The sequence below is a fragment of the Ictidomys tridecemlineatus genome, chromosome 3, assembly GCF_052094955.1.
Source record: "Ictidomys tridecemlineatus isolate mIctTri1 chromosome 3, mIctTri1.hap1, whole genome shotgun sequence".
Taxonomy (NCBI): domain Eukaryota; kingdom Metazoa; phylum Chordata; class Mammalia; order Rodentia; family Sciuridae; genus Ictidomys; species Ictidomys tridecemlineatus.
In genome coordinates this window covers 72,279,732-72,343,558 of record NC_135479.1, presented here as the reverse complement: position 1 = coordinate 72,343,558, position 63,827 = coordinate 72,279,732, and the positions used below count along the sequence as shown (strand labels likewise).

The window sequence follows — 63,827 nt, the reverse complement described above, 5'->3', positions numbered from 1 at the left end:
TCTATAGGATGGGAAGTACAATTTCCACAAGAGTGAAAGTTGATGAGGGCACATGGCTATGTAAGTCCCATGGCGCCTATGCCATTGGCCAAAGAAGTCAGCTTGAAGGCAATGAATCACACCACACTATGGGCTGAATGGCTGGTATCTAGTATATATTGATTTAAAAGACATTTTTTATAAGATGGATACAATATCTTTATTTTTTATGTGATGTGGAGGATCATACCCAGTTTCTCACATAGGCCATGCAAGCACTCAACTACTGAGCTATATCCTCTGCCTGATATATTAATCTTAGGTGGTAGTGCTAAGTGGTAGTTTCTAAACATTGCTTCTAATATAAGCACAATGGAAAATGGCTATTCTAATTTTTCTTTTATTGATGAAATAGACAGGTTCCAAGGGCGTATGTCATTATCTTCTTTGTTGGTATTATTGCTGCCGAGCCACTTCTCCCATTTATATCTGCCTGGCATTAAATTTCTGGGTCTTTCCACCATACATCTTGGGACCCCTTCCCTAATCATGCGTTGTTAAAACATACTTGGTGAATGCTTTAGTGTGTGTAGAGTGTCATCAGCTTTGATTTGTTTAGAGGAAAGGCTAGTGAGTAGATCTTAAAATTATACAAAGAAATACATCCATAGAGTTCTTTTAAGATATTCATGGCTGTCCTAAAGTTGAGTCCACTGTCACTCTACTATGTGGGGATATTAATAACTTGTGTACTATATGGAAATGGTCCTAAGTTAATTATAAGCTATTTGGACCCAGTTTAAAGATAAGAAAGTCTGATTCTGTCACAGAAATTTTCTCCATTTACTTGGAAATTTTCAATTCCGTCATCATATTTGATCTCGACATTAAATGCAAATTACCCACAGGTACAAACCCACAGGGGTACAGCCAGTTGTTGCCTATTTTGTGGAGTGTGGTGTGTGTGTGTGTGTGTGTGTGTGTGTGTGTGTGTGTGTGTTTGGTGTGATTCTCAGAACTTAGTAAACTTTTTTTTTCTTTTTAATCATGTGTGTGGCTTGAAAGGATTCCATCTAGCAACTGCAAAGAAAGCCCTAGCCCTATTTATATGACCTCTAGCACTGGAGTTTAAGCCTTTTTTTCATTTTCTTTAAAAAAAATTTATCATTTGTAAACAAGGTTTTATATTGTATGTCAAAATATAATTCTGGACTAAGTGGACCTTCCTTATTAGTACAGGTGCAGAGGTTCACTGTTCCCTCATCTTGCTCCTTCTTGATTTCGCTCCCTTCAACCTTGAAGATACCTGAAGCCCAAGACCTACAGTCTTACTTTCTTCAGGCCCAATACACTGATTCTGAAGGTAGATTCTGAAACACTGCATTGTGACCATTTTGGTTCACCATTGCTTTCAAAGGAAAAAAAATCCATAAAAAACGATCAAAGGTGATTTTTTTTCTCTTCAGCAACAAGGAGTGGGAGGGGTGGCTAAAGAGATACAGTGAGAGGAAAAGGAAATATTTTATTCAGATAAATTATAAATTACTGATGTGAAATAAAGTTCAAACTGAGTCATCAAACCCCTTGAATTCATTACCTAAACAGAACCCAAACTGCTTACATTTGACCAAAACAGCTCCACTAGAACAAGGTAGATTGGTACTTTTTGAGAAAAATCTGAGGAAAAACATGAAGGTTAGGTTCATATAATAAACAATATACACAGTATAAACTATTAGGATACACAAACGTGTTGTGGTTTGGGTATGAAAGAACCCAAATCTAGATGTTATTGGTAAGCAACCAATGAGGTGTGCATAAAACAAAAATATGTCAATAAAAATAACTCAAAAATTAGGGTTTTGAGCCCAAAGGGTGACAAAATCCTCAACTGTGACCAGTAGGGCCAGGCAGGGTTGGCTGGATGGGTCATGTGCATCAATGCAAAGAAACGAAACTGCAGGAGAATGCAAAACATCCAGCAGCAAGGAAAGTGTGTCCACTCCTCAGCTTTGTTGCTGTAGACCCATTCCTGAGTGCCAGGTATTCTGCAGTCATCTTAAAGCCACACACTATATTACTTTGGGTCTTCTCTTTCTACAGTAAGTGTTGCCTGTCTGACTCATGGGGAGATAGATATAGCTATAGATATAGGTGATAGAATAAACATATCAAGATGTATTGTTTTGGGAAACTAATGAGAGAAGCAGAAGAAGCTGTCAGACTGAATAGGTAAAAGGATTGCAAATGAAAGCCAAACTCAGATCATGGCCCAATCTTTGTCACAGAGCTGAGGATGTCTCAAGTGAGACGTGACTTTAACTCAACACAAGGCACAGGCTGGGTAAGTGAGGACACCATACTGATAGAAATTCCAAATTAGAAGTAAGTTATAGGGGTTTGTAAGCTGGTGAGTTTTCTGGACTGGAACAAAGGAAGTTGAGATACTTATCTCAGTCTGTGAGACATGGTAGTTTCTCAAGCAGGATGATGACAAGGGATGACAGGCCTGAGTGCAGAATGGGTACCTCTGGCAATGATCCAGCCATTTCATTCTTTAGCATATATTCTGGGGTATGAAAACACATCTACAAATTAATGCATGCTAATATTCATAGCAGTATTATTCCTAATAGTACCAATGTGGAAACAATTATAACACTAATCAACTCATGAATGGATAAATAACATGTGCTATGTGCATACAATAGAATATTATTCAGCCAAACAGGATGGGAAGTACTGCTACATGCTACAACATGAACAGACCAGGACAATAATACAATAAAAGAAGCATACACAATGCCACATCTTATGATTCCATTCATATGTAATATCCTAAACCAGATAAAAAAGCTGGGGAATGAATGATTGTTCAATGAGCACAAAGTTTCCTTCTGAGGTAATAAGGATTTTGTAGAATTAAAGAGTTGTGATGGTTGCATTTGCTGAAGTCCGGCTGGGCACAAAATAACCGAGCTGCCACGCGGCATCTTCAAGAGATACTATAGCATTAACTATATACTGACTTTTGGAAAATAAATTAAATACAGAATCTTAAACATCACAAAAGCTTGTAATACTGCACTAAGCTCCACCTTTTGCTGATTGTTTGGGCACTAAAAATGTAAAAGTTTGCTCAGGGGTAACTACTGTTGCTGTACCATTATTTGACCCATCAGTAAATATATTTGAAGCATTCATGATAGGTGTTTTTCTTGTCATTTTTGGAAAACTGTAGGATGATACAACCAAAAAGACAACAAAGGGTTAGATGGTAAGTGGTTATCAAATGAAACATTAGATTTACAATTGATTATTGCCCAAGTATTTAACTTATTAGCTAACTCATCAATTTTATCCATAGTATATGGAGTAATAATTTTATTGGGAGAAATTCCAAATACTCACTTTGCTGCTTTTATTCCTTTGAGTATCAATTGTCATACAGCCTCAGTATACCTAGAATTAATAGTGTTATAAGAATAAGATAAATTTATCCATAATAATGGACCTTCTGGCCAAAACACTCCTGTAGGAATATTTTTTGTTGGTAGTACATTAAATAATAATGGCAAACTTATATCAATTCTATCCAAATGCATATTTTCCATATATGTTTCAATGATTTTTAATGCTTTTCTTGTTTCAGGCGTTAACATGTGGGGTGAATTTGGATCTGATGGATTTTTTAGGATATCAAATAAAGGTTTCAACTCTCCTGTTGGTATGCCTAGATAAGACCTTACCCAATTTATGTCTCCTAGTAACTTTTGAAAGTCATTAAGTGATTTGAGTTGATCTACTAGTATTGAATTTTTTGGGGACGGACCATGGTTGAGAATCATAGAACTCTTAAATAATTAATTGAAAAATTTAATTGTACTTTATCTATTGCTATCTCTAGATTATAATTTTTAATGAGTTTGTAAGAGTGGCATAACATTCTAGCAATGTGTTTTTATCTTTGTGTGCTAACAATAAATCATCCATATAGTGAAATATTTGTAGTTTATGATTTTGAATTCTAAGTGGCTGGATTGCTTTGTTAACATAAATTTGACACATAGTTGGGCTGTTAGCCATCCCTTGTGGTAGTACTTTCCATTTATATCTCTGATCAGGACCTTCATGATTCAGTGCAGGGATAGTAAATGCAAAACTTGGACTATCCTTAGAATGAACTGGAATTGAAAAAACAAAAATCTTTAATATCTATAGCTAAAACATACCAGGTTTTTGGCAAAGCAGACAATTGGGAAATCCCCAATTGAGCAGGTCCCATAATAACCATCTAATTATTAATGGCTCTTAAATCTTGCAATAATCTCCATTTACCAAATTTCTTTTTAATGACAAAATGGGAGTATTATTTAAAGATATGGAAAGTTGTATATGTCCCTCTGCTAATTGTTGTTTGACCAGGTCATGGGCTTCTTGTATCTTTTCTTTAGTCAGGGGCCACTGAGGAACCCATACTTGTCTTTCTGATTTCCAAGTAATTTTTATTGTCTCAGTGATCCCTTCTGAAAACCTAATCCATGTTTATTTATTTCTTGATCTATTTGAATTGGTGCTGCTATACCTTGTTCTTGTTCTACTAATCTTTCTTTCTTTCCTAAAACCTTGTCTAGCCCTAATAGTGGGAAAATTATGATTGATGTTATTTGTTAATGTCAAATCTAATTGATCTAGGACATCTTGTTTTATAAGGTTGAAAGTTCTGAATGTCTCTCAGCTGAAATGTGTCTGTCATTGTTGTCATGATTAGACTGGTGTTACATGTGTAGAGGAGGAAGACTACAAAAGTAAAGCACTCTTCTCAGAACCTTATTGTGGGTGTTCACACTATAAAGATAATTACTCTTGATGCTAACTTTAGTCACCTGACTAAGGTAGTGATGGTGAGGTTTTCTAGAGTAAGGCTATTCTGTTTTTCTCCTTTCCACTGTGTAGAGATAGCCCATATTTAAGGAGTACAGATTATGCTTTACTTTTTTGAGAGGAGATAATATAAATTTGGAATTCTTATGCATAGATTTTTTTTGATGTACTTTCTGGAACAGTCCCAAAATTTATATTTCAATTTTTTATTTATTTTTGTTTCAATCAGCTATACATGACAGTAGAATGCATTTATGCACTTTGATATATCATACATAGATGAGATATAATTTCTCATTTTTCTGAGTGCACATGTTGCAGAATCATATTGGTCATGTAGTGACATATATACATACACTAATAATGTCTGTTTCATTCTACTACCTTTTACATTCTATTAATTACAATTATGTGAACTTCATTTTTTATACTTTGCTGGTATATAGGATATCTTATAATATAGTTTACAGAGGGAATCCTTAACTTTTAGGAACATTTTAAAAACCAAACAATTTATAAATATTTATTTATTTATTTTCATATAGTTTATAAATCTGGTCCAGAAAATAAAATTCAACTACATGTGTGAAATGATACATTTGATTTATATCAGAGAGTGAGAAAATCAACACTGTAGCCTCATTTAAAAATACCAGTAAAGGCACATTTAAGCATGGATACCCAAAAGCACTAAAGTTATGCTTTTATCCAAGCACTTCCCAAATTGTTAAATTTTTTTTGAAAGTTAAATTATAATACAGGTTTTGAAGCCCATACCATAAGCATAAGACTACCATTTTAACTACACCAAGGTAGAATAACAGTATATCTTTCTACATCGTTTTCTGTCCTCATCCCAAGTTCCAGGAGTCACTGCCTAGTATAAACTCTTTTTACTTCTCCAAGATCAACTCCTATCAATCTCACCCTACATATCGCTGGGTCAGATATACTGAACTCCACCAACCTACGGGGATTTCTCCCCTCTGTGACATTTTTTGCATGTCCATCTTTTTCTCTTTTTTAGGTCACCTCCACTCAGGCTTTTGGTCTCAGTTTAAATGCTACTTCCTCAGGAAGGTCATTCCAAGTCTTCCACTAAGTCATGTGCTCCTGATGTAGGTGCTAGAGTATCACCCTACATACACTTCCCTATCACAGCATTTACCATACTGTATTGTAATTACTTTTGTCCATCTCCTCATAAATGCCACTGTATCTTGGATTCATTTCATTTGCTATTTTTTATACCAGAGCTTAGAAAAGAATGCCTGGCATACTGAAGATGTTTAATATGTATATTTATATGAACAGTGTTTCAGAAGAAAGGATATTTCAAGGAATTCTTAAAGTGATCTACGAAATATTTAACTTCATCTATGGTCATTACCAAAGAAGAAGGCTGTATGCCAAAGGCAACTATCTCATTCCTAAATTTACCCCAAGAATGGAAGCTCTCTAATTTCTTCCCAATTGCTGGTCAATGGAATAAAGTAAATAGGGGCTGGGGTTGTAACTCTGTGTAGAGCACTTGTTTAGCATGTATGAGGCACTGGGTTTGATTCTCAGCATCACATAAAATAAATGAATATAGGTATTTTGTCTGTCTACAACTAAAAACAAAAAAAAACGTTTTTAAAAATTCTATGATTCAGTTAAATTCTTAAATCAGTACATTTTAAAATATTATTTCACCTCTTTCTTGCAGGTAATTTCATTGATTCTCACAGCCTTAACTACCAGGTATAAAATGCTAATTCACAATTTTTTATCTCTAGGTCTCACTTTTCCCCTTATCCATAATATCCAATTTCCAGTTATGTATAACATTTTTTTTACCTGAATGTCCCACAAAGACAAATTCCTTGAATTCTTCCCTTTCTTTTATCTTGTGTTCCCCATTTCAAATGATGACATCATCATAAAGTCATTGGAGCTTCACAGTCAAGTTATTTTAATGTAACTATTTAAACATAGTCCATGGACAAAGAGTATTGACATCACTGTGAACCTATCTAATGCTAAATCTCAGGCCTTGTTCTTCTGCATCTGCATCAGAACCTATCTTTTAATTCCCAGGCAATTAATATACACATAAAAATTTGAGAAACACTGGTCTGTAATTCCTTCTATCCCTACCCCTACACATCAACTCTGACACCAAGTCTACACAGACAAATATAAAGGAACACCACAATGGCCTCTTAGCTGATCTCTTTCCTTAGTCCACTGATTCTTACTCAGAATATCAGAAGAGACACTCTTATGTACAGCTATAGTAAGATCACAAAGTTGACTGGCTAGAACTGTGTATAATACAGTTTGTTTTACCTATGTTGCATTCTAAATTATGGGGATGCTTACTTAACTGTTACATGGAAAAGCATTCAACAAAACAAAATATAAGAGTTTAAGAATCACTTTTCTCTTGTCTTCTTGTTATAATCATTCTCCACATTGACCTCAAGTTTCTTTCAAAAGAACAAACCTGATCAAGTTATATACCTCTTTCAGTGGCTTCTCCACATATCCTTCACTTCTATACCTCTGCCTTTCTGTTCATGCTTTTTTTATCCCTTCCTCCTGGCAAAAATTTTTGTCCATTTTCTGAAGTCTGGCTGAAGGATTCACTAGTTAAGAATCTTGCATATAACTGGACTCCTTTGGTAAAAAAAGAAAAAAAAGAACTTCTCTCCCCTGCCTTCCTTTGCATTTTGTTCATCACATGCTCATGGCACTTATGGAACTATATAACGTGCCTCTGGATTTGTCTCTCTTCCCTAATGAACAAGAGTTTGTCTACAGAAATTCTCTATATTGGTCACAGAAAGATGCTCAAGACTCAAAATATGTTTAAGAAATCAATTACCAATTATATTTGACATCATTAGAAACTATAGAGTTTATTGCTGGTAATGGGAACACATTTGTAAACTAAAAATAAAGCTCTATACACTCATAAGATACAATTATTTAGAAAATAAAATATCTCAAGCTATATGCATCAAGATACAGTGTAATTTCAAATATGCTTGAGGACCTAATTCCACTCACATAAACACAACTAACCTTAAAAGTTCACAAAAATATGGAGGCCCATACTGCTACATGTAAGAAAACTAAATGTACAGGAAGCCCAGAGGTAATTTTGTGATGGAGGAGGTAGAAGTCAAGTTTGTCAGTTGATTATTTATTTATGTATTTATGTATTTATTTATGGTGGTGCTGGGGATTGAACACAGACCTTGTGCATGTGAGACAAGCACTGTACCAACTGAGATATATCCCCAGAACTCAGTTGATTTTTAAAAATTACATATTTTGTCATAAAGACAACAGTAAATTTGAGAAGTTTATCAACAGTCTAAAAGTTTAAAGAAGAAGTTCATTTTATGCATATTACTTTTCAAGTACAGTTAAAATTACACTAAAAATATCATTTTGTACTAATTACAAAAATTTGCCGAACTCATACCTCCAATAATTATGTTATTTCAACAACCAACATGCTGTAGTTCATTAAAACATTCATCAAAATTCAATGATTTAGGACAACAGTCATCTAATGGTTAATGGGTGCCACACCCTACCGGAAGATCTGACCATCCCAAACCTCAAGACCCACTTTCCAGTGGCAAGGACTGACTCATATGCCAATGGCCACAGTGCAGGGTGCTCACCAGTGCTGAGTTGGGGGGAATGCTCCCAGCTTCTCACTGCAGCTCTGAAAGTGTGAAGATCTGACAGGAAACCAGGAGGTAATGGGTAAATACTTATGAGGTACAAGAGTCTGAAATCACACAAAATATTTAAAGAAAAGCAGTAATTAAAAATAGATAAAGCATGACAAACAAACAAGTATGAATGGGCTCCTTTCCTTTAAAACTCTCAAGAACATAGAATTAATTTTAAGTACTTTGAGAGAATGGAAGTGGTAACTCAAGGTTGCTTTAAAATGCATTTATTTGATTTCCCAGTTATGGGAAAAATTATGGGAACATTCCCACATTTTACTGTACTACTTGTTAACTACTAAAATACTCTCCTCATTTATGCACTGAACTTTTAAATTTTTATTTATAGTCAGACACAATATCATTAATTCAGTTATTTATTTTTTTCTAATGTGGTGCTGATGATCTAACCCAGGGTCTCACACATGCAAGGTGAGTGCTCTGCCGCGGAGTCAAGACCCCAACCCTGGACTTTAATATTTTTACATAATTAAATTTCAGGGAACTCTTCATGTATTTGGGATATCAATCTTTAATCATGCTTAATACAGTTCCAGGCATAGTGATGCACACCTGTAATCCCAGCATGTCAGGAGAATAAAGCAGCAGGATTGCATGTTCAAAGCCAGCCTCAGCAAAAGTGATATACTAAGAAAATCAGTGAGACCCTGTCTATAAATAAAATACAAAAATAGGGCTGGGGATGTGGCTCAGAGGTCAAATGTCAAGGAATTCAATTCCTGGCATATCCCCAACACCCATCTCCAAAAGAAAAGTAAAAATAAAAAAATTCAACTAAAGAAAAACATAAAAATAATTCCAAATCTAACTTGCTATGTATATTTATTACTTAGAGCACTGCCATCTGTATTCATTTAAATATAGGCTAAAATGGTATAAAACAATACCAAAAGTACAATGACTAAAAATAAATAAGTAGATAGATAGATAGTAAATTTACCTTTACAGAGAGTACAGGGGCATGCAAATGGTTCAGAGGAGGTAGCCAGCTCATCTCTGCAAGGTCATCCAATGCCAGGTCATCCAGTGGGCTCTTTATAGCTTTTCCTGTGGCACTTCTCTTGTCCCTAGCTCACCAACACTTCATGGGTAGGAAAGTGGATGGGTAAAAGAGTATGACAGACAAATAGCTTTTGTAATACAAATGTGTTTTAAGAGTAGCATCACACATCACCTTCACTCTCACCTCACTGCCCAAACTTAGAAACTGGTTTAGTGACTTTATCTAGCAATAAGAAACCTGAGATATAGTTTCTTTTTATATAGAGACTATATACCTAGCTAAATATCAGAGTTGCACGTATGTCTTCTTCCCAGTATACAAGAGACATCTCCTTTCTCAAGAGTTAATTGAAAGTTCCACTCAATTACTGGAATTTGTTCAAAGTCTCGGAGCTCTGGATGATGACAACCTACTTCAATAGGTATCATGTGGCTTCTTCCCTATCATTGACTTATAACTAACAGATAACTAATCTTTGCTATATATTATCACCATCACGCCTAATATACAATGGTCAAATACAATTAAGTGTTTATTCTGAAAAGAATTCCAAACACATATTTTATCAATAATGAAATTCTGTTGGAAAAGAACTGCAGAGAACCCATGCTCCAAAATAAAACGTTTTTTGGGTAAATTAAGGTTCTGTTCCCTGAAAGAAATTTTTTTATCCATTTGATGGTGGGAGCCCTGTCTTGGCCTCTGGAAGATTTTTTTCTTTTCCAATATTTTTTCTGTCTATATATGAAGTGGACACAGAAGAGAATGTGCTTCAACAGGGAAGCAAAGATCTAATTGTATACTTCCTGCTGGTGTATATTTGGGACTAAGAGTTACTCAACTACTTAAGTGTCAAGCAACATCAAAACACCACAGGTTTTTGAAAGTCAAACTTTTTTGATTTTGGACAACAAAATCCTCTCAAAAACCTAATAGATCTATTTGTTTTCTGTCAGTGCCACAAGAAAGTAATCACAACTAAATATTTTGTTTGTCATGGATATTAAACTTGTCAACTCTTTTTTTTTTCTGACACCAGTGGAAGATCTAACCCTCTCTCTTGATTTACAACTAAGTTCCTTGAAGTCATCTGATTCATACCAAGAGGATTTTTTACCCCAATGACATCAACGACTTGAGATGATCCTGATTACCTGAGTGATTTCAGACTCAGTAACTTACTTGCTTTGCTTTGGCCAGTAAAATATAAACAAATATAATGTCACTTCCAAGAAGCTGGTTCTGCCATTTCTTTCTTCCTCTGTCACAAAAATGGCAATGTGCCCCCCCCACACATGGCAATATTTCTTCAGCTTAAATAATGGGTGTGACAGAGGACATAGAAGAGAGCCACAGCTAACATATCATGGGTAAAAAAAATAAGCATTTATTTTATAGGGAATTAAGACTATATTTCAAACTGTAGCTTTTATTTAATTCAACTGACTGGTTCAGGTAAAAAAGCAAATACTTAATTTGATTCTTGCCTGGGCTAGCTTCCACAGTTGAGCCAAGAAAATCTAGCAGGAGGTTTTTTGAGAATGAGTAGTTTAATCATCACTGTTTGGCACACAGGAGCAATTTTTTCCAACCACCCCAATGTTCCACCTGACAGTTCAGACCACAAACAATGGAGAAAAAGAATATCCAATAGTTATAAACTATAGACACACTTTGAACTCTAAATACAAACTAACTTGCTTGTTCTTTGATGCCCTCTTGTAGTAACTGCTAAAGAAACAAGCAGTATTCACTATATTAGCAATCTGATTCTAACTACTTCCCTGGAGGTATAGACAAGATAGAGAAATTGATGCCATATAAATATTATCAGAGGTGGCATTTTCACCAAATATTGTACCACTGTATAATTGAGAGTCACTGAATTTTTTTAGCTTATAATGTTTTTATAAAGTATTTTAGCCAATGATTTAGCATGTTTCATGCATTAAGGAAGGAAGATGCTTCATTCAGCATCAGCAGGGAGCATAGCTATCAGGTGGCTCTGTGCACATGGGCACTAATTTGGGGGTTACAAGTAAGTTTCAGCAAGCAGTAAACTTGCAAAGACAGAATATGAATATAGAATATCAGCTACACCTAATGTGGTAACTTCTGGAAAATGTTCACTGTTACCATTGCTCTCATTAGAAAGGCACTAATGGACACCGGCAAAGTGAGACCTTCCTTACATCTGAAAGTTCTTCAGGGTGCCACGGGGAGCATGTGAAACAGGAATAAATCTACAGTTTGCTCTGTGCCAACCATCTCCCACTTTCCTTCTGTACTTTCTCTTTCTCTTTCTTTTCTTTCATACTTCTTGCTATTTGCAAGGGTCTGGATTGAAGTATAACAGTGGCTACAAAGACCACATGCCATGTCCCATCTCCCAGGAGCTGTAGCACTGGGTGCTGGGAGGATAAGACAGACATGCAGTTGCCAAGCTGCAGAAGACAGGTGACCTCATGAACACATTTCTGAGCCCATATTGAGATCCCCTCATCATTCTGCTGTCCTCCCTTTCCTGCTTGGCCAGGAAACTCAGTCATATTAACAGAAGCTTGAGCACTGGCCAGAGTTCAATTCTGTGGATACTTCTCAACACAGATCCCACCTTGTCAGATGTCTGAGGTCATCTGGGAAGTTCTTTGAATTTCCCATAAATTTCCTTAAGCATCTAATTTGCTTCTTGGTTGTGTTCATTGATGACAGTCTGCCTTTGTGGAAAGGATGAATTACAAGTATCACTTACATTGATAGTGCAAAAAATTGAATCCCAAGGTTTGAAGATGATAGAAGAGCAAAACTTTTTTCCTGCACACATCCCAACCTGGCCAGGTAGAAGCAAGTGCAATGTAGCAAGAGTGCGTGCCCAGTGTAGGCCTGCCAGAACCAGAGTCCAAGGCAGGGTTACTTCCAGCAAGGCCTGATAGGAGACCTCTTATGGCTTCATTGCCTCTACATCATATTGAATTCCCTGTCACTAGCATGTCCTAACCTACCTGTAGGATCACGAGGTGGTCACATGTCAGGAATGATGGATCTCCTGAACTATCCAGTTGCAGTACTGAAAGGGAGAGAGAGAGAGCCTCATTTTATGGAACTGGCTCATCAACCACGGAGAGCAGCAAGTTTAAAGTGATGAGCAGGGCAGATTGCAGGCTGATGGCCCAGGAAAGTACTGAGGTTGTGGCTTAGTCTGGAAGCAGTCTGTGGGCAGAGGTTCCTTTTCCAGAGTGTATCCCAGTCTTTTTTCTTAAGGCCTTTCTTTTGCTGAGGCCCACTCACATTATGGAAAGCAATCTGCTTGACTCTTCATCTGTAGAATTTATTTATCAGTCACATCTTTAAAATACCATTGCACCAACATCCAGGCTGACTGACCACCTGGGCACTGTAGTTTGGCCAAGTGGACATGCAGGATTTACCATCACACTGCCTTCCTCTCTCCAGGTGTTTTCAAACCAACACCCATGGATCAGCCTGTGATTAAAACTCAGGTATCAGAAAAAAACACACACTTCCACTGAGCTTGGCATCCAATTCACCTTCTGGGTGGATGGTTGACCTGAGGAATGTGAATTCTGTAGTTCCAAGAGGAGGAGAGTGGGTCAGTGACAGACTCCCTGGTCCACTCACGGGCAAGTTCAGTTGCAAGATAGCCTGGTATCTGCTGCTTTAGGAGACTGTCAAGCAGGAACAATAGTTAACACAATGATATTGAGTCAGACAACAGGGTTGATCTGTGCTTCTGGGGTCCTCCTGAAGCCACCTTGTTAAGTTAATGCACAGCAGGTCCTACTCCCACCCTTCCTGCAAGACTAAACCCCCAGCCACAAGGGGGATCTTCCTTACTGTTATCCAGGGGATGCCATGGTGGTGCAGTTTCAATCTTTCTGAATAATTTTTAATGTGTTTTGTTCCTACTCATCTTTGTGGACTTTCAAAGGCTCCATATTCCTCTGTGGTTCCTATTTGGTTTTCCCTGGATTAAGGACCTTACAGATGAATTTCAACTTCTGTCATAACAAACTTCTCTCTTTGTACTTGGAAGTCTGCATAAAATCATGGGTACAGGTGGATTATTATTACCAAGTCCTTGTTCTTCCCAAACTGGTAACGCTTAACATTCAATCGAGGCAGTACACCTACTTTATCCCTCTCTCCTTCTCTTCCTCTTTTCCTTTCGCAGCCTCCTTTCTTTCCTTCCTTCCTATTTTTTTGTTGTTTTAGGAATTGTACTTTTCCTAGATTCTAAACTGGCAGTGGAGGATTAGCTGTTAATTCTAACTGCCCTTGAAGTTTATTCTTTCTCTTTAAATAACTCCCAGGATCATTAGCTTGAGAAGATTGTTATTAGCACCAATTCTTTCCATGTTACAGAAATTATTTTTATTGTGAATTAATTTCTTTCTTCTGAACAGAGTAAAATCCCAAGATCACATGCTGGGAAATGAGCTTCAAAGCAGAGCAGTTGAGGATGTCCTACCAACCCCTGACAAGTGCCTCTCAATGCTTCTGTGAAGGTTCTCGAATCCCAGGAAAGTCTGAGATATCATGACTGCCCAGAGGATCCCGCACAACATGACCACATCCCATAATATCACTTCTTGGGTAGGATCTGCAGACAGAAGAAAGACAGGAACTACTGAGTGAGTAACGCGTGGACATTAGTCAGCATGTCAGCATAGATTCATTGATTGTGATAGACATTCAAAACCATGTCTATGCTAACCATTGGTGAAATTAGCTGAGAGGTATCATTAACCTTCTGCACTGTCTTTTTAGTTTTTCTATAAACTAAAACTGTACTAACACTAAAATTTTATCTTCAGAAAAGAAACCTGGGCATGGAACACAGGAGATAATTTCATTTGGCTGGTACAGGGAGAGTGAGTGGGAGATGATGTAGGAATCACTGATAATAGGAGTGGATTACATCATGCAGGGCCTCAAAGCCTGCCTCAGCCTCATGCTTCACCCAGTGTGGAGGTGAGAAGCTGTGCAGAGGTTTTGAGGGTCACAGCAATGTAATGGGTGTTACATTCCAGGCCAACTGGAGCAGTGTTAAGAAGAAGGGCCGGATGCTGAGTTACACCTGTAGCAGGATCTGGGATCTGGTAAGATAAATAAATAATAATAAAAAAAGAGCCTGAACATAGTAGGAGGAAGAGAAGGGAGAGTAAGAAGAGAGTCTCCCAAGGTGTCCCACATGTGGATTCCTGACAATGACATAAGATCTAAGGTAAAATATCCTGAAAGAGTGAAAGCTGGAAAAATATGAGCAATAAAATAAAAACCTTTATCAGCAAAATATAAGTGAAAGCAACAAATAAATATATATTAACTAAGAAAAAAATGATTGAATTCATTGATAATAAGTGATGGGAACAAACAACGCTCTCATATAGAAGGGTTCAAAACAATGCAAAAAAATAGCATCCCCTCCTTCATGTGGAGCTTAGTATCCTTGTCATTTTATGGATGGGCAGATTGAATGACTTGATTGCAACAAATAGTGAAGGAATAAGGGAAAAGTATTATATTTCCAAAGATAGCATACACTGATGTTTCGACTAGTGAACATGAATTAAACGTGCATAGTGTAAAAGTGGTAAAAACACTGGGCCCAAATGAGGACTCTATGCTTCAGAGTAAAGCACTTCCAAATGCTGCTGCAGTAGTCTCTAATACAGGCATGGCTTGTTAGTAATAGTGAAAATCACTAGCAGTGATTCAGATGCACTCTCTAAAAAAAGAGCCAGCCCAGAGGCTCTGTGACAAGAAATCGCCTTGCCAGACACCTCACAGACATCCCGACCCCCTTAAGCGCTCTGAGCTTCCCACTGGCACCCCTCACATGCATGCGCATGTTCTTGGCAAGAGACGCTCTGGCGCTCTTGGGCTGCCATCCTACAGCTGGCTCAAGAGTCCCTTGCAGCTCCAGTGTAGCAAGGCATAGGCAGGGGAACTGACAACGGGCTGGCTGTGGCTCCCACAGTGGCATCCAGAGTCAGTCCCATAGGCCTTGAACTCTGTCCAGTCTTCCATCCGTGGGCCGTCGGCCTCCGTGTGCTTGTGAGTAGGCGCCTGCTACACTGCACAGGCCCCTGCACCTCACCAGGCAGCCCGGGGTGCCGGCCTTTCCTCACCTCAGACGAGGGCTGCGCCCCGACTAGGCCAGCTGTGCCAGGGCCCGCCTGGCCTGGAAGTGAGGGGCACGTTGGCCAGGGCGGCACCATCGTCGAGGCCTTGTCCATGTCCCTTGCAGCCTCAGTGGCGCCCATGCTCCAGAGAACCTCTGCAGTGCTTGAGAAGCATGGTACCGGTCAGCAGGTCAGCGCTCCTGTCGGTGTAAGACGAAGTTGTGACTGTTATTTTCTTGTTCCCCGGTGAAAGCTGTGAATGTTAGAGACACTGTCAGCCAGTATCCGGGTTGTTAGGCAGAAGGACGCTCAGTTTTCATGATGTTAGTGACTTTGCAAAACGGAATACTGAGTCACTTTTGCTGAGGCTGATGTGGTCACATCACGATTGACATGCCCTCATAGATTGACTGTTGGTAGAAGAGTCTGGACTTTATTTTGCAACATTCCCACAGGTAAGAAAATGAATGGCTAGCTCCTTGTTTCATCTTGCTTAGTGCTGCCAAGTGAATGTTCATATAGCATGTTATGTGGGATTCGTTCCTCAATCTTGGGCAGGTGGGCACCAGGGTAGTTCACTAATCTGGATAAATTTTCTTTTCTGGAATGTGGGTTGTGATGGTTGTTGCCCTGTACAAAGGTTAGTGCTTTTAACTAACTCTAAAACTAGTAATTAAAATAAGGATTAGGATATTGGAAGAAAATAAAATTATTCTCATTAATTAAAAGAAAATGTGTGGGGTATAAATCTTTTACCTCACAGTACCACTTCACTTAGTTTCCTTGAGTCTCAGAGGAGACTTTGGACAAGGACTTTTGAGCAATACAGGAACTATTGAGACCATTTGGACTTTTAGAGATGAATGCTGTGAGATGGATTGAGTTTATTGGGACAAAGGATATAACCTGATGGGGATCTTTAGTGTCTCCCATACGTTCATATATTAAACATTTTTTTCCCACCTGATAACCCACTGGGAGGTAGTGGCACATTTTAGAAGATGAGACCCAGTTGGTGGAAATGAGGTCATTGAGGATGTGCCCCTGAACAGGTACTCAGACACATGTTCCTTCTCTCTTTGCTTCCCAGCCACCATAAATTGAGCAGTTTTCCTCTTCTATCCACCCTCAACCAGACATACTGCCTTACTACAGGTCCAAATGCAAGAGGGCCAAATGTGCATGCACTGTAAACCATTCACAAATTGGGGCAGATGTGACTGCAGGTAGCCCAGGTGGACAAGCTCAGGCCCAGCATGGGAACATACGTTGCACAACAATGTGTCTTCCCAGCTAGGAGACATCTGTATAGGCTGAGATGGATACTCATATGGGTTTATTTGGGGTGATCCTCCCCTTGAATTACCTCAGTGTCTCCAGAAGGGGTATCTGAAAGAAATCTCTTTCTATTTGAAGCATTTTCTCTGTATTAAATATTTATTGAGTGACTGGCAAGTACTTCTCAGTTTTATAGGAGGGAGTATAGCCTCTGCTTTTCACTTTTATATTCTCTTATTAAATTTTCAACATCAATGTGTTTGCCTGAAATCTGCATTTATACCCTTCCACTTCTATCTTCAGAGCCCACAAAACTAATAGACTAAAACAAATTGCTGACTGTAGGTGTCAAATATTAGACTATGCATGTGGTGTACTGCTTGTGTGATCTTGTGCCTTAGTACCAGGACTTGGTGATCCTTTATGTTTCATGTGAAGAGTCAGGAAAAGAACATGAACCAAAATACATGAATCATCTTTTGTGTGCATGTTTGATTGCCATGTATGCAAGGATTGTGTCTGAGTGATTTCTTTGGCCTGTGTTGTGTGAGTACCTTTGTAGTAGTGCATGTGTTTGAGCTACTGGTGCTGGTTCCATGATTTTTATTTTTGGCACTATGGACTGTTGTGAACGTGTGTCTATGCCTTTGGGAAGATCTAGGACTGTGTGTCATCTTTGTTATGGATCTGTGTATTTCTTTTTATAAGCTTTAAAAGGTTATTTATTAATCTTAAATATTTACAACTCATACAATAAAATATGTACTAGTTTACTCCTGATGGGTTATGTTGTTTGGAAGAGGCTTCACCTCTTATCTTTATCACTTTTATTTCTGATGGCTGAGAATTGTGGGTTATCTTTTAACTTCTTACATTCTTCTTTGTAGATGTTTTAAATGACAGTCATCTAGCTTTCCTAGGAAACTTCTCTGACAGCCCAATTACAGGCTTTCTATAAAGTTTCCCATCTCTGTCTGAGGGAGGTTATTCCTGTAATCTCAGTTGCTCAGGAAGCTGAGACAAGAGTATCACAAGTTTTGAGGCCAGCCTGGGCAACTCAGCAAGACCCTGTCTTAAAACAAAAAAGAAAGACTTGGGGATGTAGCTCAGTGGTAAAGTACATTTGCAGTCAATCCCTAGTACCAAAAACAAACAAACAAACAAACAACAAGAACAAAAACAAATACAAAACAAAACAAACAGCCTTCAAATCTCTGAAAAGAAAGTCCCCTTGGCTTTCTTAGCCACGGTGACATAATAATTCCCAAATAATCATGGTGAAAAGCACATTCCAACACAAATGATGATGATACTAACTTTCAAATGTATACCACTATTATCCCAAAGGAAAAAGGACAATGCATAGCAGTGATTAAATAATGGAAAACTAACTGGAATTTCTTCAAGAAACACAATGGGAAACATGGAGGCAGAGAGAACAGTATTGATGAAGAGAGCTTCAGTCCCTATACTCAGACTTAAATAATATCCCCCACCCCCAGGCTGAAAAGCTGCTCTGTACACATTGTAGGGCACTAGAAGGAGACATTTTAAAGCTTGAAGAAAATTACTCTAAGTGATTTTATAACTTGAGTCTTGCACGGTTCTAAAATGTTCATAATGCCGTAATTTAGTTTTACATGAAGATATAAAAATAATAAATATTGCATGCATATCCTGTTGACATTTGAAAAACTCACAAATGAAAAACTTGAAATACGGTCTAGTGAAATTTTCCTACATACTGAATGTTATCCATGGAATAGGCAAGCAAGCCAGCAAGTTTTTAAAGCATCCACAAACTGAAAGAGCTTCAAAGGGAGCCCAGCTGAATGCCCTTAAATGACAGAGCAAAAGGGAATCCTCAGGGAGGGAGAATACAAAAAGCCGGAAACTGGAGTGCAAACAAACAGCTTTTTTGCTACAATTTGCATTGAAAAGGTTCGTGAACTAACAGGATCATTCCCAAGGGCATGCTGGAAAGGCAGGAAAGGATACAGAAACTGCAACTGCAGACCCTCCTCAGGCAATTTCCTATCTTTTTTTCAGTTTCGTGAATATCCCTGTTTAAGTTTCCTGTGATTAAAAAGGCCAGATCAGCTTTTATAGAAATCTGTTGGGTTCCTCATTAAAGCTAAAGTCACACACTAGAGAGAGGTGGTCAGAGGGGTAGTTGAAGGGGGGAAGCCCCATCTGCTCCTGCATAAGCAGGTCAAGCGCCAAGCCACTGCTCAGTGGCCTCTCTGGAGTACCAGATGTAATTCAGGGTGTGTCCCCTCCCCCTCAGGTCCAGACCTCCAACTGCCTGTTGTTGCTCAGCGGCTTGTAGGCTCTATTCAGGTTGAGGCCAGAGGAAGTGCTTGTAGACCTCTTCAGTGGGCTCTGCATTGAAGTCCCTGCAAATGATCAGGGGGATCTTGGCCTCTTGGGTGATGTTCTGCAGGTTCTGGAGAAGGTCACAGCCCTGGGCCAACCGAAACTGCTCCCAGCAAGTGCGAGCTTTCAAGTGGGTAACCGTGATGCAGAACTGTAGTCTTGATTCTTTGCACAACAGGGTCTGAGCAATGGCCACCTGGTTGGTTTTCAGCGTTATGGTCATTAGCCTGATATTGGCACTGTTGACCAGCTTGATTCGGTTCTGGAAAAAACAATAAGGTACAACCATCTGGTCCATTGTTGTGTTCAACATCTAGACAAGGTGACCAGGGCTTTGGGAAGAAGGTGCCTTGATAGTCCAGTCTACCGAGGAGCGGATGGAAGGTGTCAAAATAGTGGTCCACCTCTTACAGGCACAGTATGCCCTGCTGATAGGCGAGGATTTCCTCCAGAATAAGACACTTCCTCTCTTCCCACTTGAGAGCTTCAACAGGGCATTGTACAAAGTTGTCCTTGCCCTCTCCAAGAGCTTGTGCAAGGATGTTCCATTGCATGACCCTAATGGGTGGGTGGCTACGGGGGCAATCTGTCCTCAGATCCACAAAGTCCCTCTGGAATCTGGGAAGTTGAGTATGCAGGACAGCCCTCCACTCCTCCAGAAGCTCTTTAGGATCAATGGGCTCCAGATGTTCTGGGTCAGGTGACACCAAATACTCTGGGTGCTGAGAGGCAGCGCTGCTGTTCAGAGTTTTGGCGAGAGCACTATAGAGTCTTCTTGTGACCTTTCCCATGAAACACGGTGTCGGGGAACACAACCTCATGGTGCCTGAATCCGCTGAGACCGCCTCCAGGAGCCTGGGGACGAAGGCCCGGTCGATCGCGGGCGGGGGCGAGAGGCCGTGCATCCTGGGCACCGGCAGGCGGCGCAGGTGGGGGAGTCCTTCTGCAGCAGGGCAAAGCAGAGCCGCTCTGATACATGAGGGGCGCCGCCGCCACAAGCGCCAAGGCAGCTATGGCGCGCCTGAAGAGCAGAGCCTGGAGGAGGCTAAGGCAGGCGAGTTGATCAGACCTCCGGGCCTCTTAGGGCAGATGCTATGAGCTGCTTCTCACTTCGCTGGGGCCAGCTGGAAGATGGCGACAGCAGCGGTGGGGTGGTGGTGGCTCAGTCTGCCGCAGGCTGGCGAGAGCTCGGATCTATGTATTTCCAGATCTTAGAGTTTATATGTATAAACATGGTTTCAAGGAAAGAATTTAGGACTGAGAGTTTTTCCTGTACTTATGTTCAAATTCTGAGGCATTGAATGTATGTGCATGTTTGTGGCATACAGGTGGTCATATAAGATACATTTGGGAATGGAGATTGGTGTCATATGTTAAGAAGTATTTGAGTATGTTCTGAATATATTCAGTTATTGATAGAACATTTGTGTGATTGCATTTTGCATTATATTGGCTGGTCAATATTTTTCTGTGACATGGGGATATGTGTATCTATTTTAACTGTTTTTTTGAAGGTAACCAGAATTATGAGGTTTTATATGATAGGGTACAGATTGTGTACCCTTAATTGGTTTTTGTGGTGTATGTGTTTTATATTTGGGTATGAGGAATTCTTGGTGTATGACCAGGCATCTGACAGATAGGAAGTTTATATAATTGAGAATTTTCAGAGTTTCATGGGGTTGTGTGCTTGTGACTATACATCAGGAGGTATGAGGAGTCCTGTATATACCTATTAATAATGACAGAGTGGCTGCATGTGTTTCTCAGTCTGGCTGTTCTATGGAATGTATATATTCAGACAGACACCTGTGTTGTCAATCCCATGTAATCTAGGGCTCTGATTGTATTCAGGTAATGCGTTGACTGTATATTCATTTTCGAGCTGTAAGTCGGTGGTGTGTGCTTTCTTAGGCAATGCAAGTGGTACATGTATATGGGAATACATGTTAGGTATTTGGTTAGTGACAGTGTGTATGCATTGTTCATGGCGTGGTGGGGTTTATGGGTATTTATTAAGAGCAGTGCTTGAAGGGAGAGTTTTTGAGAATGTGTATGTACACTTTGGGGCTTAGAGTATGAGGGTAGAGAATGCAGTGGTAGGTATATTTTGTACTGGAGCTACTAGTGGATTATGTATCTAGAAAATGATGACAAATGAATTGTAGTTGATATCCTTATTATGTACATTTGGAGGGGATTGGGAGTCTTTATGTGTATTTGGGAGTTGTTTGCACATCAAATATTTTTGAGAATAGAGTCATGTTTATGTGTGTATGTTTTGGGTTGTGCCCATATCCTTCAGTGTCATGCATGTTACATTTTTATAACCATGGTATATCTGGTTGCTAAATCTTTAGGAAGTTCTAAGAGTTGTTGTATGTTGAGAATGAAGTAATATTTCTAATGTTTATGAAGTATGTATTTCTTTTGAGAGTATCACATCTGTGTGATTTGCTAGAGAGTTTAGGATTCTGTTTGTGTGCGTTCTGGAAAAAAGTAGGGTTGTATGCATATATGTTTGTGTGTGTGTGTGTGTGTGTGTGTGTGTGTATGTGTGTGTATTTTCAATGTTTGGTGGTATAATGTGCACTTGCTTTCAGGGAGTGTATTTTATGTGTGAATGTATAAGCATGTAATTTGTAAAGTATAGTTTACAGATGCATGTATTGGCATGTGCATTTTGGAGTAGGGGTTGAATATGTGTTTTTTGAAGGGAAGATGTTTTGTATGAATTCAGGGAATGCAAGAATGGGGTCAATTTGTGCATCTGTTTGTTTGGTGGATGTCAGTGACCTGATGATTGTACATCTGTTTTCAAATGTGAGCGTTTTTTATGCTATCTGTAACAGAAGGGATTGTCACGCATGTACATACATGAGTAAGGGAAATGTGCACGTGTCTTTGTGGCTGGGTGGTGTGTGTGTGTGTGTGTGTGTGTGTGTGTTGGGTGTTGAATGTGGTCCCAGGACCACATTAGTGATGGCAAGCCCTTCCCATATGCACTTGTTTCTGTTGATCTGATGTGTTGCCCACACTCGGCCTGTGCACAGTGGAGGCCAGTGACTGTGGCAGAAGTGAGATTCTAGTTTCTGGTTCTTATCCAGTGGGTCTGAGAACATTAGTTGTACTGGTAGGTGGTTGTGCCTCTTGAGCTTGAGTGTTGCTAGCCTGTAGGATTCTCGGCTGGCGGATGTAAGTAGATCAGTGATGACCCCTCAGGGGGGCGGAGTTTCTCCAATATGGCCATTTTTCTCCTGAATGTTTCATAGAGACTCACTCAGAAAGGAAACTGCTGGAAGATTCACAGATTCAGGAACAATTCCTGAAACAGATATTTATGTTTGTCCAACTGTTGCTTCCTCTCTTGGATTTTTTTCATTTCCAAGACAAAGTCCAAGACTCTAAGTGTGTTCCCCACAGGACCCTCCCAACTTGGCCGTGTTAGTGTCCAATGAGTTCACATGCCTGAGCTCACAGTGTGCATGCTCTGGAAACACTACTGACTCTACAATTATCATATAATTGTGTCTTCAGTCATTTTATAAGAGGAATTACAAGCTGAAAATCCAATGATATTGACTTTTAATTTTTTTCCTGAGAGCTATGCTCATTATTGTTCTTTATTTTTTGGCATGGGAATTAGTGATCCTTCCTTTCAGCCAACATGGTCCTTCAACATTTCTTATTGAAATGATCTCCCAGTGGAGAATTCAAATATGTACTAGGATGGTTTGGTCAAATTCATTCTACTAATACTGCTTTTCCTGTCTCAAGTGGAAATGTTTTAAATGTGGCATACACAAAGAATAGGATATTATGTGTTCTGAATAAATAAGGAAGTTATTTTCAGTTTTTATTTATTTGGAAATAAACAAAATGTGAATAACTTATCTATAAGTGATCAAATACAAATAAAGTTTTACCATCTTAACAAAGCTTTACCATCTTAACCATTTAGGAATGCAGGACAGTGGTTTTCAGTATATTTGTATTGCCATACTTCTGACACCAACATGCAGCCACAGAACTTTTTCATTTTGCAAATTAGAAACTTGCTCATTTCTTGAGACTTATTCTTTAAGTCTCAATTTCCTTGCCTCCTAAGGGCTTGGAAACCACTATTCTCTTTTTTCTATTATTTTGACTATTCTGTGTACCTCATATAAGTAGTAATAAAAAATGTATTCTTTTACTTAGAATAATGTTCAAAAGGTCTGTTCATGTTCTAGTATTGGACAGAACTTCCTTCTTTATTCAGAACACATAATATCCTATTATATATGCATGCCACATTTACAACATTTCTCCTTGACAAAGAAAAAGCAGAAATATTGGAATGAATTTGACCAAACTATTATAGTACATACTTGAATAGAACACAGTAAATTTCACCCTTAGTTATTCCTAAAGAAGTGTTTTAAGCACTACTTTTGAAAGATATAAATATGTAGAAGGAAGAATGATACAGTAAAGGGAACAGGGCCAGGGAAGATGGAAGGGGAAGGGCAAGTATTGAGGACTGAATTGGAACAAACTATTTTCCCTGCTTGTAGGGTTATGTTAAAATGAACCTCACTGTTATGTATAATTGTAGTACACTAATGAAAAATGAAAAAAAAATCCCTTCTCAATTGACTTTTGAGTATAATGAATAATCCTGGTGTGATTTTTGTGGGTAAAAATATCTGTCCTTTCCTGTAATGTTTAAAGAGGTGTATGGTGAGAATTTGAATTACCACCTCACCTGGGGTGGTAAATTGAGTGAGGGGATATGAATATTGCTTCATGAGAATAGAGAATGTTGACAGAAATTCATTTGATAATTTAAGGAACCACCATACATATTTCCATAAAGTTTGTACCACTTTGCATTCTAACACACCATACACTAGGGTTCCAGTTTCTACACATTCTTAGCAGTACTGGTGTTTTCTGTTTCTTTGAAAGTAGCCATCATCATGAGTGTAAAGATGTATCTTATTGTGGCTTTTATTTTTATTTCTCCACAGATTATTAATGTTGACCATCTTCCCATGTGCTTCTCAGACATTTGTGTCTCTTTTCTGGAGAAATGTCTATGTAAATCCTTTGCCCATTTTAATATTTGGTTGTTGTTGTCATATTGTTGAGATATAAGAACTTTTTACATCATGGATATTATCTCCTTATCAGATACATGATTTTCAAATGTTTTATTGCATTCAGTGTGTTGCCTTTTCACTGTAATGATTGTGTCCCTATATGCATAAAATTTTCAATCTTTATGTAGTCTAGTTTCTCTCTTTAGGTATCTGTGATTTTGGTGTCCTATCCAAGAAATAACTTAAAAATCCAAAGTCATGAAATTGTTCCTTTGTGTTTTTAGAGCCTTATAGGTGTAGGTCTGACATTTAGTCATCCATCTATGTTAATTTTTGCATCTGGTGTCAGACAAGTATACAAATTCATTTTTTTGGCTATCTAGGTTTTTCAACAGCATTTGTTGAAATGTTTATTCATTTCTCATTGAATGGTGTTGTCAGATGTCATTTGAGGACATATGTAAGTGTTTATTTTTTTCTGGATTTCTGTTCTGCTTTATTAATCTATATTTCTCTCTTTCATTTTCACATTGTTTTGATGACTGGCTTTTTAGTAGGACATCTTGAAATCAAGGTGTGTCAGACTTCCAACTTTGTTCTTTTTCAGCACTGTTTTGGTAGGTGGTAGCTTTAAGATTTCATACTAACTTTACAATAATGTTTTAAATTTTTGCAATGACAAATTAGTCTTTTCTTAGGAATTGCATTGAATCTGTGGATTGCTTTGGGCAGTATTGATAAGTTAAGAAATTTAAGCCCATGATCATTTGCTGTCTTTCACTTTTTGGTGTCTTTGTAAATTTCCTTCATAGTTTTATAGCTTTCAGTTACAAATCATTTATATCCTTGATTAAGTATTAAGAATGGTACAGTAAAGGGAACAGGGCCAGGGAAGAGGGGAGTGGAAGGGCAAGTACTGAGGACTGAATTGGAACAAATTACTTTCCCTGCTTGTGAGGTTAGGTTAAAATTACTCCCACTGTTATGTATAATTGTAATACAATAATGAAAAATGAAAAAAAATTCCTCCTTAATTGACCATTGAGTATAATGAAAATCCTGGTGTGCTTCTGTGGGTAAAAATATTTGTTCAAGTCCTTTCCTATAATGTTTTAGTGGTGTCATTTGAGAACACATCTAAGTGTTCCTCTTTTTCTGGATTTTCTATTCTATTTTATTAATCTATATTTCTCTCTTTCATTTTCACAGTTTTGATGACTAGCTTTTATTCTCTTTGAGATGACAGATGAAATTGGTTTTTTTTTTGCTTTTCTTTCCATATTTTTATTGTTAATTTTTGTGTGTGTGGGTTGTGTATTAGCACCTTTGCTGAATTTACGCATTCTGGATTTTCATGCTGAATTTATTTATTTATTTACCAAATATGCAGAATAAATTTATTTATACTGAATATTCATGCTTAATTTATTCATTTTCATAGAATTTTAAGATTATATACACATAAAAGTATGTCTTCTATGGACAGATATAGTCATGCTTTTTCCTTCCAATAACTATGCCCTTTGTGTCTATTTCTTGCCAAATACATCTGGCAAGGACTTCTGGTATGTTAAAAAGAACAAGGAAAATCATGCATTCTTAAAATCTCATTTTGGAGAAAGTATTTTTTTTCTGATTAATTAATTTAGTAGCTTTGGGTTTTCCAGTGTGTTGCTATTCATTTTGTTGTTGTATTATTCTGTGTTTTTTTTTTCTTATCTCAGTAGTAAGGATTGCACTTAGGGCCTCACACGTACTAAGCATACACTCCACCAACCATGAAACTAAATCCTAGCCTTTTAAATTTTTTTTTTTGAGGCAGAGATGGTTAAAGTGTGTAGGGTGACCTTGAACTTCTAATTTTCCTGCCTCAGCTCAAAGGCTGTGTTTACAGGTATGCATCAATATATTCAGCTGTATTTCTCCCTTCTATTTCCAGTTCTTTTTTTTTTAGTCATAATAGATGTTGATGTTGGTGCACTCTCTGTATTTCCAGGTTCTTGTCAATAACAAAGAGTAGAAGGATAAACCTACTAGACAGAGCAAGATAATTTATTTAAGTGAGAGTATACTGCTGTAGAAAGAGACAGCAGGCTCCCCAAAGGAGAATGGAAAGCCTATAAATATATCTAGAGACCAAGAGGATCCAAGAATCTCTCTTTGAGAAATTACAAAGATCTGTCCTAGTATGGTAAATTGAGTGAAGGGATATGGATATTGCTTCATGATAATAGAGAATGTTGAGAGAAAATCATTTGGAATCTTGGCTAACTTAAGGTGGGGAAGTGTAAGAGCTTGTTTGCATATTGGTTTCTACAGAGGTGGTAAAAACTACACCTGTCAGGTTTCAAAAGGACACAGCCAACAGAAGGAGAGATTAAAGGTTGCAGTCACTGTTCATACTTGGAAAAGTTCTCATAAACAAATGTGAAGCAGCAAGGAGAACAAGCAAAATTAACTTTATAATTATAATTACTTATCAGTTTTGAGGATATATTTTGTCAGAATGATAATTGGAGGTCCTGTATAGGTTCACAGGTGTAAGATGAATTCTTGGAAGCTATGTGTAAGCCTGGATTATTTCAAGATTCAGAGGGAGGTGTTTAACTCAAGAGAGATGGATCCATCTTGGTATGCTCAGTACCTTTATGGCCTTGGAAGTAGATAAAATGACTGTTTAAGTTCTTTCCATCTAGGCTATAGGTGTTTTGATAGATCCTCCTCCTTCCAGGTCTTAAGAACTTGGTCTGCTGGCTTTCTTTGCTTCTAGAGCTTAATGGATTTTACTGGGCATGATCAATGGGCATTCCTGCATGTTTGGTAAGTAGTATGAACTCATCCCAGATGAATTAGGTTGATTAATTTCTTAGTCTAGAACCATATTTACTGATAGAAAGGGTGTGATACATAAATCTCATATGGATGTAGGTCCAGATAAGCTTTCATAGTATTTCTAACTCTGATAAGGGAAACAGGTAGTAACTTGGGTCAGATTTTGGACATTGGCAGGCAAATCTTAGCTCAAATCTTCATAAAGAAATAGTTGGCTTTTTCTTATTTTGCTCAAAGTTTGAAGGTGCCAAGAAGAATGCAGATAATACTGTATTCCCCAAGGCTTTTGCTATTTACTGGGGAACTTGTACCATAAAAGCTGGACCATTGTCACTTTGTAGTGATCTTGCTAAAAAAAAAAAACTGGGGATGATTTTCTTTAGGAATATATTTGCTACCTCCTATGCTTTTTCTCTCCACCATGTAAATATATCTATAAGGATTAGGAATATTTTATATCTTGTGAACATTGGTATATGGGTAAAATCTTGTTGACAGTCTTCCTTTGTATATGATTCCTGGTGTTGACCTGGTTCTACAAGGGGTGGTGGTAGCAAATTTATGGAGTTATTTTAGTTGTACAGAGAATAACTTTGTTTAAGCTGGCAGATGGTATTTGTTATTTCAAAGTCCATAACATGCAACTGACCATTCCCATTGGAGAATCTCTTTCCATATAGAAAGAATCATATACTCCCTCTATGGCCTTTCATTGTAATCCCTGAGCCAAAACCAATTTTTTTTTGTTTACACATAACCAAGGTCCAGACTTGTCTCTTCCTTGTTCCTGAGCCCACTTAGATTCCTCAGTAGTGTACTGCAAAGACAGCTGGGTGTCAGTAGAAGGAAACATGGCATCTCTTAAGCAGAATTTTTTTTCTTGTCAGATCTCTTTGATGCCATTTGCAAAGGATTATACCTACTTGTTTTTGAGGTGGCTTGCTTCTAATAATTTTAGAATAATTTTAGAATTGTAGAGTTTCTATCTATGTTTAGTAGGAGAATTTTTTTCAGTAAGCATTCCCCTGTCTTTCTAGTTGATTGCATGTGCATGAAGCACCCTTAAGTCATATGTTGACAGTGTAGATGTTGGCTCATTTGACCTTGCATTGAAATAGTGGTGATGTTAGGGTGATAAGTTCAGGGTTTTGTGCTGCCCATATATTCAAAAGGTGAATTCTAGTTATTACAGCATACCATACAAATATTTGTCCATTTAAAATTTTTTTTTCTTTCATCTATAAACAATTCTTGTTCTAGGTTTCTGGGAGGTTGAACTGTAAGTTTTTCTCAACTGACACAGGTAAGGGATTGCACATCCATGCATGAATAAACTGTGGTAGAAGATGTTTCTTAACTTGTGAGAGAAGCAGAAACTTTAATATACCTTGAGATTACCTAGAAGTATATTTGATATTTATTTAGTCTAGCTGATGCCAGTCAGAGATGTCCCTTTATCTGATGTGGAGTAGGAACTTCTAATCTTTTACTTAGAGTTAGTTTAGATGCCTTTTCCATTAGTATGGCTATGTTTCTACTCTACTTATTCAAGGGGGTATCTAGTGCTGAAAGGGCCTATCTTCTCTGAAAACTAAGTTACAGGCTGTTGTTTTGTTTCCCAATATTTAGACTCGTACCCTTAAGGCTATTCCTCAAGGCTATTCCTCCCTTTTGAACCACATAAAAGAAGAAAGGTTTGTGTAGATTAGGGATGCCCAATGTAGGAGTTTCTGCATGAATGCATCTTGTAGGATTTGATTTCACTCCAAGGGCTCTAAATCTGGACCTTGAATTGATACATCAAGTATTTTGCCATGATGCCTAAGTTAGAAATCCAGATTCAGCAATCACTAGCCATTCTCATGAAGGCTCAGATATGATGTTTGGTCCCAGGTGGTGTGCTATTACAGATTGCTTGTGCTATTAAAGATTGCTTGTGGTATTACAGATTGCTTGAACCCTGTTCCTAGTCGGCTATATTTTTCCTAGGGTTAGAATATATCATGCTGGGCATGGCACTACTAGTATGTAATGCCAGTCATTCCAGAGGCTAAGGAAAGATGATATAAGCTTAAAGCAAGCCTCAGCAACTTATATATGCCCTGTATGAACATATAAAGGAGTGGAGATATTACTCTGTGGTAAGTATTCCTGGGTTATTATTTTTGCAGGTAACCCTCCCAAATAGAATATACCCTAAGTAACATTTTGTTGTGTGGCCTGATCTGGGATTTAGATGCCCAGAAAATTCTTTCTACTAGGAAATTTTGTTACCAGAGAGTATTTTTATTAGAGTTCTCTTTATCTAGCCTACAAGTGAGAATGTCACCTACATACTGAAGGTCAATTTTAGCCAGAAGACCTAGTCTTTTGAATTCTTTTTCAACCCTCAGGCAAACAAATGGGCAATGTATGTTTAGATAAGTTGTTTAGTGTGCATCTCAGGATCTCCCCATTTGAGGCAAAAGGATGTTAGGAGTGGGCTGCCCCCTTGAGATCTAGGACAGTGCATCACTGAGTGGTACGTTGGAACCTGGGTAGCAAGTTGTGTTTGTTATCATGGAGCAGAGGAGGATCACTGCCTTGTTGATCAAGTTTAAATCCTGTAATTATCTATAATTCCTATTTGGTTTATGTCTCAGAAGAATTGCACTATCACATGATAACCGATAACAAATTATAATCCTGTATTATAAAGATGTACATACAGTGGCTTGTAATCCATGCAGTGCTTCTGTCCTTAGGGGTATTTTCTTTTATATGAATAACTTGTCCCCTTTAATAATATCTGTGCCAGCTGTGAATTTAGGACTTGTCATGGGATTCCATTGTCTCAGACTTGAGATCAATCACCCAAGGAACAGTAGGGGGTGTGAAATACTGGAATTATGATTTTACTACTAATGAAAATTGAGGCGAGAGTGTAGCAGAGAATTTCAGGATAGATTGTGTACCCTGTGTCCAAAAGGAACTGCATTAACTTGCCTGCAACCTCAAGAATTGCCCAGATTTCCTCATGTGAAATGCAAATGTTTGTTAGGGGCATCTTTGTACTCTTGGCCTTTCCAGGCTTCTTGAAATGGTCAGACCTTGTGTCTTGATCCATTTTTTTTCTTTCAGTGTTACATGACAGGGTCATCCTTACATACAAAGTGTGGGGCAGGGGTGGGTGTTGGGCTTGTGCACGTGGGTGCCAGATGTCAATTTCCCCTGCATTTGGAGCTATCCTACTCTCCGTTGCTTCCTGCAGTATTATATTACCATGAGGATTGAATCCTATCCTGTCAAGTGGGGAGGTTTTTGCAGGTGGTGATGCCTTTCTCTTATCCCTCCTTTTTCTTTATCAGATTTCCTCCAAGTCCCTGTCATTTAAGACAGAGAAAATCATATCTATTAACAAATTTTGAGAACTTCAATTGAAATGTTTGGAGTTTTCTCTATCTATCAGGAATAGACTGAGCTATAAAATGGTATCCCATAAGGGATTGTCCCTTAAGGAGGTTGGTCTATGTTGGTGTACTTTTAAAGACCTCATTAAGAAATGCATGGAACCTGTGTGATTTTCTTCTGTTCCCTGGGTAATCTCTTTGACTTTTTCATAATGAACATGTTTTTAAAAATATTATATATATATATATATATATATATATATATATATATATATATATATATTATATATTAGATTGATGCAATAAGTTTATTTTATTTTTATGTGGTGCTGAGGATTGAATTAAATCTCAATATGCCAGGCAAGCACTCTACCACTGAGCCCCAGCCCCAACTCTGAACATGTTTTTAATAAAACTATCTTTTGCATATCTGGAGTGCAGCTGATAGTAAAGATTAAATAAACATCCCTCCACCCAAGATTGAAGGCAAGAGTGAGTGTTTGAAAATTACTGATAAAGCAGAAAGAAACTTTGGAGCAATTTCCAAGTCTTCTCTTGGAGGGGGAGTTTACAGTCATAAAGAAATATGTGTAAATACTGAGTTTTTTCATTCATTTTGGTGACCTTCTTTATGGGCAAGAATGTCAACCAAATATTTGGTAATTGGATGGTAAGAGGCCACTCTGGGTATGATGTGCAGTACATCATACCCAGTACAGTACTTCGGAACATACAGAGGAGGGGTCTGGGTAGCCCATGATCTATGAGGGGGTTCTTTTGTTATCTGGCATATAACCTTCCCTGGAGCTAAAATGGGAACTGCAAAGCAGGGATCAGTTAGAAGATCTGGCTTTTCTATTGTCTTAAAATCATCACGTGTCTTTCAGCATATGTCTGGATTTTGATAAAATGTCATGAAGATTTGCACATATGGAATCTCACACCATTGGACCATTTGCAGAAAAACTCCAATTGTATGATGTAATTTAGGCAATCATTGTGGGGCCATTGTTCCCCATATCCCATCTTATATTGTGTCCAGGCAGTATTTCAATAGAAAATGAAGCACTTTTGCCTTAAGATATCAGGGTCATACTTGTCTCAGGTTTTTTGTTATAACTTTATTTATTTATGTATTTATTTGGTGCTCCAGATCAAATCCAATGCCTCACACATGCTGGATAAGTGCTCTATCACTGAGGCACAACCCAGCCTCCTTGTTCCATTTGTTTACAACATAAAAAGTACAGCCCTTTGTGTTGAAAGTGAGGCTCCCATGTTGTGATATTGTTTTCTAAAGGAAACAATGACAGTGACAGACTCAGAGGTATTTGAAGCATTCCATTGATTTTTCTGAATGAGTTGCACATTGTATAGACAGAGGTTGGGGCATATCCCTACTTCTGCCACACTGCCAGATATCTCTGACAACTTTCTGAGTCCCTTTAGTGAATTGTGTCTGCTTTTGTCTATAAGTGTGCCTATCAATAAGAATGGGATGCTTTGATGTATTGCATCCCTCACAATTGTCAATTTGTAGGACTTGCTATCAGTAATGAGCTTCTGGAAAAGCTCTTGTGGAGGCAAATGACAAAGGGACAGACATTCTTGGGAAGTGGACCAAAGAGCCAGTAGTGTTACTGTGAGTTGGTTATGTAAATAATGGGGAAGTTGCTGTCTTCCAATAATTTGTATAAGTAGTCCTCCTTGAACGCTATACTTTTTGCAAAGCTCCAGGAAGTTCAAACTAGTATCTATAGGGATATAACATAGATAAAGGGAGTTTCAAGAGAGGGTTTCTCACAAATTGTGCATTGGGGGAGTTCAGGAGTATCAGGTTGATGGATAAGACTAAGGAAGGTCTCCAAGGTAATGGTCCCAAACTAGGAAGCAAAGATGAAGAAAAAGCAAAGTTTTCCCTTAGCATTTGGACTATGGAATTCAGTCATGGTGAGAAGGTACATTAAGGAGCAGCCTCACAAGACACAGAATGTGAAACCTGTATGATTTGTGGGTTTCCCTTACACTGGGTGTTTTTTGCCCTTTTATATAAAAATTTATTTTTATCTTTCTTTTTTTATTGGTGCATTACAATTATTCAAAGTAGGGGATTTGTGTTATATATTCACACATGAATATGATAAAGCAGTATAATATGATTGATATTTTTCCCCAATATTTTTATTTTTACCCCTTTCCTCCCTCTCTCTGAATCCTTTCCTCTGTTCTATTGTTCTCCCTTCACTATTCATGAAGTCACACCATTTTTCCTTTCCTTCTTCCTTTCTAGCTTCCACAAATGAGAGAAAACACATGACTCTTGACTTTCTGAGTTTTGCTTTTCCTTAACATAATGTTCTAAGTTCCATCCATTTTCCTGCAGGTGACATGATTTCATTTTTATGGCTAAAAAACCCCCATTTGTCATGTATACAATATTTATTTCATGCATTCAGCCATTGGCAAATGCCCGGGATCTTCCATAGTTTGACTACTGTGAATTGTACTGCTGTGTACTTGGCTACACACATAGCATATTGTGCATATGACTTTAATTCTCTACAGTAAATACCAAGGTGTTGTTTAGCTGAGTCATATAGTGTTTCAATCCCTAGTCTTTCTTAAAAAATATATTTCTTAGTTGTATTTGGACACAATATCCTTATTTATTCTTGTTTTATGTGGTGTGAAGGATCAAACCCAGGATGCCTTGCATGTGCTAGGCAAGTGCTCTACCTCTGAATCACAACCCTAGCCCTCCATTACTAGTCTTTTGAGGAATATCCATACTGATATCCAGAGTGGTTCTACCAATTTACAATCCCACTAATGGTGTAAAATTGTTTTCATTTCCCCACGTCCTCTCCAGCACTTATTATTATTTGTAATGCTGCCATTCTGCCTGAAGATGAAATCTGAGCGTAGTTTTTTAAAAAATTTATTTTATTTATTTATTTTTATGTGGTTCTGAGGATTGGACCTAGCACTTTGTACATGCTAGGCAATGGCTCTACTGCTGAGATATAACCCCAACACATCACTTTAGTTTTGATTTACATTTCCCAATTGCTAAAGATGCCATACATTTTAATTGTTGTATATTATTGGACATTTATATTTTTTAAATTTGTATGTTTAATTCATTTCCCTGCTTATTCACTGTGTTATTTGTTAATTTAGTGTTAAGTTTTCAAATTCCTAATGTATTCTGGATATTAATCCTCTGTCTGAGGAGTAGGTGGCAAGCATTTGTACGTATGCCATAAGTTCTCTCTCTACATCCTTTTTAAAGTCTGTACTTAAAGTTTTTAGTTTTAATAGTATTCTTAGTGCATCATAGCTATAGGTGATATTTTGGTTCATTTTGACATAATCACATATGCATAGAATATAATTCATTGCTATTTGGTCTCCAGTACTTCTCTTTGCCTTCATTTTTTTCTTCCCAGTGTCCCTTTAACTCTATTCTACTCATCTGCCTTTTGTTCATTTATATATTTTAAATTTGTGATTTTAGATATACATAAAGTTTGGGATAGGGTTGTGGCTCAGTGGTAGAATGCTTATCCAGCACATGCAAGGCCCTGGGTTCTATCCTCATTACCACATAAAAATAAATACATAAAATAAAGTTGAAAAAATATAAAAATAAAAAGATACACATAAAGTTGAAATTCACTGAAGTTTGTTTGTGTATTTATGTACCATGATTTGGTCAATTTTATTCCACTGATCCTCCCTTATGCCATCCATATTCCCTCCCCCTCTTTCTTCCTTTTCCATTCTACTTATATCCATTCTATTTTCATGGGATTTCTTCTTTTTTTCCTTATGATTTCAGCTTCCCCAAGTAAGAACATTTCAACATTTGATGTCTGCATCTGCCTGATTTCACTTAGCACAATGCTCTTCAGTTTTTTCTATTTACTAGCAAATGCTATAATTTCATTCTTTTTTCTGGCTTTGTAAAAATCTATTCATTCTCTCTTTCTCTCTTTCTCTCTCTCTCTCTCTCTCTCTATATATATATATATATATATATATATATACAATCTTTCATTTTTGCTCATCCATTTATCTGTTGATGACCACCAGTGCTAGTTCCATAACTTGGCTCTTGTGAATTGCACTGCTCTAAGTGTTGATCTGCTTGTGTTGCTATAGTATGCTGAATTCAGTACGTTAGGATAAATATTAAGGAGAGGGATAGCTGGGTCATATAGGTCATATGGTGGTTCTATTCCTAGTCTTTTGAGGAATATCCCCACTGCTTTCCAGGAAAAAGTGGTCGTTCTAATTTGCAAACCCACCAACAGAGTATGAGTGTGGTTTTTTACCTGCATCCTCACCAGTATTTATTATGTGTATTCTTGATGATTGTCATTTTCAATAAAGATGAGATGAATTCTTAGTGTAATTTTGATTTGCATTTCCCTGATTTCTAGGATACTGAAGTTTGTTTTCCTATATCTTTTTTTGGCCATTTGTATATCTTTTTTCCAGAAGTGTCTCTTTTGTTTTACCTCCCATTTACTGACTAGATTGTTTTTTTTTTTTTTTTTTTTGGTGTTGAGATTTTTGATTCGTTTGTATATTCTGGATATTAATTGCCTTTTGGAAAGGCTGCTGGCAAAAATCTTGTACCATTATTTAATGTCCATCTTCATGCCCCTGTTTTCTTTGCTGTATATAGAAGCTTTTTAATTTGAGGCTGTCCAAATCATTGATCCTGGTTTCATTTCTTGAACTTTAGCAGTCTTTTAAGGAAGTGGGTGTCTACACCAATATGTTGGTATGTTGAGCCCATGTTTATCTATTAATTTAAAAATTTCTGTTCTAAAGTCTATATCTTTGATTCACTTTGAGTTGTCTTTTGTGCAGGGTAAAAGGTAGAAATCTATTTTCATTTTTCTGCAAGTGAATATCCAGTTTCTTCATCACTTTTTTTCCAAAAAGCTATCAATACCATGTCCAACATGTGCTCTTGGCACCTTTGTTGAATACCAAATTACTGTATCTATGGTGATTTGTCCCTGAGTCTTCTATACCCATGGACTTCATGTCTGTTTACATGCCAATACCATGATTTCTTTTTTGTTAATATAGTTCTGTAGTATCATTTGCTATTGCTTTTCTTGCTCAGTATTGCTTTGGTTATTCTGAGTCTTTTGCTCTTGCAAATTTATTTTAGAATTGATTTTTCTAGATCTTTGAAGAATGTCATATTAATTTGAATGGAATTCTATTGCATCTGTGCAATACTTTTTGATAGTATGGCTACTTGGACAATTTTAATTTTACCAACTTTACATATTCTAAGGTCCTCAATTTCTTTCTTCAGTGTTCTCTAGTTGTCATTGTAGATGTCTCTCACCTTATTGGTTTGGTTTATTCCTAGGTATTTAATTTGATTTTATGAGGCTATTTTTTTCACTAGGTTCTTTATTTGTGTCTTGAGAAGGTGCTGATTTTCTTATATTGATTTTGTGAACTGCTGTTTGCTTAATTTGTTTATCAAATTGTTGGAGTGTTTTGGATATTCTGAGTATAAAATCATATCTTCTGAAAACAGATATAATTTGACTTATTATTTTCCTGTTTTTATCCCTTCCATCTTATTTTCTTGGCTTATTGGTCCAGAAAAATTATCCAGTAGTATATTGAGTAGAAGAGTTTTGATTGTGACCTCCTTCACTTGTTCCAGATTTAAAGGGAATGTTTCATTTTTTCCCTCATTCACAATGATGTTGAGTTTAGGTGTATAGTATATAGACTTTATGGATTATAAATTAATTCCATTCTACCCATTGTTTCTTCAGTTTTCCAACTGAATCTGCTAAATTTTGTTAAGGATTTTTTCCCTGTAGGTATTGAGAAGATGTATGATGGTTCTCTAAATTCTACATGTATGAGGATGTACATTTATTGATTTGTATATGTTCAAATCAGTATCCATTTGTATCCTTTGAGTGAAACCAATTTAGTTATCATGTACAATCTTCTTATTGTGTTCCTGAATATGATTTGCTAATGTTTTATTAAATTTTTTTCATCTAAGTTCATCAGGGATATTGTTCTCTACTTTTCTTTTCTTTTCTTGATGTGTCCTTACATGGTTTTGGGTTTCAGAATGATATCTGATTTCATATTATAGATTTGAAATTGTTCTATCTTTCTATTTTGTTATTTCTTTAAATTTCTATTAGAATTCAACTAAAAATTTCTCTATTTATATATTTTTCTTTTTAGGAGGCTTTGTATCACTGCTTCTATCTCAGTGTTTGTAATTGATCTGTTTAGTTTTTATATATTGTCAGTTTAATTTTGGAAGGCCAAATAAATTTAGAAATACATACATTTGTTCCTGGTTTTCCACCATATTGGATATACGTTTGCAATATACTCCCTAATGAATCTTTGGATGTTTGTGGTGAATTTTTCTCTTTTATCTCTAATTTTACGAATTTGGATTTTCTTTCTTTTCATAAGTTTGGACAAGGTCTTACGTATTCCAAGAACCAACCCTTGGCTTCATTGATTGTTTGTATTTTTTTCATTGTCTATTGTATTGATTTCAGTTGTACTATTCATCATTTCGTTGCTTCTTCTGATTTAGGAATTGGTTTTATTTTGTTTTGTTTAGGGTGTTGGGATGTATCATTTCCTTTACTGATCTCATTTTGACTTTCATGAAAACCCCTCCAACTTTCTCTACACACACACACACACACACACACACACACACACACACACACACACACACAATGTATCATTTCCTTTACTGATCTCATTTTGACTTTCATGAAAACCCCTCCAACTTTCTTTTCTTTACACACACACACACACACACACACACACACACACACACACACACACATACACACACCCCATATTTTCTTTATCCATTTGTCTTTCAATGCCAGGCTGATTTCCTATTGTGGCTTTTATAAATTGTATTGCTATAAACACAAGTATGTATTTATGACTATGGTATAAATGTTTAATTCTTGGAAGAGTAGTATATCTGGGCCATATGGTGGTTCCATTTCTGGTCTTTTGAGAAACATCTATGCTGGTTTCTATTGTGGTTTCACTAATTCACATGTCCACCAACAGTATTAGGTATTGAGGACATTTTCCCCCTTGCTTTCTCCTATTGCTTGTGTGGTGTAGTGAGGTGTAGGTTCTTTCTCTTGTGGATCTGAAGAATGAGACCCATAGCAAAACAGGGTAAAGTGATGGAATATTTTTTCTATCCTTAAACAAAGAAATGCAGCTTCCACGAGAGAGGGGTCCCACATCGGTTGTTGTTGAGTTGCTACTGACTAGGGGTTTATATTGGTGTTGTTGCAAGCAACTTTTACAGCCCTTGTCTGATGACTTTTAGGGAGTGGAGTTCTACATCTAATCAGAATAAGACATTCCGTGATCATGCCCCACCCACCCCATTCTCTAGTCAGGATTTTGGTCAAGTGCTGTTCATGTGCTTATTCACATGCCCATTAGATATTTTGTACAAGGAATTTTAGCAATTCCTGTGTTCCTATCATGTTTTTAGTTCCTGCTCTTATTCCTGCTTCTGAAGAAATAATACTAACTGCCACCAGGGAATTTGGTTGATTACAATTCTACCTTCCTCAGGCTGCATTGTGGATATTAGATCTGGCAAGTAGGGAAATTCTTCAGTGGGTCTCTCTAGAGGACGTTGATAATGGATCCATGGCTCCATCTCTAGTCCCATCAAGAACTCAACAGCTTCAAGATAGAAGGGACAAATTTCACTAAGACAATTAATATACAAGGGCCAGAGAGCAAAATCAAACACATCATGTCCAAGAGGACAAGTAAGGGCTTCAACATGTGAAGCAGTTGTGCCCACAGGGATGTCCACCAATTAGAAATCTCTTGAGTTAAAAATTTTATTGGAGTTTTTTGTAAATGGACTTGAATATGTAATTTTTAACATAAAAGTGTTATCCTCCCTGCAAAAATACAGTTTCATCCAGCTTTGGTGGTCAAAATTTCCAGAGCATGGTGATTTTGTAGGACTTCTCTTACCAGGAGTCTTCCTGCTAGGTTAGTTTTTGGATTCCCCAGCAGTGGTCTCCCTGAGAGCCTTAACCAGGTGGGCATAGAGATGTTCAGAGGTTCTTTTAACAGTTGTCCCTGTGCTGCCCACTATTCGTGATGTTAAAGTTATCATTTAGTGAAAGCTGCAGGTCCTTTTAGCTGTATAATACCCTTTATGTGCCTGAGGCATCTTAGTGTCCCCTAATGCTACTGAAGCTTCCAGGGCCACATAGGCCAATGGGCTATGGCCTCTTTGCACTGGTGGCAAGGAAATATATGCCCTATCTCCAGAAATGAAAAATAGCCCATCATCTGACTCCAAATTTGTCTGAAACCCATATGAAAAAGGCAAGTTAGGGGATTTTCACTGAATATACCTGGAGTCTTTTTAAATCAAAGCAGTGAATTTTAATCTGTTCAGATATTTTATTGGCCAAGGATCCAAAAGTATGTATTTTTAAAAAGAACTTTTGAGAGGAAACTAGTAATCCTTGGGTGTTAAGAAGGTTGATACTGTTAAAAGATACTGAACTCCATTCTGGTGAGAGACTGGAGGTATTACTTTTAGAACAGAAGGAGACCATACAGTTAGGGATAAATTGAAGCATAAGAACAAATGGTCTCTTGGAATCCCTTGCAATTTGGGACAATATCTACTGAATTATCCCCAAATCAAAATTTGTGCCCTTTAATCATCTTCAAAACATATAAGGCCTGGTGCAGTCAGCCTTTACAGATCCCTTTTCCTTTGTGGACACCTTTCTCTAGCATGCAGGGAAGAACTTACTAAAAGATAACAATCCCAGAGTATAAAAGCCCAGCCATTTATTTCCCACAGTGACTTGTATTTTAAAGTGATACTTTCCTCAGATCTTAAGTTGGTCTGGGCACTTGCTCATGCAGCCCACATTACAAATAGATATCTAACAGGCAGATAAGGAGCAAGCACAGTTGCTATTTTGGGCACAAAAGGCAAAAAGCTTACACATAGTGACTTCTTCCCATTTCCCTCCTTTTTATAAAACAAGCCTAGCATTAAGTTGGTGTTCTAATTTTTACTTCCCTTTGGAGACCATTTTGTCCCATCCTCTAGATTTTATTTCAGCAAGGCTCAGGTGCAGAAAACTATCAGGAATTTTTTTTTTAGGGCTTGTAGATCAAACTGATCTCAATTGTATAACATACAGCGCACGGAGTATTTTCCATCTTCAAAAAAGTAAAGAACAATGCATCCCCTGTTATTTCCTTTGTCTCCTGATAGGGTGTAAGCTGATGTTCCTTCCCTTTTTCATGAGCAACCATGGGAAAGGATTGTGGCCTACTGGGTTAGGCACCTTTTAAAATCAATCAATCAATCAATCAATCTATCTATCTAATCTATCTATCTATCTATCTATCTATCTATCTATCTATCTATCTATCTATTTATTTATTGTGTTGAGGATTGAACCCAGTGTCTTGCACATGCTAGTGAGTGCTCTACCACTTACCTACAGCCAAAGCCTGGTTCTGGATCTTGTGATTTCCTATCTGTTTTCATAAACCCTGAGCTAATTTGTGGGGATTCCCAATATATTGATACACTTTTGGAGGGAAATTTGTGCCTCACTCAGTATGGCATAGATAGTTAAAAGCTTCTCTAATGTTAAAACTTAGTGCATAGGTACAAACCATAATCCAACTCTCTATGCATCAATCAACAAGGTCCTCCCAAAACACCAAAATATTCTCATTAATATAAACTCATATGTCCACCAGACTTCCATCACTCATCAAACCATGTCCCAAAGTAACAGAGCCTACATCTGTTCTAAAGTTCCCCAAATGACTATTGTATAACTGGCCAAATAACTGTCAGCTTTGGATGTCACAACATAGTCAACACTCCAAATATACTTGTCCAGAAACATGCACACACCAAAGAACCAAATGTGCCTGCTCAAGAGCTGAGTCCAAGTGCCAATGTAAATTTTTCAAAATTAAATCCCATGCTGACTTAACGCAGGCCACCCTCCTGCCTGTACCAAACTCATACAAGCCCCCATTACATAAAACCCACATCAACACTCAAAGCTCTCAGACTGGGGTTGGGGTTGTGGATCAGCAGTAGAGCACTCACCTAGCATGTGCAAAGCACCACATAAAAAATAAAAAAAAAATAAATATATTGTGCGCAACTAAAAAAAAATCTCTCAAACACACCCACCTTCTTGATGTATATATGCCTAAAACCATGCACACCTGGGGCATAAATAATACCGCAGCAAACCAAAACAGCAACAGCCATGAAGCAACCATTCAAAAGATTCCAAAGTAGGTTTGACCATCTGCCCTCTAGGATACATTCTCCTCAACAACAACAACAAAAAATCCAATAGACACAACATAAAAAACTTTTTAAAATTTACCTTGCATAAACCATCTGCAACTTTCTTAGACATAAATGTCTCTTAGACATATGTATGTTTCTTAGACATATCTATATCTGTTTAAATCCTTAGTTTTGTTCTCTCTTAGCATACCAAATGATTTTTCTTCCTAGTTGCTGACTTCCTTTCCCAAATCTACATCCTGAAACAATCCTTACATAATTTCTAAACACCACTCTTGCCATAAGAGAAAGCACTTTTATCAAAACAAAAGAATCCAAGACTCTTCTCCATACTCCCTGACCATTCCATAGTCTGGAGAGGGAGGCAGGTCAGATAATGCTCTGGATAATGTCCTAATTTAAGGAGAAAAAAGCAATCATGTCCCTTTGGCCAGAAAAAATCTTATTGACTATTAGTTTATGTTATGCCTTTGGTCCTAAAGTTTATCCTGTGAGCTCTTAAAGAATTGGCCCCTGTCCTAAAAGTGGTTACTAGGCATATGGTTGGGATTTGGGTCTTAAATGTTGCTCAAGGATTCAAGAATTCCCCATAGTCTGATCTATGGTTTCTTGTGAAAAAATTAGGATTCATTGGAGGATATCAAGAACCTGGGTCTGCTGCTGCATGAGAAGTTGTGAGGAAAGGAATTTTCATCATAGAATTAGACAAAGAGACACAGACTGTTTGGTTCACATTCTGGGAATTAGTGGGTCCCCACTTTTCCAAAGGACCTCAGATCAGATTAAGACTTCCTCTCCAGATCCAAGAAGACACATCATGTGAAGACACCCTCCATCATTGTTTCAAGTGAGTCAGAAAGGAAAAGAAGCAAACACTTGAAGTTACCAGGTCAACCTGGTTTGAGTTCTTTGGCTGAAGCACAATATCACTGACATTCCACCATCAGAGACAAAGGAGATTGATCAAGCCTTCTCCAGCAAGCTCATGTTCAGTGTTTTCAGATTGGCAGCCACAGTAATGGCTTTTAAGTTGCTGACAGGTACCCAGTATTTATTTTTTGGATTGAAATGCATTTTCCCCCTTAAAAGTACTATAAGACTCCAGAAAACCAAAAGTTCATTTTACTCTATCTTTCAAGGACCCCAGACACGTCCCCAAATCTTAAAGGTTTTGAAGATGTAGTTATCTTACAGATCTGAAGAATGAAGCCCATGGACAACAAAGGGTAAAGTGAAAATTTCTTTTTTAATTAAAAATTTTTTTATAGTTGTAGATGGACAGAATACCTTTATTTTATTTAGTTTTAGGTGATGATAAAGATCATATCCAGTGCCTCACACATGCTAGGAAACTGCTCTGCCACTGAGATAGAGCCCCAGTCCTATTTCTTTCTTTAAACAGAGAGGAGGTTCAGCTTCCATTGGGCAGGAATCCCAAACTGGTTGCAGCTGAATTGCTGCTGTCTAGGGATTTATGTGGTATTGTTGGAGGTTACCCTTAAAACTATTGGGTCATGATTTTGAGGGAGGGGAGTTTCTACATCCAGTCAGAGTGAGAGAATTAGTGATTATGGGTCCCTTCACCCTCCAGTCAGAGTGTTGATCATATGCTGTTTTCAAGCTTGACCACATGTGGTCTGGCTCATCATACTTTGTATATGGAATTGTAACAATCAATGTTCCTAACTAGTCTGCCTATCAGATTTTTAGCTCCATCTTTCACATTTAGATGCATTTTCTGGAATAACTATTTCTTCTATTAAACAAGGTTTGTTGTTGTTATTGTTGTTTTATTTTATCTGCTACTGGGTATTTAACCCAGTGGTGTTTAAACACTAAGCCACATCCCCAAGATTTTTTAATAGTTTATCTAGAAACTGGGTCTTGCTGAGTTGCTTAGGGCCTTTCAGATGCTGATGCTGGCTTTAAACTTGGGATCCTCCTGCCTCAGCCTCTTGAGCCACTGCTATTATAGGAGTGTGCTTCTGCACCAAGCTACAAGAAACATTTTATTTCGATTTTCTTCTCTCTCTCTCTCTCTCTCATATATATATGAGAGAGAGAGAGAGAGAACCACTTAAAAACAAAGCAATATTCTAATAAAATTTTATAAAGCTTTTTGAAAATGTTCTCCGTATGTCTACTAATCAAAGTGAAAAATGGGAGTAATATTTGTGAAAATATTGAGACATTTGGTATTAAAGAAATGAAAATTGACATGAAAGCATATAGGGATCTTAGGTCAGCTACTCAATTACTGATTTAATTTTGGGCTGCAGAGGTTTCAAGTACATGAAAAGAATCTAAAAAGAAATGAAGAGGAAAAAGAAGAGGAAGGGACAAAGGAAGGACAATAAAAGAAAAAGAGTTGACAAAAAAGAAAAACCAATGTGACTGTATGTATACGTACATCCACATAAACATGTATATGTATGTGAACCAATCAGCAAATTCTTTGACAATAAAAATTTTCTTAATTAAAAAAAAAAACACTGGTCCCTCTACTGAGGTGGTTGCAGTTGTGGGACGGAGTGGATATTCATTACCTATGCCAGATTGACCTTGTTGCCCTTCTTTCTTGGCTCTGTGCCCAGGAGAGATCGAGTTCTGGGTATTATTTATTAAATCATTCCTCTTTGTATGTTGCTTGCCAGTCTGCCTCCTGGAAATGACTGAGGATGTAGGATGTAGTGAGATGGCTCTCAGCTACCTGCTTACCACTGCTATGTAAGGTGCAACTGAAAGTATTTTCTATTGGAGTTTTATTCATACAGTATAGATTACTTCATGTAGGGTGGGGCTTATGTAGAGTTCTGCTTGAGAAGTTCTTGGGGCTGATTCTAGCTCTAAGTGTTAGTTTGGAGTTGTATAGAGTAGTATATTCTTTGGAGAGATTAAATCAACCCAACCATCAAGCTGGGCAGATGCTGATCTCTATGGAGCATTTGAGTGTGGAGAGTAGTGACAATGACTGGGATACTAGTGTGTGAGATCGGGATCCCTCCTCACTTCATGTCTGTGGAATACTTTGTGACTGGGAAAGTTTCGGTGCAAAGGCATAGGATGCCTGGTTGCTAAGGAGATGTCCTTCTTGCTAGAGTCTTATCAGCCTCGACCATATTCTCAGGCACTGCAGCTCCTGGGAATGAAGGAACTTCCTTGCTAAGATAATCCCAAAATTCCATCAGTTCTGCTTCTCCTGAATCTACCTATGAATTGGTAACTTTAAACAATGGACCTTCTTGAGAACTGAACAATCCTCCCAAGATTGCACACTGCAATAGAATGTAACTGAGGAAATAACTGCATACATTTACTATCACTGTAACTTTCACGAATACAAAAATAATGCTTGCATAGTCTTTAATCTGATTATATATATATATATATATATATATAAAGAATAGGGGCTGGGTTTGTGGCTCAGAGGTAGAGCACTTGCCTAGCATGTGGGAGGCACTGGGTTTGATCCTCATCACCATACAAAAATAAATAAATAAAATGAAGGTATTGTGTCCATCTACAACCCCCCAAAATTAAAAAAAAAACTAAAAGAATAATACAAAACCTCAATAAAACAAAGAGTTGGTTTTTGAAATAATAACATTTCAATGAATGCCTTAGTCAAAGAGAAAGAGAAAGCCCAAAGAAGTAAAATTAGACTTAAAAAATTAGTCTTAACAATAGTAAAATTCAAAAGATCATCAAGAAAAAGTTTGAAAAACTCTATGCCTAATAAATTAGAAAATCCAGAAGAAATGGAAAAATATTTGTAAACATATAACTTAACAAATTCAACAAAGATTATAATACCTAACTAGACTGATGACACGTAATGAGATTGAAATCATAATGTAATTTTTTCTGATTAAAAGGAGGGAAAAAAATAAGGATCCTAAGACCAGATGGAATCATTGCTGAATTTTAACAAACTTTTAAAGTACTAACACCAACACTGCTGAAACTAATTATTAAAAAAGGGAAAGGAAACTTTCAAATTTATTCTATGAAGCCAGTACTACCCTGATAACAAAACTTACAAAGGATACAACAGAAAAATAAATCTTAAAACAAACTTTAAAACAAAATCAGAAGAGTAAAGTAGGTCACTATTTATTGACCAAGGGACTAATTCATCACAAAGATATAATTATTATAAATTCATAAGCAATAAGTCTTGGAGCACCAATTTTAAAAACCAAATATGACTAGAGATAAACCAAAAGATATGCCAATATCTCTGATAAACATAGATATAAAAATCTTTAATATAATTCTCTTAGATTTAATTTAATAATACATTAAAAAAGATAATATGTCATCATTGAGTTTCTTTCATTCCAAGGATGAAAGAATGGTTAAACAAACACAAGTCAATAAATGCAATAAAGCACATAAATGAAATCATGGATAAAAATCACATGATTATCTCAATTGATGCAAAAAAATCAGCAAAATTCTCTTCAGAAAAAATGTTGATAAAATTCAGCATTTTCCTTATGATGGAAACCATGAATAAACTACATAAAGGAGAAGGAGGGGAAAGGGGGGAAGAATGAGAAGAAGGAAAAGAAGAAAAAATACCTAAAAGTAAATCTAACTAATAATGTGAAAGGCTTCTACAATGTAAATTATAAAATACTGAAGAAATATAATGAAGAACAAATTAGAAGTTGAAAACACTTATTATGTTCATGAATTCAGAGAATTAGTATTGTTAAAATGGCCATGCAACCCCAAACAATCTACAATTCATTGCAATCTCCCCCAAAATACCAATAAGATTTTTCATAGAACTAGAAAATTACCCTAAAATATATGTAAGCAAAAAAGATCCAGAATAGCAAAAGCAATTTTGAGCAAAAATAGCAATGCTAGAAGCACCACAATACTTTATTTTAAATTATATCTGAGAGCCATAGTATCAAAAACAGTATAGTAGTGGCATAAAAAGAGGCAGGTCCCCAGAAATATATATATATTGCAAAAAATGTGCCAAAATATTGGAGAAAGAACAGCCTTCTTCATCAAATGGTGCTGGGAAATCTGGATATTCCCCTGTAGAAGACTGAAATTAGACTCCTAGATATATCACATGGTACAAAAATCAACTCAGTATTAAAGACCTTAATGTAAGACTGGATCCTTTCAAACTACTAGATAGAACATAGGGGAAACACTTTAAGATCATAGCAAAAGCAATAATTTCCAAGTAAGGACTCAAAAAGCTCACAAAATCAGAATTAGAATGAACAAACAGGATTGCATTGAATTAAAAAAAACTTCTGCACAACTAAGACTACAACAATCACCAGAGTGAAGAGGAAACACAGAGAATGGAAGAGAATCTTTTCCAGCTATCTGTTTGACAAAGGATGAATACAGGAAAAAACACCAACAATTAAAAAGCAACTCATATAAAAAAATGGACCAATGCCCTGGATACACTCCTCAAAAGAAGAAATTCACATTTCCCATAAATATATGTAAAAATGCTCAACATCTTTAGCCATCACAGACACAAATCAAACCCACAAGGAGATTATGTCTTACCAAGTTGGGTAAGATGGTTATTCCAGTTGGAATAGTTATTATATGTATAATAACTACAATATTAATATGTATAACATTAATGTAAAAAATATATATATATATATATTTTTAATATTAATATTACCAGTGAGAATGTGGAATAAACAGAACCATATACAATGTTGGTAAGAATGTTGGTAAGAATGTAAATAAGTATGACTTCTATAGAAAACAGTATAGATGGACCTCAGAAAATTAAAATAGAACTACCATATGTCCTATATATATGACTGCTTGGCATTTATTCAAAGGGATTAAATTCAGCAATTATAAAAGACACCTGAGGTGCTGGGTTGTGGCTCAGTGGTAGAGTGCTTTCCTAGCATTCGTGAGGTACTGGGTTCAATTGTCAGCACTACATACAAATTAATAAAATAAAGGTCCATCAACAGCTAAAAAATATTTTTAAAAAGAATTTTAAAAAGCACCTGAATGAACATGTGTATTGTGACACTATTCACAATAGGTAAGATATGGACTCAGTTGTGGCTGGGGTTGTGGCTCAGTGGTAGAGTGCTCACCCAGCACATATGAGCTGCTGGGTTCAAACCTCAGTACCACATAAAAATAAATAAGTAAACATAAAGGTATTGTATCCAGCTACAACTAAAAATTATTTAATAAAAGATATGAACTCAGTTGAGGTGTCCATTGACAGATGCATGAATAAAGCAAATATAGTATATATACATGATGGAATATTATTTAATCAAAGAAAAATGAATTATTTCATTTGCAGCAAAACAGATCTTGTTAAATGAAATAATTCAGCCATAGTAAAGAAAGTATTGCATGTTTTCTCTGGTATGTGGAAACTAAAAACTAAAGAAATATCCATAAAAAAGGACCAATAGAGACCAGGAAGCAGGTAGCTGGGAGAAGAAAGGGTGAGAAGGGTAGAAAGAAGGTCAATTCATGATACATGCATGTATGGAAATGACACAATGAAACCCATTAATTTCTACAATTAATATATGATTATATTTATATGTATAAACACACACACACATATGAAAAACAGGAGATTATGACAAAGATACATAAGAAGGAGGATGATGTGAAGACATAGGAAGAAGATGGCCTACACAGTCCAGGGAGAGAACTGTCAGAAGAAAACATTCTAATGATATCTGGATCTCAGCCTTACAACCTCCAGAACTGTGAGACAATACATTTCTGTTGTTCAAGCGACTGCACTTTGTTATGGCAGCCCAAGCTGACTACTACATATCCCTTTTTGCAGGGAGAAAGAGAAGTTGTATTCTGCCTTCCCCCATGGTAACCCTCGGCCCTATGATGTGGAAGACAGGGCCTTGCATGAGTTTGTCACTGTGTCCGGCAGCACCTGGCACCATTCTCATTATTTGAATTCTTTTGATGACATATAACAGCTCTAATAGTTTAAAAACTGAATGCCAGAATGTGTACAGATAAGGCACTTCTAGATTCAAGAAAATGAAGATGGGTAGAAAATTAAGGGATGCAAAAAAGTAGTAATCAAGATAATGAATGAACAATTTTCAAAAATCCAAATTAACATGAAAACTCTATGATGAACTCTAAAACGTCAAAAAATTAAATAAGAGCAGGATACAATAGATGATATTCCAAAACATAACCACAAAAATATCACAGACTGCAGCCAATAAGAATGGACCCCTGTCCATAGGGCTGGAGTTGACCCAGAGGGCTTCAGCTGACAGGAGAACAGGGAGGTATAGTTAGTGTCAGAGATGTTGGCTCACAGCAGGAGTCCATTCAGGACTCTTCACCAACCAGTATGGAAGTATTTTAATATTGTAAAAATCCACACAACCACTCTGGTTTGAGCCATGAAACACCAGCCTATGAGTACAGGTGGAATCAGTCACTCCAGAGCACTCTGACTGGAAACATTTCTAACATAGTAAACCACCACTTGAATGAAAGGGTCAAAGTCAAATGAATTCTATGTAAATTTTTATTCCATGCAGGTCATACATACTGATTATTGCTACTATTAATATTAATTAAATTAAAGAGAATGTTGTCAACTGGCTTTTGGTGATAATTTTCCCTAAAACTCAATGAAAATAAGTACAAGGAATTCTGTATCAGTATAGTATTTTTGCCATATGTTCTTCATTCTCTTCTTTTCTTCTGGTGCGGAGACTGATTTTCTATTCATGTATTTGGAACTGTACAATAGCTAACATTCAATTGCAATATTTAAAAATGAAATGTGGTTAAAAAGTCATTTTAAAGTCACTTGATAATTTCTGAAACACCTAGGAATTTGAAAATGTGCATTTGAAAGTAAAATTCCCAGCATAGTTTTTGAATATCTTCCTCAAAAACAGGAAAGAAACAAATGCTTCAGTTTTGGCTCTCACAAAGGGCCTTGCTCTTTGATGACTCTATTCCCCTGAAATACAGGGTTAATTAATGAAGGGTTAATGGAGCCTTGGAAGTCACACACCCACTTGCCTATCTGCTGGAGGTCAGGGTCACACCAGGCTTTCCAAACTTACTAAACGAACATCAATCTCATTACATAGATAAAACATGTCACTCCAGTGACAATCACTCTTTAACAAGAATGTCTGCTGGCAGTACACATAAGAGTCCATAAAAACAATTTCCCATGTTTGAACCATTTATTATTAAATTCACATTCCTACAATGGATAGCTGAGATGCAAAACAATTTCTTCTAGTGCCCTACAAGTACTTTGTTTTGGCTATAGGAAATATTTACCAAAACCGTGTTTGTGTGTGTGTGTGTGGGGGGGGGCACGGTTACCATGTTCTATGCACTGTCACCTATTGCTCATATCTTCCTGAGACAGGTTCCTGCTCTAGTCTAGTACATGCACCAGATGGAAAGGAAATCTGCACATCAACTGTTCCACTGGCATAAAAACCACATCAGGATTTATGTTATCTCCACTGGAAAGTAGGCTCATAGTAACCATGGAAAAATGTTCAAGTATAATATGCACAGGACATACTTAGTGCTTGCATAAGTTTTCAAGTTCTATGGCTATGGGCAAAGGCAAATGCCTTCCTATATTTGCCCAAACATTTCAACTGCTATCATAATTTTTTTACCAAAACTCTGGCTTGTTGGGGCTGGGGTTATGGCTCAGTGGTAAAGCACTTGCCTAGGAAAGGTGAGGCCCTGGGTTTGATCCTCACCACCATATAAATAAATAAATAAAATAAAGGTTGAATTCCCCCTCTCTGAAAAAACAAAACAAAACAAAACCCTGCCTGTATTCCATCTCCCTGCCCTCAGGGCCTGGTGTACTTTTTAATTCTAAGAAGCAAACTAGTAGGAGAGGTAAGCATCCATTTTGTTCATAGTGAGAGCCCATAGGGGCACACCTCCCCATGACATGGTCCAGATATGGGCACCAAACATGTCTTGCTAGAGAGCTGTGTAGGTAAAATCAAATCCCCAGTTGTCCCTCCTATGCCTTGCTGAGTGTGGTATTTCTCTTACAAGGAATTCTTCTCCTAACAGTTACTTCAATGCTTAGGTAGGGGATGCAGGTCCCACTGCAAATCTGGTGGCAAATTGGGCTTTGTAAGTTCTTTTTTGGGGGAAGCCTCCAGCTGGAGACTCAGATTGTTCTTTCCCTTTTAAAGACTAGATTGTTAGGGACAATCACACTGGACGTGGGCATGTTGCAGTGGCCAGAATTCCTGCTCTGTCCTGGTGAGGGTGCTGTCTCAGGTGCCTGTCCTCCAGCTGCAAAAAGGAGGCAGACTGCTAAATGGCATTCATGGTGCTCTTGCCCCAGTTTATGGACAGTAGCTTCTTGTTCAGCAGCTAATTGTCACTTTTGGCGCATGGATGCAGAAACACCTAATCTGGATGTCTTCTCTCTCTTCTTTCATGTGTAGCTCCAGCTGTAGATGAACCAGGGAGAGCTTCATGTCATACAGCTGGTGTCCTAAGCCCACAACCCAGGGTGCTGCACCCCAAACTGAAGGGTCTTGCCCACCATGTGACAGGCCACCACCTTCTCCTGGGATGACTGGACCACACTGGAGACTTCTCCAACTGCCAGCTCCTGGAGCTGCAACCATGGGGAGACCTGCAGGGGACCTCCCTTTCCTATTGGCCTCCTGGTTCAGGGCCATCACTTAGGCTACCTGCCACTGGTTCCTATAGCTGTTCAGCATCAGGATCAAAAAAAGTAATGTGTAGGACTTCCAGCACTCTTCAGGCTCTGCCAACTTCCAGGACGGGGGTCACACGCTGGCCAGCACACAATACATCAGGTTCAGGCCAATCATGATGAAGGCCACAACAGAGATTACCATCAACATGCACCACTGGACCTCACTGAGCCAGCAGGCCAGCAGGGTCATAATGTTGGTACATATCCTGCCTAACTTGCACCACCCAGAGAAGCCCACTTGCCAGGACACAGAGCCTATGGCAGGTTAGCTCAGGACATCCACTGATGGCCAGCCAGGGGCTGGAGTGAGGACCACAGGCCCAAGCCTGATTAGGCCAAACGTGGCTTGGTGCAGAGCCATGAGGCCTAAGGCCACATGAGGCAAGCAGAGAGGGAATACCTGGCTGAAGCCAGGTGGCTAAGGCCAGGGATTTCACCCCAAGCCCAACACACCTGGGAAAAGGATACACAGAAGCAGACATGGCAGAAGGAGCACCTGACTAGCGTATCTCTCTTCATTCTTTTATAAATTGAATTTCTGAAATGTCATCATTATTTATAATTAAATCCTGGGATTCAATGAAAAGCACCTTCAAATTAACATCATTCTTTATAGAACTACAAAAATATCCTCAAAGAACAGAAGACCCCTGAATTGCAAAAACAATCCTGAGAAAAAGAGAAATTTTGGAGACTTCATAACACAAAGTTTCAAAACATACTGCAGAGCAACAGTAACAAAAATAGTATAGTCAGAGCATAAAAGTAGACATGTAGACCAATGAATTGAAATAGCATAGAAATGAACCCACACAACTACAGCCATTTTATTCTTGACAAAGTAACAAAACCATGTGCTAGAGAAAAGACAGCCCCTTAACAAAAAATCCTGAGAAAACTAAATATCTATATGTAGAAGATTGAAACTAGATCCCTACCTCTCACTTATATCAACTCAAAATGGATCAAAAACCTTAAAAAATACCTTAAACTTTGAAAGGTATTGATCTTGCCCAGTCAGATGGCAATCATCAAGAATACAAAAAAGAAAAAAGAAATAAATGTTGATGAGGATGTGGGGGAATTGAAACACTCACAAAATGTTGGTGAGAATTTAAATTAGTATAGTAGGGAAATCAGGATAGAGGTTCCTCAGAATACTAAATATAATACTACTTATTATATAGATATGCCATTCCTTGAAAAGATTAAAGTCAGCAAGCTATCCTATAGTTTATCATTTCTTGTAAATTGTAGCACAAGGGAAGTTATTAAATCAGACCAGGTGTGTATGTCAATATATACATGAGTAAAGAAAATGTGATACACACACACACACACACACACACACACACACACACACAGAGTGGACATTATCCCGCCATAAAGAACAATAAAATCATGTCATTCCTAGGAAAACAAATGGAATAGAGATCATAATATTAAATAAAATAAGCCAGACACAGAAAGACAAGTATTACACAATTTCCTTCATATGTGAAATCAAGGGATGAAAAAACACATGAAAGTAGCAGGGAGATTTATTAGAGACAAGATTAGGCCTCCAGGACAATAGATTGGTATAAATTCTCAATGTTGCTAAATAAATTTGTGCATGATCACTTGGAGGAAAAAGCACAGATAATATCAGCAACGAGATTGCTGGTACCTTTCTAAGTACAACATCTTACACAGCTATACTAAAGCCAGGAGAGGGCATCCTGGCCTATCACTGGCTGTGCTGGAGTTAAGTAGACACTGGTCAACCTGCTTCAATGTTCCTGAGGATGAGGAAGGTTTTAAGAATATAAGGTTTTGTTTTCTTGAACCTTATATTCTGTTACCAGCCCTTTTCTTGCCATCCATATCTGCCTGTTATTTTAGCTGCTAAGAACTCTAACCATTCAGATATCATCTTGTATCAGACAAATTAAGCTTCCATCTTCTCTCAAAGCCTATCATGTTACACCTAGGCTTATGTAATAACCATTTGATCCATAAAATACCATATGTTTATGGGTTTATTATCTCCTATAGATTTGTATTTCAACAGAAGCTTCTGTAGAGAGAAACTTTCATTTGAGGAAGTTAAGATAATATCAGAGCATCCCTGTTATCACAATGGAGAAGATGTACTAATGAGACAGAAAGACCACTCATTAGGAGCCAAGAAAAGTATCTCAGAGAAGGGAAGAAGGAAGAGAGGATGAAAACATCAAGCTCTGACCCCAGCTGGTCCAAGCCACAAGGATAGTCCTTTAATAGCCCCTAGACATTATCAACCATAAAATATACCTTCTCTTGCACCAACAATCCCTCCTCACCATGACCATTATGCTAATAAAGACTTAGAAATCACTTTTCTCCAGGTTTGCTGAAGAAGACAAAATAGAATTGGTTGGCCCCTTCCTGAATCCTATCATCCCATTAATCAATGATAGGGATAGATCAAGCCCATACAACCCTATGCAAGACACCCATTGGCATCCCTTTCTTGGGACGACTCCTTCTTCAGGAGCTCGAGCTCTGCTTTTTTTCTGTTACTCTAATAAATCCTATTACTTTGCTCTTACCTTGTGTCCATGGATTTTACCCTTCAAATTTTGCAAGACAAAGAACCCTCCTGACATCCACACTCTGTGCTACACTAAGTGTGGTGAAGATAATTTTAACAATCCTCCATCAACACCCAGTAGTTTGCTATCTAGTTTACCTGTAAAATCCAACAGACAGTTTAAGAAGTCTTTGAGTTAATTACCTAGAAGCAAACAAACTTTTAAAAGACTGCCAAGAATTATAAACTGCTATAGAAAGCTGATTTCATGTTATGAAATCTTGAACACGTATATGTATGAATCTGCTTTGTGAAAAATGTATACAGCACCAAAGATTTTATTCACCAAATAGAGTTACAAGCAGTCCTTAAATGAACAGTTACATATCAAAAACAACCAGGTACAAGGTAATTAACATAAATGTGGGAAAGAGACATATACAAAACATTATTGGGCTCAGAGGTCCACAGCAAACATTCAAATTCAGTTTGAGGGAAATACTGCAAGACCTCACCTACCACAATTGTGTGCCTAACTCAACACATAGGACTTTTTTGCATCTGCAATAAATGCCCCCATGATACTATAGAGCTGAAATTAGCACAGGACTAAGTTGTTCTGATTGCTAAGGAAGTTTTCAACTGTCTTGGATCACCTCAGGGTGCAGGATTCACCAGGATGCAGAATTTTCAGTTCTAAAATCAACACTGACCTAGTCAAACAGGGATAAGTGATTGCCTCAAATCAAGCCAATTATTTATCTTGAGCTTCGGGCTGGGGAAACAAAACATGATTACAATATGGGGGCTAGTTTTAATAAGGTTTGAAAAAAATAGACAACATAAAGAAGAAAGAGGAGTCATCATTAAGATATTCTAGAGTAGTTAGAAAGATAAGATGATTAATTGTCACAGGCATAAAAATCACTAACATATCTTTTTCATTCCTCAAAAGTGATACTGTGAAAATGTATTAGCCTTGATGGAGGAAACCACAATATGAAGTAAGGAGTCAGAAGCAATTTAATGATGCAGCTGTGTTGAAACCAACATCCTAAATCAAAGGGTATTCATGTTAAAAATCATTCATTGGCTATATGTTTTTGTATTTCTAGGTGTTGTTTCTCATCTTCCATGACTTTAATCCATATATAAAAGTCCCTTAAGGAAAAGAAAAAACATTCATTTTCTAGGTGTGAAATGCAAACACAGTGAGCACTTCATAATGTTTAAACAGGTAAACGGTGAATGCACTCAGAAGCCTGTCCAGCTACAGATAGAGTTTCACCATTCAGAACAATGGTTTTCTTGAAATTCTGAAATGGGAAATATCACAGAGAAGAGTATTTAAGTCTATAATGAAATAATATATAAACATATGTGTAATGGGGAAAAATAGGCTTTGGAATGACTTGGATGTATGTTATATTGATAGCTCTATCAGTCACTTGGCAGGAGACTTGGGGCAAGTTTGTCTCTGCATCTGCAAAGTGGGGATTTAAAAGGTAAAATCCCTGGTTCTCCACAGAGTATTCAACAATAGTTCTTTTCCTTTCATCCAAAGTACATGAGAAAGATACTAAAAAAAAATATTGAAAGTTTTCTGGAAATAACTTTCAGAAAGGAGAAAAGTCTTTCTTTTAAAATAGTTATATTAAGGCAAAAAGTATCATATTAATTTTAAATTAAAAGCTATAAACAGCTTTGGGCTTGAAAGTGAGTGTGTTACATGATCTCTTTACACCTGTGAGGGGATCTGGAATTTTCCACTATACATGAAATTTAGATGTTTTTCCTTGAACTTAGTCCTTAATATAAAAGTTGGTTTATTTTTCAAAGTTAAAGGAAAAATAAGTGTCCCCCATTAAAATGTGGGATACCTCTTCTTTCCAGCCTCTAATCATTTTCTCATATTTATTTTCCAAAATGTGCATTAAAACCTTAGGGATAGCTAAGAACTATTATAAATTCTGATTATCTCTCATCACAATACCCAGTCTTCTTCCTACACTGGGATTAGCAGGCCAAAGTCCACGGCTCTTGAGGTATTTAATGGGAAAATACAAGATTTAAGAAGATAACTTTCCTAAGATTTTTAATGAAGTTTTGTGATCAGACAAGCCTATTAAATGGGAGCACATTTAATGAGTACTTAAATAAGATTATTAACAGCCTAAATAATCAGTCCCCTTAGCCCCACACAAAAAATGTCAAAGTAACAGGGTCATAATTTCCGGCAACACTGGTTACAGGTGCTCTGGTCTTTGCTGTTTTCTTATTCTTCCCCTTTAACTTGATTAAGACAGAAATAATAAGGAAATGTGAACCTTTCCTGGAACCATCATTTAATTATTTCTTTTCAAAAATTGCCCACGTGGAATCCAGCAGTGTCTGGCAATGTACTGAAGTAGGATCCAAGAAATACAAAATATTCCATCAATTATGAACTAAAATTAAGATGCACAATAAAGTTTTTCCCATTTGGCATTTACCCTCATGGTCTAGTTTTGTTAAAATGCAGATGCAAATATCATCCAGTTATGGAAGACAAGAATGCATCACTAAGCAGAGAAAGCATATGATTCCTCAAAGACTAAAAGCAGAGGATGTCATAGTATAAAGAACACCTACCAGACAGAACAATTGACCCTTTAGAGCAGACTGCTCCTAGTTCACAGACAGACTGAATATTAAAGGTCATAGCAAAAATCTGCTTGCGTTTCAGGGGAAACTTAATTATAAGAATAAGAAGCTACTAAAGAATGAGAAATTTTGGATTAGCAACACTTCTTGACATGTTAATGATATTCTCCAAACAACTGCTATATTGATATGGAGGCTGCCATCAACAAACTGTGTGATTTAGTAGTTACATTATGCTCCCAGAAGCTGAGGCAAGAGGTGATTCCAGAACGGATCTTCTGATCATTTCACTTTTCCCATAGAAACCTTCTAAAACCTCGGAAATAAAGTCCCAACTTCTAAGTCAAGCTTTCAGAGTCTTCCATAAAGTGATCTGAACCTGCCCATGTATTTTTACCCTCCAACATTCTCATTCAAAGATGAGGCATGTCAGTTACAATGTCCCACTGGGGTATTTTTAAACATGTCCTGTACTTTCTAAATTCAGATTGAAGTATGTCACTGATGTTTTGTGGGGTTTTTTTTTGTTGTTGTTGCTTTTGTTTAAATTGCTTAAATGGTGTCTTAAAAGAACTTACTTTAATTTAATTAAAATGTAAAATTAAATATATGTCATTTATCATTGGAAAAAGTTAAAGGATAAAAATCACACACATGAAAAGCAGCACATTGAAGAAGAAAATTGAAATTCCAAGAAACTTGTTTCAAAAGTTAAAAAAGAAAGAACCCTTAACAAAATATTTTGTGTTTTACTCCCATATCTCTAGGTTTTTGTTTGTTTGTTAGTGTGTGCCAGGAATTAAACCCAGGGTATCTTAACTGAGCCACATCCTCAGTCCTTGTTATTGTTTATTTTGAGACAGGGTATTTCTAAGTGGCTAAGGGCCTCACTAATTTGCTGAGGCTGACTTTCAATTTGTAATCTTCAGTATCCCGGGTCACTTGGATTACATACAGGCACATACCACCATGCCCAACCCATACTTATTTTAATGGTCTTTGTGAATGAATCCTGTTCATTCTTTTCAAATCTTTTGAGTTTATAGTTCACTTTGTTTATTGGCACTGCTCTTGCTTTCAAAATGTGTACACAGATTGTTTCCAAATGTATTTGACAAGTGAATTTACTTGTGACTATCAAGGTCTTTCTCTCCTATGTATTTCAAAACTATTTCTGGAAAGATGGTGTTAGGTGGGCAACTTGGGTTCCACTCTTGTGCAGAAACCTTGGCAGTGGGCAGAAGTCATCATACAGCCTTTGCTAGAGGATGCTTCTCTCCCTCCCTTCTGCATGCAGATAGGGAGAAGTAAATACAAACATTTAAAATATAGCTGAGTCTGTGACTCTATTTCCACAATATCTTCCAACTTAAAAACTGAAGTAGGCTTATCCCAGAGAAAGTGTCACATTGGTCATCTCATCTTCTCATTTGTTTCAGTCTGTCCATAAAAGGAGATTTAGCAAGAACATGTGGCTAGTCTTTACTCTCAAGTAAATTATAATATGTTAGTGGGGAAAAGAGTAAATGTGCAATACAATGTGCAACAACCACAACACACTGTGTAGCCAATTTCACATTCCCTTGTTTGCTTCCATTTCTTATCTGTATAAAACTCTTCTGTACTCCTTGGATTCCAATCTTGAGAACATCATCATCATCATGACTTTTATGTTAGGGTAGGCTAGTCAGATTACTTATCTGATCAGTCTCACCTGGAATTTACAAATGACCGGGAACATAGAGGCATTTTTTTAAAAGTATGTCTTTGACATTTCATAATTACTCCTAAAGAAATCATTTTTTTTTTTAAAAAAGATGCCATTCAGAATAAGATCCTAATAAGCCTTAGGACTACATGATAAGTAACTCTCTGGGGAATTACAGATTTATAAAACATAGTTTTCCAAGGGTGTCCCAAACCACTTCTTTTAGTCCTCTGATTCCATGTCCAACTTAAGTGGTAAACACTCTTTCCTTCAGGCCGCTTCCTCTCTCAAAACCACCACTGACGCAGACATCAGCTGGAAGAGAGACCTCTGAGGATCATGCAGTGAGCATTATAAGTAATTTGGCAGCCTCTAGTAAACTCCAAGGATAGTAAATCAAATATGGGTGACCGATTGTGAAGCCGAATTGCTTCCTCTTTCCCAGTTTCTCACAAAACTGTTTGAATTCAGCTTCCCTTCTCCCTAACAGCAGCCAATTCTGACGGAAGTCTGTTCTCTTGAACTTGTTCTGTTTAGGAGAAACTGCTTATATTGTTTTCCCAAGCCTATTAATAACTTAGAAAAAAGTTATACATGCCGAATTTTAAACAACACTACAAATATTTTCCTGTAGTTATTTTTGCTGTATTTTCGTATGGTCTGAATTATATTTCTACTTCTAGAATATGAATTCAATAGTAAATTCACAAAGGGTAGAATCATAGAAAATATACACAGGATATATTTCCTCCCATTATACAGTTGGAGTTTTTAAAACTTATTTGTGTGTTTTCTCACTGAATTTGACCCTTAGGGCTTACATAAAAGGGAAACATAAAAAGTATTATTGAATTAATATTTTTATAGAAATTTAAATGTTGCAGTAGTTAGTTATATTGATATATACTTTGTGGGTCTTTAATAAATAGTAGGTTGTATTTGAAGTAACACTGAAAAATACACTAATTAACTTTTGCCTGTTTTTTCACTTGAATTAATAACAAAATGTTCATTGGAATTGTTGTGAGGAATTATTTTTTAAAATATGCAATAGCTTTGTATCTCAATGAATAATGAATTTATATGAGGCATTACCTGAATGCATCAATAAAAGACTAACAAACAATTTATATGAGGCATTACCTGAATGTATCAATAAAAGACCAAAAAACTCTATAATACCTGACAGAACAGACATATCTTATTTTTCCATAAGCAATAATATAGGAATGAATACTTTGGTCATTTCAGATTAGTTCAGTTAATGCATTCATAATAAAAATGCTTGTAAGATACACACAAAAATGTGTATGTGGACCCCCAATTCTTGTCCTAGAAACACCAATGAGAAATTCTTATTTTCTGTTCCTTCCCCAACTCAGGTCTGCTCAGGTTTGGAGACCATTCTTCATCTCCTCCAAGTCTGCATTAGAAACAGCTCTCTTCCCTCATCAACCACCCCTACCCAGTTGAACCATCCCTGAATCCTTGCAAACTGATAGAATATAATCCAAGTTAGAACACTCCTTTGGCATTATGAATCTTACCAGACACAGCCCATTCCTCAACCTTTACTAATGTCTGTATTTTAATTATATATAGATTCTACCTGATGAAGACGTCTCATCTTTCAAGACAGCTTAAGCATTCTCATCTTTACACAGGCATTAACAGTTACATAAATTTACAGATTCTCCTGACAACACCCCTCATCTTGCATGGAATTAATAAGTCCTTTTTTATTATTATTCACACTGTATACTGACAGACTCCCATGTGCATGTACTGCTCTATTGTGTTCTGTTTATTTGCTATGGCTTTCCTTGTAGACTATCCATTGCTTGAGGATCTCAACTGTGTCTTATGTTTTTCTATCTATAGTTCCTAGCATAGAGCATGATATACCACATAGGAGGCTAACTAAGTGGAGAACAGGAACAATGAATTACTACTGTATACAAAAGACAGATTTAAATTGTGCTTCCACAAAAATTTCACAAAAGGTCGTCTTCTTTTTGTTACCTAGAGAATAAATAGGTTTTTCTGCTCTGATTAAAACTCACACAGGAGTTAGGAAATACAGGTGCTTGCCCTCATCTGACTTCTGTATACTCACACAAGTCTTAAATAATTAACCCTGACAAAGGTTTTCAAAAGTGTTATTCCTAACCTTAGAGTAGAAGATTGCTCAAGTGTGGATTGTTTGTATGAGAGGAGTACATTTTTAAATGGGGTCTGTGAGTATCTAATGACTTAATATTATGGTAACAACCTGAGTTAAAACACTGACAATCCAGCTTCTCTAATTCCAGAGGATAATTAATCTCTAAGACTCCTGCAACCCTTGTACCTCTGTGGAGTGAAGAAATATGTTAGCAGTGCCTACACACCTGAATTTATGTAACTGTTAATGCCTATGCTGCTCTTCTAAAAACAAGTATGAATTGAATACATCTCCAGACAGATTCAAAGTATTCAACTTTGAATTAACCAACTTTGAATTATTCAACTTTGAATTAACCAACACTTCCAGGTTTGATATAAAGATTTCCAAGGTACAAAACTATACTCATTAAATGCAAAGATCTAAATTATTAAAAACATATTTAAGAGAGTAATGGAGATTTGTAATCGTTACATTTCATTATTCCAATTGTTTTCAGAGTCTGTGGCATTATAATGAGTGCTTTCAGATACTCATAGGCTAAGAGGCTTTTGCAGTGTGGTATCAGATACAAAAAACTCAGAAGCTCACAATTATACACATGACCTAAACATGTCAGGGTTGCTCATTATGTCTAGACATACTGCAGTATGTTGGGGCACTTTTATCTCAGCCCCAATTTCAACAAACTACCAGTATAACAACCTTGTCCCATTTTAATGTCCTATATTAATTACTTTGGCATGATAAACATTCATGAGTTAATTATTTATTATAATTAACACAATAATTAATACAATTAATATCTCTCAAGAATGTCTACACCTGTTCTTAATACAAAATCTTATTTCAGTGTTATACAGGAAAATCTTAGGAAAAACTTTTCTGTATACTCCAATGGTTCTTCTCTCGTCTCTAATCTTTCTTATCAATAAGAAACTACTGAAGCCCTCTGGCATGGTAGTAAATACCAGTAATTCTATTGACTTTGGAGGCTCAAGGTGTGGGGGTTGTAAGTTTTAGGCCAGCTTTTGCAACTTAATGAGCCCTGTCTGAAAACAAAAAAGAAAAAAGGCTGGGAGTGTAGCTCAGTGGTAGAATGGCTCCGGAGTGGAAAAAAAAAGATAAAGAAAAGGAAGGAAGGAAGGAAGGAAGGAAGGAAGGAAGGAAGGAAGGAAGGAAGGAAGGAAGGAAGGAAGGAAGGAAGGAAGGACTAAAGCTGCTTCAGCCCAATGTTTAAGAACACTCTATTTCCTCAACCCTCAAAAACCTTACCATATGCTATCCTATTCACCTGGAGAAGCATGTACCTAGGCCAAGGAGGCGGGTTTGCAGACTTCTGCCTCTGTCCTCCATCTCACCTCTCCCCACCCCATCACCTATGTCCTGGCCACCTGCTCCCATAGACTTCTGGAGGAGGAAGAGATATACAATAGAGGCTATAGAACAAGTAAGGGTTTTCTGGAAGTTCCCACTCAGAATGTTTTCTTTAATTTTTTTTTCTTTTTTTTAGTTGTAGATGGACACAATACCTTTATTTTACTTATTCATTTTTATGTAGTGCTGATGATCAAACCCAGTGCCTCACACAAGTGAGGCAAGTGCTCCACCACTGAGCTACAACTCCAGCCCTCAGAATGTGTTTTAACGTGAACAAAAGTTACAGAATACAATTAAGATCCACAATAGCCAGACAGATGAGGAGATAAATGGGCTTTGATTTTGGATCTTAACTTCCCTTTGTAACTATTATTTTCTGGATAAATCTAATTCTGAATTGAACACATATAAATTAGAGATTTGTAATAACATTTTGTTTATAAGTGGTAGATCACAACAACAGTACATTTAAGGATAGAATAAGTCTTTTATTCACATTAGAGAAAAATGAAACTTGAAGTTATATTTGGCATTTTGTTTTCAAGATGCTAACATTTGTCAAAATTCAAGTTACTACAACAATAGAAGTCCCATCAAAGATTTATTTATATTTATTTATTTATTTATCTTTGGAAATATAAGAAAGTTAAAATTATATTTAATAGAAGAAACTATATTTTGTTTGACCATTTGCAATTATTAAGTTATTATATTTCATATTTAGTAATATTTTAAAGAATATAAATTTGTTAAATCAGAATAAATAATCTCTTGTTAAAAATTTCAGTTTTGTTTGCTTTTTTAAGGAACTAAGAATATAGGAAATGCTTATTTTCATGAGAAAATGATAATAGGTTAGTTTCGGATTGCTGAGGAATGTTCTTCAGGAACAAGCCTATAATTTTCTTTAACCTCATTGTTTTTTCTCATTTATTTAACCAGTTTTATTGAAAATCTAGTATGTGCCAAAAAAACTTTCTATGGGTACTAAAAGCAGCAATAAAAAAGACAGCCAACCCTTGATCCAGTGGAGTTTATATTCAATGAGATGGGAGTAGGGAGGGAGAAAGTACATAAAACACAATAAAGAATCAAGAAATTTTATATTCTGGTAGATAACATGAAAAAAAATCACAGTGCTGTGACACTGTGGAGTGTGGGATACCCAGGACATTTGCTTAGAGGTGGTAATGAGCTGAGGGTAAATGAAGAAGAGTGTATGAATGAAAACACTAATAAGCAAAACACAAGGATGGGGTTTTCCAGGCTTAGGTATTAAGAGGAGCACAGGGCCTAGGGGAGTTAGCTTGGTGACTAATGCTCTCTGAATGGTGGAGGTGGTGGAAGATGAGATCAGAGACTGGACAGGGATTGACCCTGAGTCAATGGAGGTCAGAGATCATCTGTTATGTGCAACAGGAAATCACTGAAGGGTATTGGGTGAGAGAATAATTTGAGTGGATTTCATCTTTAAAAGTACTATACCTGCTGTTGAGAGAATGGATTATAAAGAAAAGAATTAGAATAAAATTATAGCAAGTTGTTTAGATGTTCTTTTAGATATGAGGTTTAGATGAGCTTGGTAACAATGAAGGCTGAAAGAAGGGCTAAAATTGAGATACACTATGGAAGGAGCAAAAAAAGCATTGAATTCTCAAATTTCCTTTTTTCTTTTTTTTAAAGGAAATCCATACCTTACGGAACAAAGTTTTATCTTTTGTGAAACTGAGAAATTTGTATTCAGAGGTTGACTTTCATTCCACTTTGACTTCTATATTCTAGAAGGGGTGAGAGAACACTTGAGAGGACAAGAACACTTGCTTGGAGCTGAGCCCTGGTAAAGCTATGGACCTTCTCAGTTTCCATGCTAAACCCCATGAAATCACTTGCACAAGTCATATTCTAAAGATTAAATCTGGCCACAAAACTCTCTTGGTTGTTGATATGTCACATGTAAATGTTTCAGTTTGGCAACCACATTCACCATTGCAATGCAAACACAGTGCCTGAAACCAAGTTCCTCCCCTTCGCTGGCAGAACAGAGAGTCTATGTGCTGGGAGTTGATGTGCTCAGGGGCTCAGCCAAAATTACAGCCTATAGGAAGGGCTGTTTCATTCTTATTATCATTGTTGTTTTGATCCTGGACACTTTGGCATAGTATATGATATACAAAGGAATGGTCTCTTCCCTCAGGAACTAAAAGGAGATTAGGCAGACAGACAATTAAATGGAAGATCTTCCCTTGGTAGAGCAAGCAGTTAGAGCTCCAAGGGTTCAATAGTTGAAAAGCTAAAGAAAGCAAGATCTTGGAGAGTTAAAAAGGAGGTTGAAGAAAGACCTACTGACAGTATTAACATAGTTATAGAGTAAAAGTTAAAACTGTTTGCAAGAAGATCCTGCTATTATGCTCCACTGAGGTGGAGGGGGAAGTACCAGGGAGGACTCTGGTCTCTTTTGCAGATGGGTAGCAAGACTCTGGGTCTTGACTT

The 63,827-nt window shown here is 37.1% G+C and overlaps 1 pseudogene; it reads right to left on the bottom strand.

The window, feature by feature from the left end:
* Positions 1-19,082: 19,082 nt before the first annotated feature.
* Positions 19,083-50,847, bottom strand: LOC144375673 (nocturnin pseudogene; annotated as a pseudogene).
* Between the last annotated feature and the right edge of the window lie 12,980 nt (positions 50,848-63,827).